Source organism: Sciurus vulgaris, assembly GCF_902686455.1.
Source record: "Sciurus vulgaris genome assembly, chromosome: 15".
Lineage (NCBI taxonomy): Eukaryota > Metazoa > Chordata > Mammalia > Rodentia > Sciuridae > Sciurus > Sciurus vulgaris.
Window position 1 is genome coordinate 40616176 of NC_136476.1, and position 72089 is coordinate 40688264.

The following is a 72089-nucleotide window of genomic DNA, read 5'->3' on the forward strand; positions in this document are numbered from 1 at the left end:
CACTGGGATAAGAATTCTTATGACACCATTTTCTTGTTTTTATTCTGTGACATTGGGGAAGTTACATAATAATCCTATGCCTAAATTTCCTTGTTATATGGGTTTATATGAGTATAGATATGCTATGTATGAGTATGATAACTGTGACTATTTCTTAAGATTATTGTGAGGCCCAGTTGTAATAATACATTATACACCATGCCTGCCATAAAGTATCTATTAAGATGATGATGAAGATAATGGAAATGCAATTAATTAACATGTAATAATGATTTTTATTATTCAGGGCCCAATATTCTAATTTAGCAGAGTTGTTCAAACATAATAAGAGCTTCTGGATTCCAAGACTGTAGCTTTATTTTTCCCCCATTTTTGTGCTATTTTCTTTGGAGAGGCAAGTGAGTTCTGGTTGACTGGCTAAGACTTTTTAACAGTGTCTATTATGCTGACTTTTCTCTCACATGCCCTCAGGGCTATAATCCATCAAATCAGGGAAGTACAGAGTATGTTGGTGGAAAATAAATGAGGAAGAACAAGGAGAAAAAAAGGGTCATATGCTTATTCACTGCCAAAATGTATTATCTGGAACAATGACCATGCTTCAGATGTGTTTGTTCTCTGTTGTACTATAGATATTGAAGAATTAGCACTGCTTAATAGCTGCTTCAGTCATTCACCAGGTAGACTTGGATTAAAGCTTTCACGTGTGCCAGCCTGAGTCAGTCATGATTAAAAGATACCGCCATCTATAGGCTAGTTGTTCGTAATAAATACATTCTTTTCCCACATGTTCTTGATAACCTCAGGTAAAGCTCTTCAGAGGGCTTGAAGTTTAGTAGTGAAGTTAAACCAATAACCAATATTCCAATCCCAGTGGATATTAAATCTCAATGAGGAAGACTGGAACTTGAGCTTCAGGGTTAGCCAGACTTTCATTCCTGGTTTGAACTTAGTAGCTGTGTGATCTTGGGCACTAATTTTTTTTTTTTTTTTATTAGAAAACCATCTCTGAAACATGGGCACTTAGTTTGCTGTGAGAAGTCAGTGAGATTTACATTATAACAATCTACATTGCAGAGGCTTCATAAATAGAAATGCCTTTGTTTTTTATTCCTTCTCCGTCTCTTCCTTCCCTTCTCTCAGGATGGTTTGGGAGGCCAGTTTTACAGGCAGGTCTAAACTGTTTCACAGAAAGCAAGTCAGACTTTCCAGGAGGTATAAGCTACTCATAAGCTACTGAGGACTTTGAAGTTTTCTTCAAATGGAGCTGGGACCAGAGTCAGTCTTTATACTTTGTAGTACTGTGGTCATCTGTACCAGCAATTCAAGGTCTGCTGAGAACACAGGAAATAAGGAATATATCTGATGAGTTACTGTATATGGAGCACTTAGAGCGTCAAGGGCTTAAGGATTAAGTGGTATTACCATCACTATTGTCAGGATGCATGCCTTCCTTTCTCATTTTAGAGGCTATAAAATTGAAACCCAGAAAGACAAAAAGTGATTTGCCCAAGCACATAGATCAATGTTCATGCAGAACCACACTGGAACATATCTATACCTCTCAATCTCTTGCTTTTCAAAGAAATGATCTTGTTATTATTTTTAAATTTCAAAAATATTACAGTCCCTCCAAGAAAGGTAGACATGTGGATAAGCCAAATGGAGAAAAATTAAAATTACCCTGCAATGATGTGTTGGTGTATATTCTGCTAGTATTTTGTCTTGTATTGTTGTGATTGTTGTTGCTATTATCATGGTCGTCATAGTCCTCATCATGATCATCATCATCACCACTGAAGCAAACACATGGCACTTACATAATGTCAGGTGCTGATGTAGGCATTTTACATGTATTTGTATTAACTCACATAATCCTTATCAGGTGGTCAGTGTTATCCTCATCTTACACATGAAGAAACAAAAGCAAGGAGAAGTCACACCATTATTAAGTGACTGAGATTTAATCTAAGTAGTCTGATCCCAGAGTAGTGACTTTAACAACTGTTCTGTATGCAGACACATTTTAAAAATGAAACTGGGCTCAGACAAATTAATGCAGTTCTTTTGTTTAAATGTTATAGTAACTTTTTTTTCACTTTGCAATACTTCTTGATTAATTTCTTAGCCTTTGAGAATGTTTTTAAAGATTGGAACAATGAACATTAAATGTATTGATTTCATAAGAGGAAATGATTCTAAAGTCAACAAAACCAATCTGGGGATAGTTTTGAGGTACTCTTCTAGGGGATCAATGACGGCAGGGGCAGAGATTGTTCAGAAAGCTTGATGAGATATTTCTTTCATAGTCAAGCTGATGAGAAAAATGACAACAGAGTAACAGTCCAGGAGCAGCTGGGGAAAGAGATGGATTTGTGCTGAGGAGGTGAGAGTGAGAAAGGCCTGAGTCAGCAGGTGCTACTGCCAGAGTGGCCACCGATCCAGAAATCATGATGAATAAGAAAGTGAATAAAGAAAAACAAAAGCAAATCAACGAACTAGACAATGGAGACTGTTCAGCTTGAAGAAGAAAAGAATCAGAGAGATATGAACGCTTACTTTTAATTTTTTTAGAGGCTATTATGTGGTGACAGATGTATCTTTGTTGTTCTTCAGGACATAAATAGTACAAATGGGGGCAAGTAGGGTGAGGAAGAGCTAAAACCCAAATGGAGAAGAACTTTCCCAAATCAACTATAATGACAGCCCATGACAGCCGTGGAAAAGACCACGTCTACAATATCTAGCTCTTAGTCACATGGACAGAGTATAAGCTGAGGCTGGATAATTATTTACTGGAAATGTTGTAAAGGGAAATTTTAAAAATGCAGAACAATAAATATTGTATTAATTCACAAAACATATATATCATCTGCATATACAAATATAACAAACAGATAAATACTTGTCTTATTAAACCTTTTTTTTCAGATTTTCATGAGCATATATTACTTAATTTAGAACTTAAACAGTGATTTTTATTTGGAAAAGCTTAGGAAGCTTGATTTTATTTTTGAGGTCATGACTAAAGGCCAAGATTTAAATCCATCTTTGTCTGACTTAAAGCCTTGTCTTTTGTTGGGAAACCACAATCCCACATTTTAAGGGATTAAGAGAAAAATGAGCAGACAACATGTGGAGGTAGTAGGTGTAGAATACAGGGTTATAAGAGATTAGGAACTTCTAGAAGAGTGAACAGCCTATTTGGGGAGTGTCACTGAAAAGTGACAAAGAGGACAGTTAAGTCAGTTGGACCCGAATTGTGACAGAAATATAGCTGTTGGAGAATAAGCAGCCAGGGTGTGGTCATTCCGGCAAGCAGCAGATGGAGGATCAAGATAGATTTTCTCCTTCTCTTTCTACTTTCAAAGCCCTTTACAACAAACAAAAATGTCCTCAAATATGCTTATTTTTGTCTTCTGAAATATTTTTATGTTTCAGCAATTTCTCATCACTTAACAATCTAAATTTTCTCTTTTATTTTTCTAGGTCAGACAGAAGTCATATTTATTATGTGTGACTAGAAGTGGTCTGTAATTGGGCACAGAGTGGAAGATAGCCATGTTAGGGTCAGAAGTCATCTTAGCTAAGTTAGAATCTGACACCATTATTTACACAGCAGAATGGTCTGCCTCCAAGAGAGAGTTAGGTGTTTTACGACCACAGGTTTTATGAGTTGTAGCTATAAAATAATCAATCTTTTAAAGCAAACATACCACAAAGTCTACATCCAAATGGGAATTGTCCTTCAGAGCTGTGACCTTGGGAAACTTTTCACAAATGCTAGTATGAAATTTTTCACTAGAAATATCCTCAGACCTAGTTTCTCTGTCTGTCTTTCTCTCATATACACAGATTATTTTAGAAAACAACTCATTATTAGCCGAACACATTTCATCTAGCTTGATAACTAATTTTATTTGCTAGATGATTTGGCAGTGAATGCCTTTGGCTATCAGAAAAACCAAATCCATTCTTAAAAGATAGTATTACCACTACAAAAGTAGAAAAAGAGTGGACAGGTGACTCCAAAGACTGCACTCAAAGAAGAGCCGCAGACACATTTGGAATATTAGTAGTAGTCTTAGAAGAGATAATGACCTTCCAAGATGCTATTTTATGGATGTGTTTAAATATTTTATTACTAAAATATTTATAAAATTAAAATTATCCAAATCTACTTCAAATCCCAACTTGTGTGTAACACTCCTTATGCTATCACTTCATTCTGAGTTTATGGTCACTACCTACTGTCACCCCCTTATACTGAACACATGACTAACAGTTCAAAAGCAGCCACACCCAGAAATAAGGAAGATAGATGGTAAATATTGTGTTGATGAATGTATGCAGAGGCAGCAACGTTTATACAGTATTGGAGGAAATGGAAATTGGTTAAACATTTTGCAAAATAAGTAGAGAGTATAAAAATTCAAAATGCATTTTTTATTTTGTTCAATAAATATGATTTGAGCTTTTGTTTTCTATATGCTTACAAATATGCAGAAACATAAATGCAAAATTATGTTATGGCAGTATTGTAATAAGAAAATAGTAAAAACAAACCAAATGTCCATCAGGAGGGAAATTGTTGAATAAATTATGGTTTATCTGAAGAAATAAATAATGAACTGCATTTGAAAGAATAAAATAGAATATATATGCAGATTTGCTAAGATCTGTAAGATATACTGTTAAATGAAAAGACCAGGTAAAAGACTATACAAATTTCTCTTTTGTTCCTTACCCCAAGAAAATTCAGGAAAAAAATATGTATCTATATGCATGTTCATGCTAAAGTATCTGGAAGATTAAAATAAGAAAAATATGATTGTAGTTGTCTTTAGAGAATGAAACAAGTTCTGTTATAGGTGAGAAAACCTTTTATTGCATACTGTCTTGTAGATTAAAAATTGTTTTTATCATGTGCATATATTCTTTCCAAAATAATAAAAAAATTTAGAAAGATAAGATATACAATGGGGGAATGTATTGACTAAAGCATGGTTGAGAAAAAGCTTTTGTCTTCTATCAAAAGAGATGCACTGTGTTGATTCTTGCTCTTTGATTTTGCCCAAGTGGGGATTGAAAGAGCGAGTGCTGGGGATTATTGAAAAAGTGATCAAATTAGAAGGCAGGGAAGGTGTTATAAACTTCTTATTTGTAGGTGAAGTTATTAAACCTAGAAGAATGACACTAAGATCAAATCTGTCTTTTATATTGCTTGATCTCTTTTACTTAAAAATGAAACAAGACTTTGACATTAACCAATGAGTAGCCTACTGAAGCTAAATAAATATTTTCTTTCAAAGTGAAATGAGTACTTTTAGATGCATTGTCACTTAGTAGTTCTTGAGGGAGAACTAGTTTCATTAAATTGCTTCCCTTTCTCATGGCTGGTGGACTGGCAAGACCCTGGGTTTATGAGAGTTTTAATGGGGGAAGGAAAGTAGTTCTTTTAAGAGGACATAGTATTCGGGGGAGCTCTTTTTTTTGTTTCTGGAGGGGAACTTTGAATCCATCCAGTATTCTACCTAAGTACCCTGAGGATCTTGAAACAGAGACAAAGGAGGCAGAAACAAGAGTAAGAAATGGAGACAGAAACAACCCAAAGACCAATGTTAACTTCAACATGGTCACGACAAAGGTGTCTTCAGAAAGGAAAAGATTGTGGATTCATTGTGTGATGTCAAATCATGAAAAGTCTGTGAAAACTCACTTCAGACTGACCCTTCCAACAGCAGAAGCCTTCTGTCTACTTCTCTAGTACCAAAGAGAAGGCATGTATCTCAGTGAGGGAAACAGTCTGCCGGAGCAAGAGCATGGGCTCTGGGGTCAGGCAGACTGTGCTCAAGAGGCTTAAGACACTACAACTACTCAGCCTTGGGTGAATTCTTTAATCCTATGCCTCCATTCCCTCATCTGGAAAATGCTGATCACCTTGTCATCTATTTGTAAAGATTACAAATAAGATTAAAAAAATTCTGGCTATTGTACAGTTCATTGGATCAAAATATATTTTGCAATAAAGAAAAAAAAAACTATTTGAGTTAGTGATTGTTTCATAAAGTGGCATTATTTACTCCTAATTTACAATTATGACCATTATTATTACTGTTATCACTATTGTTCATGAAATGCATAGTAAGTTTTAAGCTTTGCTGTAGTACATTACGTGAAATATTTCTAAATCTAACATCGGAAGTAGATAGGTCATGTTGTAGATGAGAAAACTGAAATCTGGAGAGGTGAGGTTAGGAGTAAAATAGCTGCATGATTTCACTTTCTCTTCCAAATATCCAAAACATAAGGAAATGGTCCAGGTTCCAAAGTGACATAGAGGGCATCAGGATGGCCAGTAGGCAGCAAAGTATGAAGCCACAAGAGCACCACATACTCCAGTGGTGAGCTACGGCAGACCCTGTGGCTAAGTAGCACTGGAGAGAGGCTGATGTGTGGCTACTAGACAGAGTTGAGCCATACCATGCTGGGCAAGAAGAAAATGTCAGAGATTTCTTAAAGTTCTTAGGGTTAGAGCAGCTTCACCTTCAGGGAGACTGGCTGGGGTGAGGGACAGGGAACCTCTCAAGTATGCCTGGTAATTTCATGGTTCTCATTCCTAATTCTTCAAAATTCTTTTCATTATTATCTTCAGACATCACATTTCTTATTGCTCTGTCAGACTGTCTTTTCTAATTATAAGACTAAACACTATGATTTCATTTATAGATGTACTTCATAGAGTACTTTAAGATTTCCAGTGTTCCTGGGGTTTGCCATCAAGATCCCTGCCTTACTTCCATCCAAAATTACTGCCCATCTTGGAGATCCCAGAGAGAGATTGTGCTCAGGGTACATGGGAAGAGTAATTTTCTGAGAGCAAAGAGCTTCCCTTGTCTGGTTTCTGACTCAGAGAAGCAAAGCATTGTACTTTCATGTGTATCATATTTAGAGCTGAACTGACTTTTAAGACAGATGACGTTTCTCTTTTATCTCTAATAAATAATGGTGTTAAGAGCAATGTGTGTTTACTGGTAACAGATTCCACCAATGGGTGTGGTATAAAGTTGAGTGCTTGTGGACTGTGCAGCTTCTACTATTGTCTACAGCATTTCCTCTCTTGTCTCAGAGGTTCATACTTTCTCAGGCAAGGGTCGTTTTAAGTCCAGATAAATGTCTGGGTTTTCTGACTCCAAGGATGAGGAGCGGGTGGTGTTGGGGTGGTGGTGGTGGTTGTGGAGTTGTTTTGTTGGCATGGATTCCATTGTGGGGAAAGTCTGTCTCTCTCTCTTTTTTTTTTTTTTTTTAAGAAACTGGAGTAACTAGTCTCATCAGTTCAATATTTTCCTTTTGATAAGAAATGAGGAAAATAGGAATAACATTTGAGGGAAAGAAACTATAAGGATATAAGGAAAGAAGGACCTGGACATTGAGGAAGACTTACGAGACAAATGAGGTGCAAAGGCAGACAATTTTCAAGTTGACATGGAGACCTTAAGATAATCTCTTCTGACTCAAGCAAAATAAATTCCGTGTGTCTGTTCTGCTCTGGGAGCACCGTTGGTTATATTGAGTCCCCAAATAAAGATAGCCAACATATAACATATATAAGTGTTCCCTGCCCCCAGGGCTAGGGATTTCATCTAGAGCCTTTCACATTCTAGGCAAACACTCCACCATCGAGCTACATCCCTAGCCCAGTCACATGAGTCTTTTAAATCCCATCTGGTGGTAAAAGGCTTGAAAATTATAATAACCAGGATCAAAACTCACAGTGTATGTATAAGAGGTGGTGTCCTCAAATAGGATTAGAGCTGTTCTGGTCACCTTCTGTTATGGGTGCTGTTTCTTTGTAAATATTTGGTATCACATGAGTCTACTGATTTTTGAGAACTGCCGGTCATATTTGAGAAAAACTCAATCTAAGCAATGAAAAAATATATATTCGTACATTTAATTTGCATACAGCAAAACCACTGACACCACAGAGAGTTTAGGTTCTAATTAATGGCAGTTTCTCCTCTATTCCAACACATTAGGATGATGGTCAATGTGGTCCCAAGGAATGATTGTGTGGGTTGTTCCATTTGTGTGTTTCTTCCTGTCATCTGGGTTTTAAGTTACCTGAGGATCTGTGTGTATGTCAGAGTGCTGGGTCACATTTGCATTGTGTGTGTTTTATTAGTCTTGCTTGAATTGAAGCTGATTTTCCACTTGAGAGAATTCTACATCCTGTGGTTGTTCAGAGTCTAATGTCTTAAATGTAGACTCTAAACCATACTTATAGGTATTGTGTCGGTTATTTCTTTTTCTACCTCTGAATTCTCCAGACATGTGACATACTGGAAGTTTGGTTCCTCGGCTCTTCAAGGGTGGCTTTCAAAGCATGGTGGCCGATGTGCCAGCACCGGTTGTCTGTGGCTAGGGCTGTTTTAGGGAGGGCTTCACAGACATCCACAATTGTCAATGGAAAAGTTAGTTTCCTATTAAGAGTCATTCGGTCCTCAATGCCTGTTTGTTCCCCAGTCCCTTGTTACCTCCGTGACTGCTTGGCTATGCTGAATACTATTCTTTTGTGGTGTAGTAAAGACTTAGCTGTTTTATTTGGAAATAGTGTATAAATGTGTGGTCATGTACAACACACACAATGTGTGACTTGTAAGCACAAAAGGTAAAAACTTGAATTTTAACTGGAGAAAAATCATCATTATTCATTAAAAGCTGGTATGATGCTTCTAAAAGTGGAAATTCATGAAGAAAATTTATTCTGGAGTATTTACTAAATGCCAGAACTTTTTTTGGTCAGTGTGTGTGTGTGTGTGTGTGTGTGTGTGTGTGTGTGTTTTATTAGAGCTTTAGGGTTACACATAGTAGTTGGGTTCATCCCGATAAATTCATAAATGCATTGAATTCGATTTCAATTCACGATCCCTGCTTTTCCCTCCCCCTTTTCCCACCTGTCCTTCTCCCCTCTCCTTCTCCTTCCTCTATTAGACTTCCTTTCACTCATCTACTAATTTGTATTTGGTTGGTTCTTTATGTAGTCTTATACTTCCCTTCCCCTTTCCTTTATTTTACTCTAGCTTCTGCATATGAGAGAAAACATTTGACCTTTGAGTTTCTAAGTTTGGCTAACTTCACTTGACATAATATCCTCTATTTCCATTCATTTAGAAGCAAATGTCATAATTTCATTCTTTTTAGTTGCTGACTAGAACTAGTTTACACACACACACACACACACACACACACACACACAAGCTGTTTCTTAATCATTCATCTATTGATGGGCATTTGGGTTGATTCCATAATTTAGCTATTGTAAATCATGCTACTATAAACATTAATGTGGTTGTGATACTGTAGTATGCTGGTTTTAGATCTTTTGGGAGAATATCCAGAAGTGGGGTAGAAAGGTCATATGGTGGTTCCATCCTAGTTTTTTGAGGAATCTCCAAACGGATTTCCAGAGTGGTTATATTAGTCTGCAGTCCCATCAGCAACGTAAAAGTGTTCATTTCTGCCCACAACCTCACCCGCATTTATTATTGTTTGAGTTCTTGTTCATTGCCATTCTGCCTGAGTGAGATGAAATCTTAGTGTAGTTTTTATTTGCATTTCCCTGATTGCTAGAGATGCTACAATTTTTTCAGGTATTCATTGGCCTTTTGTGTTTCTTCTATTGAGAAGTTTCTGTTTAGTTCTTTTGCCCATTTGTTGATTGGGTTATTCAAGTTTCTTTTTTTATTGAAACATTTTTGAGTTCTTTATATATTCTGGATATTTATCCTCTATCAGAGGGGCATCTGGCCAAGATTTTCTTCCCTTCTCTAGGCTCTCTCTTCATGTTCTTGTTTCCTTAGCTTTGAAGAGCTTTTAGGTTTAATGACATCCCACTTATTGAGTGTTGGTTTTATTTCTTATGCTTTGGGGTTTTAAGGAAGTTTGTGATAGCACCTATATGATGGAGTGTTGATCCAGTGTTTTCTTCTAGCAGTTGCAAATTTCTGGTTTAATTTCCAAGTCTTTGAGAGATAGGGGTCTAATTTCACTTTTATGCATGAATCTACTCAGTTTTCCTAGCACCACTTCTTAGAAAGCCTGTCTTTTCTCCAAGACACGGTTTTGGCAACTTCGTCAAATATCAGATGGCTGTAGGTTTGTGGATTTGTCTCTGTCTTCTATTCCTTTGGCCTTCATGTCTATTTGATCCTACACCATGCTGTTTTATTACTATAGCATTATAGTGTAATTTCAGATCATCAGGTATTGTAATACCTCCTGCTTTGCTTTTCTTGCTTAGTATTACTTTGGCTATTCTGGGTCTTTTATTCTTTTAAATTAATTAAATTTAATTCTTTTAAATTAATTAATTTGTTTTCACAAATTCTGTGAATGTCATTGGTAATTTGATGGGGATTGCATTGAATCTGTATTTTGCTTTTGATAGTATGACCATTTTGACAATATTAATTCTGCCTATCCAAGTACATGGGATGTATTTTCATTTTCTATTCTTCAATTTCTTTCATCAGTGTTCTGTAATTTTCATTATAGAGTTCTTTTACCTCTTTGATTAGATTAACTCCCAAATATTTCATTTTATTTGAGGTTGTTGTGAATGGGTTGGACTTCCTGATTTCTTCCTTGACTGAATTGCTATTGGAGTGTAGGAATGCTATTGATTTATAGGTGTTGATTTTGTATCCTGCTACTTTGCTAAATTCATTCGTAAGCTCTAGAAGTCTTCTGGTGGAGTTTTCTGGCTATTCTATATATAAGATCATATCATCAATGCCAGGAACTTTGTAGCAGCATTTCTCATTTAATTTTTAACAAGTTTTAAAGGTAGGGATGCCTTATATTGAGAAGAGGTAATTGGGGTTCTGGTATGTGAAGTAAATTGCCTAAGTCATGGTAAAAAGGAGGTGGTAAGGAGATGCCACGTGCCTGGTGTCTCTGGTACTTGAGATCACACACTCTGAAGGGGGTTGCCATTAATTTTCAACTACTAAGTACATTAAATCCATAATCTGGTTTTCTTCATAGTAAAGCAATAGTAATTTCACAATTATCCGCTGTGGCCTCTGATCATTTGATTCCTACCCGAAATCCATTTGCATAATATGTAAGTTGATCAAAATTGAATAAGGCTAGTTGTCATATCTGAGGAACACTGCACTGATCTATGCTTAATTAGTGATATATCAGTTTATTAATTTTATATATTTTAGTCAGTCTCTATGCCTATCACTGTCTAAGCTTTTCAAAGTGAAGAAATTAAATTGACTTTTGCCAAACTCCTTCACCAAGGATAAGAAATGATCAGGTATCTTTTTCAAAGGCAGAAGCTTCTAATATTCCCCAGTACCTTGTGTCTAAGCTGTCTAAAAGCAGCTGAGTTTCTTGTATATTAATAACCTTTCTATTAATAATGTGTGGTGGCATTGGATATGCTGAGATGTATCTGGTGTTTTAGAGAACTAAAAAAGTTTCCAAAGTTATATTTAAAAAGTGTTTGGAGTTTCTCAAACATGTTATATAATTAGCAACTGAAACTACCACAGGAAGGAAATGCACATCTGTTGAGCATCTATTATTTGCCAGGCAAATTTGTAGGCACTTTACATACAATAACTTTGTAAAGCTGACATTAGCATTATAGGGATTAAAAAGCCAGAGAAGGGCTGGGGATATGGCTTAGTTGGTAGAGTGCCTGTCTCGCATGCACAAGGCCCTGGGTTCAATCCCCAGCACCACAAAAAAAAAAAAAAAAAAAAAAAAAAAAGTTAGAGAAATTAGTAATTTCTCCCCAACTATGCAGACAGCAGGACTCAGTCTAATTTGTCCTCCACTAAAAGTCTTCATTCTTTTCTTCTCCCTACTTCCATCTAGTCTGACACATCAAATATGTAGTTTCTCTCTCACTGTAAGTAATCTCTTAGCAACTCTTCTTCTCATGAGCTTCCCAAGGTTGAAGAGAGGAAACTTGAGCATTTTTCCTTTTTCCTTTTCCTTTTCTGTCTCTTGATCACATATAAATTTAATGCCTTTTTATGATGGAAAATGTCAAGCATGCACTAAGTAGAGAAAATAGTATAATGAAAAATTGGATACCTGAATCTGGCTTGAATAATTTCTTTTCTAATTTTGTGCTCTGTACTTCTCTTTTTAAGCCCTAGTTCTTACCCAGGTACAGGATGGATGTTTTTCTTCCAATAGAAAATCTTTAATGGGTTATTAGCAGGCACATTTTTAAAAGCCCAATAGGAGAGACAACAATACATTATCAAAATAAGATAAAGTAGGGATATAAATATTTCACCTTGGAAATAAATCAAAATGAGAAGAGTGTAAAGATTATGAAGATTAGGAACACGAAATTAAAAGGCCATTGGGAGCCATTCTGTCTCCATAAGTGTGTGTGTGCTAGTTCCATTCAAGGTTGGCAGGGACAATAAAAGAACATAAGCCCCAGATTGAGACAAGTGGATTACCTGACAGACACAGGTAACCTTTGCCCCCATGGAGTATCTATTCTAGGTATCATAACTCAGGTGCTCTGGGAGAAATGGAGAGTCAAGAAAGTTATGCTGTCATTTTTCAATTATCCACATAAATGCTTCGAAGCAAGGGCATGGATTACAAAATATGGAAGATAATAAAAATGATTTGTATTTGACTTTGGAATGCATTGTCATACAGGCATTTGTCTAGGGGGTGTGCCTGCTCTGGCCATTTCTTTAAAGAAGTCATCTGTTGTGATCAGACCCTGTAGGATCTGCTTGTTTGTTCTACAAAGCTTAAAAGCTTCAGCCACATCTCTCTCTATGTCTCTCTCTTTCTGTCTCTCTCTCTCATAACCTTAATGGCAGAGTTTTAAAAGGTTATGGTCCTTATTTAATATAAACACACATTTCAAATATTGACAAATTTGCAGTTAAGCAGATGAGATTCTAAGAGTTAAATTGGGAAATTCTAAAACAATTTTGTTAATAGACTTGAAAGCCCTTGTCAAATTCATCTTCAGATACAATCACTGAAGATTTTAGGGCACCATAACCCTTCTGTCCCATTTTTTCTTTGTCAACAGGAGTCCTAGTTTTATCAGCTGCTCAGATCCAGTTTTCATATGACAAGTCTATATTTTCCCCTGATCTGTTTTCTGGCCCCTCCCTCCTGGGATTAGGAAGATTTTTTTGTTTTTTTGTGTGTGTTTTTTTGTGTGTGAGTGAAGCTGTAATACTGGGGTGAGATAGCATGAATAAGGCAGGAAGGGCTAGTCAGAATGGCTCTTGTGCCAAGATCAGGGAGGAGGTGGCAAAGGAGTTGGTAAATGGTGGTAGAGAGGAGAGGATGGGTGGCTAGTGAATTAGGCAGATAAACACAGTGGGGGAGATTCTTGTATTAAAAAGAGATTGGACAAGGGAAACAACAAAAATACCCACTCTCAATACGTTTCACTTTAGAAGATGGTTTATTGCCTTCTTTTTTTTTTTTTTTTAACTTGCAAAGATTATTATTATTTTTTTATTGTAAACAAATGGGATACATGTTGTTTCTCTGTTTGTACATGGTGTAAAGGCATACCATTTGTGTAATCATAAATTTACATAGAGTAATGTTGTTTGATTCATTCTGTTATTTTTTCCCTTCCCCCACCCCTCCCACCCCTCTTTACCCTCTATACAGTCCTTCCTTCCTCCATACTTGCCCCCCTCCCTGACCCTAACTCTAACACTAACACTAACCCTTCCCTCCCCCCCATTATGTGTCATCCTCCACTTATTAGCGATATCATTCGTCCTTTGGCTTTTTGAGATTGGAATAGTAACAATAGTCTCAAAAAAATGAATGGAGAACTATACAATTTATAAATTCTGAGATTCCTATGTCTCAGATAGATTAGAATTGGATTTGAACTTCCTTTCCTGATGCTGTTATTTGAGAAATTATTTTCCTGTTAAGTTTTTCTTTCTAAACACCCAAGACTGATTGAGGGGAGTGAACCCCACCTATGCTTTTGATTTTGGTGAATAATAGTTATTGCCATATCTTAATAATCAGAAGTTCTCCTTTCTTGAAATCTTATTTGAAAGCTCATTCGGTAGGCATATAAAGGTGGTAACCTTGAAAGTATGAAGGTGTCCTCTGTAGTTAATCCTGTGATATTTTATAATTTAACTTGAGTCAACACATTTGATAAAAGGTTTTATCCACTATGGTTTTATTGGAATAGATAACTTATCTTTTTTAAAAGTACACTTCATCTTGGTACCAGGTGAGACACCAAAGTAAAACATGATACTTAAAAATATTTTAGATAGGAAAGAATAAAGTTTTCATACAGTTACCATCACATATACTTGTATTTAGGGTATTTAGAGTTGACTCATATTTTGAAATATGCTCTAAAATGTCAAAACTATTGCATTTAAAAATAACTTTATCAAACTCTTTAATAATACCTGTTAATCTTTAAAATCTTGATCTAGTCCACTGGGATTCCACTGGGGACAAATTAATCTGTTTTTCATTATTAAGCCTTCTTTTTATATGAATTATTTTCATATTTAATTGTCATATAAAACATTTTACTTCAAAGAAAAAATTCTGTGAATTTATAGCACTTTTAGAATTTAAGGACCTGTTTCCTATTTTAAGACAGAAAAACATTGATTATGAATAAAAAAATGCTGTGTTGAAAAGAAAACTAAGGATCCTGATGTTTCTCTGCCAGATAGTACAAAAAACTAAAAATACCACAGGAATTTTTCAACATTATTAACCTCTTGACAATGTGTGGGTTGTATAAAGGACAAATGAATGTTTTGAGGGGCTGAGAATGCCAATTTTAACAGACTATCCAATCACTGTGGACAAATATTTGTTTTTCTGGGGATTATTTGATTTTTATCAAAGCAAATTGAATTGGAAACATAGCATATATTAAGTCATTGGTACTTATTGTCTAATTCTTTTTCCCATAGAAGTTTCTCTGTGCTAAAAGAGCACTAAGTCATCAGTTAGACATACCATGTAATGATCCTTATCATATCCAAACAAAATAAAAGCCTTTTAAGAAGCTACTTCACAAGACAACTGCATAGCTTTCCTCACAGGAGCTTGTTAAACAAATAGTGATTATTAAAGAGATTGGGTCAATCTCTTACACCAGTTTAACGAGAACAATTCCAAGATGTCTAGCCCATTCCACATTCCATGTGACTAGCTATGGTATCCAGAGCATGGAAAACATTCAGGCAACTCACAGTGGCTTCTCTTAAATGCTTTATAGATACTGGCATTTAAGGAAAGTAATAGAATTAGGTTAACAAGAGGAGGATATTCAAGGCATACCTACTATCATAGACCATTTCTCTGAATGGTCCAATTTGTATCTACAAGTGGTTTAAAAGTTCCCAAAGCTGAAACCTTGCAGGTTTAGTGCCTATCTGCATTGAAGTTGGCAAATGCCTAAATCCTAATTATTGACATGGAGATTGATGGTATTCTTGGGGCAGATGCCCCTGCAGTCTTGCACAAGCTGCCAAGAGGCTACCACAAATGGCAGTGATTAGCTTTAGACATGTGTTCATGTCTAAAGCACCCTTCTGTGCTTTAGTCATGCCAGGATAGGTGTGGAGAGAGAAGAAGGATTCAGAGTAGGAAGAGAGGATAAGAGACAGGAAGGACAGAATTTGAGACAAATAAGGATTTTCAGAGGTTTGTGGTCAATTCTGTAGTTGTTAACTAAGGGCAATAGGAGCAAAAGCTATTATAGTATTCAGTACACAAGAGGTCAAGTTCAGGAAGAGTCAAGGAGGAGGCCAGTTGATATTCTAGGTCCTTATTTTATATAAACAAAATCTGGAAATCAGAACTTTGGAGCTAAGTCAAGAACCCAAGATAAGAGACTTTAGAATAAAGTGTCAGTAATCCAGGCAAGGGGCCCATGCACCAGCACTACCAGTGACCCAGGTCAGAATTTCTATATTTCCTGCTTTGTGACCAAACTTGGGAAGATTTTTAGAAGGCCTGAATTAACAGATCTTTTTAAAACTCAATTTATATTTATTAGACATGTATTACGTGCTGGCATTGCATTAGTGAACTAGCTTTACTGGTATGTTTTTATAAATGAGATAGGCAATAAACCATAGAGAAGTGAACAAATAACTCCAAAGGGAAAGAAACAGGATGATGAGTCTCAGATATGGTGATGTTTTAGACAAGATGGTCAGTAAATCCACTCCGAAGACATCATGTATAAGAAATGAAAAATTAGATTTGAGAATGAGCAGGTATTTGAGGAGCTGAAGGAATCTCTGCTCCTTATTATTAGGGAGCATAATTGGAAATTACTGGAGATGAGAAAGGCCTAGGTCTTGCTTTAAGGCTCACAAAGAACTGGGGTTGGAGATATCGACACAGGAGAATGGAACGAGAGTGAGGATAGGTGGCAGGAGCCAGATCATACAGTTGGAGGGGAAAAGCCACTTGGCTGGTGTAAGGGGTGGGCCAATTAATCTGTTCTAAGAAGAGATATGAACTAATTCTTTGTTTTTATAGTTGCAAACTGGAAAACAGATTTCAGGGACTGAAAATTCTGGTAAGCAGTCCATACTTTGTAAAGAGTCTGCTAAGGAAACATCTAAAACAGTAGATGGAAACATAAGTCAGACCATTTGTGCTAAATTGTAGTGTATAAATTAGTTTCTGAAGGTCCCAGATTAAAAAGCAGCTTCAAGGCCAGACAAGGCAGTCCAAGAGAGTGGTGGTAGTAGCTAGAGGGTTTTTCCTTTGGGTGATGAAATGGTTCTGCAATGGGTAGGGGAACAGGGTAGTGAGTCACCCAGTGTGGGCTGGTTTAAGACAGAGCACTGCGTGGGTGAGCCTGGGAGGTACTTGAAGAGCAAGACAGAAGAAACAAAACGCCATCCTTCTTAAGATTTCCTTTTTTCCAGAGTGAGCAAAGTCATACATTCCCTGAGGTCTTTAATTGGTTAATACTATGTCATACTTTTCCTTTGAATATTTTTAAAGTAAACATGAAAATTTGTTACCAGTAATAACCAAACAATAATAGCAATATCTTGACCCCTATTATGGGTTGAATTGTGTCCTCCGAAAAGATCCACTGAAGTTCTAATTTCTAGTGTGTCAGAATGTGATTTTATTTGGCAAAGGGACCATTACTGATGCCATTAGTTAAATTATGATGAGATCATACTGGAGTTGCATGAGCATGAGCCCTTAATCCAAATGACTGGTATCCTGACGAGAAAAGGAAATTTGGAAACAGAATCACACGTAGTGGAAAGATGGTCAAGTGGAGACTCAGAGACACAGGAGAATGCCACGTGAAGAAGGAGGCTGAGATTCAAGTGACGCATGCATAACCCAAGGAATGCCAAGGACTGACAGGCATCATGTGAGGTTAAGAAGGACCCATGTAAGAGATTCCCCCTCAGAGGCAAACCCTGCTAGCAACTTTATTTACCCTAGACCTTTACTCTCCAGAACAGTGTGACAATAAATTTCTATTCTCTTAAGTCACCCAATTTGTGGTACAGCAGCCCTAGAAAACTAAACCATTCCTTCCTAGTCCTCTGGCCTTTTTATTTTCCACAATTTCTTTTCCTTCATACACCATGGTCCATGAAAACCAAATGATTTTCTTATCGCTTGTGCTCTTCCTGTCCAGAATTCCCTGCTTTTTCTCTTTTTGTCAGCTTTCTGTTTTAAAATGATTTTTTTGATCATGAAATTTTTAAAGCATATACAAATAATAACATATCAGACAGCAGTTCTTCCAACATTTGGATTCATTAGATGACTACTTTTTGCCATATCTACTTCAAATCTCTTCTTTTTACTCTAAAATGCAAATATTACTGATAAAGCTAAAGCCTCCTCTCTCCCTACCATCTTTCACTCCAATTTTCATCCCTAATTCTTACTTATTTTTAAAGGAGCACCCTGAACATCACTTTGGTTGTAAACCTTTCCTGATATCACCCAAGATGAATTAATTCTTACCTCTTCCCAAATATTTTATACTATATACTTACAGCAAATAAGCTTATAGCAATGATCATATTCTCCTTCAATTATAGTCTCCATAAGAAAATGAAATGGCTGGGTATGGTGGCACATGTCGATAATACCAGTAGCTCAGGAGGCTAAGGCAGGAGGAGCACAAGTTCAAAGCTAGCCTCAGGAACTGCGTGAGGCCCTAAGCAACTTAAAGTTAGACCTGTCTTAAAATTAAAAAAAAAAAAAGGACTGGGAATGTAGCTCAGTGCTTAAGTGCCCCTGGGAAGATAAAAAAAGGGAAGAAAATGACTTGGTCATTTTCAATTATTATCTGTTGCCTATGCAATGCCTAACTCTTGGTCAAACTGAATTTTAATTTAATAAAGTTGATATGAAAAATATTTGACCCCCCATAAGAGCCTTGACACAGACAGGACTAGAATTTTTATTTTTTATAAAATAAAAGCTAAAGCTTTATGGAATTCACTTGTTTAAAGTGGCAACTTATTTTCCCACAATTCTTTCTTCCCTGTTCCTTCTCACCATGGTATACTGTTAGCAGTCTATTTCCCTGCCTTCCTGATCTTGGCCGTGATGATCATGTGTTTTTTTTTTTTTTTTTAGGCCATGGAACATTAAGCAGGAGTGAAGTCATGCCAGTTCTAGACTGAAGCTTTAAGAAGCCTGTGTGTTTCTGTCCTCTTCTTTGAGCTCCTATCATTCATGAAAACACAACCTGAGCAGCTGCTGGTTCCAGAACGAATTTCACAATGTAGATTCAACTTGAATCCAAACTGAAGATTGAGTGTTGCCAAGACTAGTAGAGGCACAGCAAACCTACAGATTTTTAAACAGAATAAATGCTTGTCGATGACAGTTACTGAGATTTGAGGTGATAGTAAGGTAGCATTATCACTGTAGAAATCTCACCAAGACACCTAACTAGTTGATGAAAGAGCCAGAATTAGGACGTAATTGTCTGACTGGTAATCCAAAGTCTTTCAACTAAACTATTCTGCACATTCAACGAATATTTAATATATATGTACTATGGACAATAGAGTATAACACAAACCAAACCATGGACTCTGCCCCTAGAGAGAACATATTTCTAGTGAGGGAAACAGACCAAACAAATAAATTTAAGTCACAGAAAATGACAACTTCTTATAATAGCACAAATGTCCTTCTGAGTGATAGAAATGGGTGGGAAGAAGGAAAGAAGATGACCACTTTAAGGTGAGGGGATTGGGGTTTCTGGAGTGATAGAAAAACTAAGCAAATGCTTCAAGAAAGAGGTAAATCTTTCCCTCCCTGGGATACTCTTGGATAATAGCTTTGGTTTTCTTTATTTTTGTATTATCAGCCCAACTCTGTGCCTTGCTAGCTAGTTGTCCTTGGTTTGCATCCTACATATTCAGAAAGCTATTGGGTGGTTTTGTAAGTTCCTAGAGTAAGACTGAAAAAGGCTCATTTTCCTTTGTCCAAAGGGAGTAATTATATACACACCAGAACAACACACTTAAGCCCTAGGCTGTGAACAAAATCTGATTTCTTTCAGGTGAGAGGCATTTTGTATATGGAAAGTTCAGAGAAAAATGTGACTTTAGCAATACTGTAGGGAGCTGTGGTCAGCACTGAGCTGATAAAGGCTTTTGTTTCCCATGTTTTGATTGGCTGGGTGAGAGGCCTGAGCCGCTCACACACCCATCTGCATCCCTATTAGTGGGACTGAAAAGTGCTGACACAGGTTGCAGGCCAGTCCCTGTGGCTTGCCAGGGTAAACTTGTGTAATGCGCTGTACATCCCCCCTAACAACAGTGGTTCTTTTGTCACTTAAACAGAGGCTGTTAAGACCATGAGTCATTAAAAAGAGCTTTAGAAAAGCAGGCAAAATTTTCCATAACCATGTCTTTAGGTGATCTTCATAAAGTGTCAGAAGTTCTGAAAGAAGTGAAGCAGTTCACTAATAACTAATGATAGAGTAGAATCAAAATCTGAATTAATTAGAAAAAAGGAATATTCAAAGTATAATTTCTAATGTTAAAATAAGTCCATTTTTATGGAGAATTGGGTGAAAGCCAATTGAACTATTTTTAAGAATATTTTTCTCTATAGATAGACACAATACCTGTTTTGTGTATTTAGTTATTTATTGTGGTGCTTACTCATGCAAGGCAAACCACTCTACCATGGAGCCACAACCCCAGTCCCTGAACTATTTTTTTAAATCTACATGATTATCACAAGTAAGGATGCTTTCAAATCTTAAGTTGTGCTGGGAAGCTGTAGCTTACTGATAAAAGCACAAATCAAGGAAACTGGTTTTAGAATTCCTTCTTCTTCTCCTCCTCTCCCTCCTCCCCCTCCCCTTTCTCCCACCCTCCTCCTCTTTTTTTTTTTTTCTTCTCCTCCTTCTTCTGAGACAGGGTCTGGGCATGTTACTCCTTCTGGCCTCAAACTCCAGGGCTTAAGCAATCCTCCTGCTTTGGTCTCCCAAGTAGCTGGGATTATAGGCATGTGCCACTGCATCCAGCTTCTATTTTTTAATACATAAAAAAATTGCAAACAGAATGATTGGGAAAATTATTCCACTCTTTACAGAAAAAGCTAGTTATCATTTTAATGCTGTTTCTGCTAGCATTTTTTCCACAAACACTTCTTATGTAGTTGAGGGCCTACAGTGTATGTAACTGTTTCGAGCATTTTCTTTCACTTTTGTTATTCTTTCCTCGGTGGTTAGAAAAAAATGGTTCAGAAGCCAAATCTGGCCTACAGCTTGTTTGTTGAAACCAGTCCCACTTACTTATTTACGTACAACAGCACAAGTGGTTGCAACAAAGCCTGTGTGGCCCCACAAGCCTAAAATATTTACTTTTGGGCCCTTTACACAAATAGGTTGTCAAATTCTAGGATAAATTATTAGAGTCGCATGTGAACAACATTTTTAAGGATCTTGTAAAGATATATTAAAAGTTTATGTGTCTATTGATACTTTCATCAGCATCATTTGATAAAACTATCTACATATTTTATTGCCTATAATCAGATATATGTGCATGTATATAAAACAACTATATGTATATGATAACCATAAATACGTATATATATAGATCACATGTATAATTTTACAATTTAATAGACATAGAATAGTCCTATATTACTTTGTTTTGATTTTTATTTAGTTCTTTGAGTAGCAGTTAGACAAAACAATTCTACAATTCTGGGTTTGTTCTTTTCTCAATTGCCTTCATATGTTCTTGGCCATAATTAAATAGTGATTTTTTAAAAATTAAATTTGTAAGGGCTCTATATAGATTCAGAACATTAACTCTTATTCTTTGTTTTTACTTTGAATATGTTTTCTCGGGCCTTTTTGTTTCTTTTTTTGCCTTTTAATTTGGGAAGTTTTTTGAAACTTGAAAATTGTGGTTTTTTTTTTTTTTTTTTGCGGTGCTGGGGATAGAACCCAGGGCCTTGTGTTTGCAAGGCAAGCACTCTACCGACTGAGCTATCTCCCCAGCCTTTGAAAATTGTTTTTTAAAATTTTCTTCTTTTTTTATTAGAGTATTATAGTTAGACATAGTAGTGGGTTCATTTTGACAAAATTATACATGTGTGGAATTTGATATGCTTCCTTTCAGTTCCTGTTCTCCCCCTTGCCCTGTCACTCTCCCTCTCTCCTCCCTCTCTCTTTTCTCCTTCCTCTACTGTACTGATCTTTTCTTTATTGATGGATTGATTGATTGATTATACCAGGGATTGAACCCAGTGGCTCTCCATCAGTGACATCACTGAGCCACATCCCAGGCCTTTTTATTTATTTTTTATTTTTATTTGAGACAGGGTCTCACTATGTTGTGTAGGGACTAGCTAAATTGCTGAGACTGGCCTCGAGTCTGTGATCCTCCTGCCTCAGCCTCCAGAGTAGCTGGGATTACAGGTGTTTGCCACCCCACCCAACTTATTTGTTTTTGATGGTGTTTTCTACATATGCTTAAAAGTGAAATTCCCTGGAAACTGTTTAATCCATATAAAATCTCCTCTGATTTCTTTCAAAGCTAAGTTTGATAAGTGAATGATGATATATAATGAGGTGGGGGCGAGAGAAGAATGAAGGAACTTTAGATTACGTAGAGGAAAATGAGATGGGGAGGGGTATGAAAATGGTGGAATGAGACAGAAATCATTACCCTATGTACTTGTATGATTACATGAATGGTATGAATCTATATCGTGCACAACCATAGAAATGAAAAGATGTCCCTATTTGTGTACAATGAATCAAAATGCAGTCTGTAAAAATAAAAAAAAGTAATTAAAAAAGAAATTAATCTAAAATACTATGTTTAGGAACTATGTTATTTTTAATTTTCAAGTGTATAAGGATTGATATTTTATCAAATACCTATTCAATGTGTACTGATTTTTTAAAGTATGCTTTATTTTTTGTAACTATTTTGAATTTACAGGAAAAAATTGAGAATATACTAGTTTCCATATATATCGCACCCAGTTACTTGTATTATTAACATCTTTCATTAGGTTTGTATATTCATTACAATTAATTAACCAATACTGATAACTTACCATTAACTAAGGTCTATATTCTGCAGGAATTTCCTTAGCTTTTGTCTGCAATACTTTTTTCTGTCCCTCTTGGACACCACATTACATTTAGTTCTCATGTCTTCTTAAGTTCTTTGAGGCTTGTGACAATTTCCCAGACTTCCTTTTTTTTGATCATTTTTATAGTTTTAAGGAATATTGGTCAGGCATTGTGTGGAACATCTACCTATTAGCCTCGGTCTGGTACATTTCTCATGGCTGTACTAGGGTGATGAGTAATTGGGAGAATGACCATTGAGGTGAAGTACCATTTTCATCACATCATATCAAGGGAACATGCTGTCAATATTGATGTTGATGTTGACCTTGGGCACTGACTGAGGAAGTGTTAGTCAGAAGACTTGTGTTCACTCTTTTTATTTATTTATGCAATAATTTATTTATGTTAATATTATTTATTTTATAATTTGGGTTATAATACGATACTTTATTTTAAAGTCAGATGTTATGGTTTTGGCCTTTGGGAGCTCTTTCAGTTGACTCCTGTGTCCTTCTGCTATCCCTCTGGGACTATAGGGTTTGGGTTGTGTTTCTTTTCTTTTCTTTTCTTTTTTCTCTTTCTTTCTTCTCTTTTTCTTTTCTTTCTTTCTTTTTTTTTTTTTTTTTTTGGTACTGGGGATTGAACTGAGGGGTGCTTAACCACTGAGCAACATCCCCAGCCCTTTTTACATTTTTTAAAAATTTTGAGACAGAGTCTCAAGTTGTTTAGGGTCTTGCTAAGTGGCTGAGGTTGGTTTCAAACTTTCAATCCTCTTTCCACAGCTGGGATTATAGGCACGGCCACCATGCCTGGCTGGTGTGTGTGAGTATGTGTGTGCATGCATTGTGTTTCTTTAAAACCTTTTTCCCCCCCATTTAAGACACTATAAGTGACTTCTGGCTCATCTTGCATTTTTCCTGGCCTAGTCCTAGAATCGGCATTTCTCTTTTTTTGGTAAAAAACAAGATCTGAACACTAAGCGTGTTTATTGTTACTAGAATACAGTTGTTTGTAGGCCTTCTCATCTGACCAAACAAGGAAACATGCGTATGCTAAGCTGTTGCTGTGTGTGTGTATTCACACACACACCTCTATATGCAACCATCTGTGTCAATATTGAGCTAAACCTGAGTTCATCCTGATGTCCCTTGACCCTCGTCTCATTTTAGCCTTGTTCTCTGGCTTATTTGTAAACTTTCACTCTCATCGTGGGAACCTTGCTCCTGCCACTTGTCAGTTCGCGATACATGTAAAACAGGATCAGCCCTGTGGTAACAACTTTATCATCGGGAGTACAGTGCTTACATGTAGCTCCTTTTACTTTTAGTCTCAGAGACTCAACTTGATTCAGAGTTATTTAGTGCTGTTTACTGATTTTAGGTTCTATTTTATTGCATTTTACATCAGGTTTACATCCTGTCCCCAGTTGTCAGTCCTGATGCTGACACAGTGACAAAGGGAACAGGTGGTATATATGAGAGATTTCAAATTCCTTGAGATCATAAGATGTATGTTATGTGCATATATTTAAAACAAAACCTTTATCAATCAGAAAAACTAATAATTACATTGCCATTAGCAAATAATGTAAAAAAGGTTTATGTAGAATTATTACACCTTCCAAGGTACATGAAGAAGAAAGTTGGATGGCAACTGTGGGCATAATAATAAAGCATTTCTCTCTCTTTAAATTTGCTGCTTGCCTGTTCTCAGCAAAATAAATAACTTCTGTACCATTAGCTTTCAGCTGTGCTTGCTCTTGGGAACAAATATTGCATTGCAAATGTAAAGGTATATGTGGGATTTTGTTTCAAAATTCAGGTAATGCACATATAAAAGAAGAGATAATATCACAAATATCTCGCGATAACTTACCTCCTGAAATGCTCCACAGGACTCAGGCCAAAAGTGGAGCATCCTGTCTTCCTTGGGGAGTCCTCACACTAAGAAGGCTGATGGGAAGGAGTTTGAGCACAGGTGATTCTGAGATAGCACAGTTCAAATGAGACTCCCTGATCCCCTGCTCCACTTCTTGCCCTCTTTACTCCTTATCTTTCTTCTTGCCTCAGTTTACTGGCTACTTTTCTTGGATGAGTGTCTATTTGATTATTTAGAAGTGACATGCCATCTTCTTTATCAAGTTCATAAATTATTAGTTATGTATCTCCATTAAAATAGTTGCTATCTTAACTAAAAACATTTTGGTGCTTAAATTTATGCTATACAATGGCTGAAAACACTTTTTAAACAAAATGAAGAAACCAATAAGCAAAAAATATCTTCAGTTCTTTGCATACACACAACAATGACTCACACTGCTGCCATATTATTTTTGAGTCACAAAGCACACACAGAGCTTGGCATATATTAGAATAAGAAGGAACTCATTGTGGATTGGCTTAATAAACACAGGTATGAGTGAATGATATCTTCCTCAGCACTATTAGGCAGCACATGCAGTATCTTTCTATTTTAGTCATATTTTTTGTTGCTGCAATCAAAAGATCTGAAAAGAACAATTTGAGAAGGAAAAGTTTATTTGGAAGCTCACGGTTTCAGAGGTCTCAGTCCATCCATGGCTAATTTCATTTTTGTGTGTCGAATATGAGGGAGAACATCAAGGCAGAAGGGCATGCTAGAGGAAAGCAACTCAGTACATGACAAATCAGAAAGGAGGGAGAGACATTTCTCATCAAGGACAAAATATATACTCCAATGACCCATCTACCCTAGCCACACCCTACCTGCCTACAGTTACCGCTCAGTTAATCCCTATCAGAGAATTAATGCACTGATTAAGTTAAAACTCTCATAATCCATCGTTTCACCTCTAAACTTTCTTTTATTGCTTCACACATGAGCTTTTGGGGGACACCTCATATTGAAACCAAAACACCTTCCCTCTTTAACAATAAAAAGGTTGAAGCTCAGAAAGATTAAGTGAATTATTTGAAGTTAAAATATTAATTGTTTAAGTCTGAACACAGATCTAGGCCTAATCACGAGAAGGGTATGAACCATGTCCATGTTACTAATGATGGTATCAACACACATGCACTGTGGTACATAACAGTTTCTCATTAAATCCTACTGAAAAAAAGAAAAACCAAAAGGGAAATACAGGGAATTTGGAGGAATAAAAATTCTACAAAAGAGAAGAAAGGTATATGTATATTTATTCAATAAGTGTTCAAATAAAAGCTAAAGAGATGTGGAGACTAGCATGAAGACATATCAGAAGTGAGAAACTGAAATTATAGGATTTTATAGATTTGCTTCCAACTTACAACACTATTGTGTGCAGGGATAGACTGGCGCTTTCAGCACTTTAGTGTCATTTGGTTTGCTCTTTCAGAGTCCTTTCCAGATATTACTTTTTATTTCCCTTTATGTCATTAAAAAACATCTTTTTCAAGTGTACACTACATTTTTCTAGACCTAAGAGACAGGTTGGGGTTTTTTTGCATACATGTGTCCCTACGGAGGAAGTTCTACTTCTTTTTAAATTTGAAGGTCTTCATTTCCTTCCCTAATTTTTGAAGCTAATATTGACTAACATCTTCTTCTGAAACATAAAGTCACAAAAATAATCATCCAAAAAAGTGAAACTGAAAATTACATAATTTATCCACCCACAGTTAACACATGAATTAATTGATCGATCAATTGATTTCTATGCATGTACTGTGACTGACCTTATGAATCATGCATTGGCCTAAGTTTGAAACCACACTGATTCAATCAACAAATTCCATACCACCTACAAATTGTCAGGATTGGCTAACTTTTTGACACTTTGTTTTTGCAATATTTTTGGGCAAATTTTCAAAGTGAAGCTTTTCTCAATTTTCGTCTATTGATTCAATATCAGAAATATTTATTACATCATTCCTTCGCTCATCTCAACCTGATTTACCTTAGTGCTCCATCAGCTCTAGGTGAAATCTCCAAAATGATCTTCTGTACTTTACTACCCCAGTTTCTGTCTTTGCAAAATACAAACATAATTAGGTTGCTACTTTGTTTAAAAGTCTTTAATACTTGCTTATGTTTTACCAACTTAAGTCCAAACTCCTGGAGGAGTTCAAACAGGTTGAATCAGAGTCTGTGTTGCCCTGACTTACACCTTTAGGGCCTGACTTCAGATTCCAGCCTGCATGCAAATGGTCATTCGGGGTTCGTCTCATACTGCAACAGAATCTTCTCAGGTGAACACCATGTCCTGTTCACTTTTTACCTCAGGGCTTCTCCAATACTACAACTAGGAGTGAGATTCTACTTACTAAGCTTATACATGGAGTCCTAAAATTTATGGAAGTAAACTGCAGCAGTCCTCAATAAATGAGGGATGGAATCTTAGGGATTAATGCTTTCCCAAGTTGTTCTAGCACACAGCTCTGAGATACATTCTGTATGTTCCTTATATACCAGAGTTAAGCTGCAGCGTCCCAAGGATGTAATTTAAAAATGCACCTCTGTGTAGGCTTTTCCCCTCTTCCATTCCTGTTGTGATCTCTAGGGTCATCTCCTTGACCAAGGCCTTGTTTTCTGGTAGAATCCAAGCTAAGACTTACAGTGCTATACTCTCACTGGAAGTGATTTAGGTTGAGGAGATGAGATGTTAGAAATTAAAACTCTGGGCAACTGCAGATAGCTAAAGCACTGGCAAAATATGGCTTAAGCATGTACTTCTCAAAAGAAGTACAAATGGCCAATACATCTGTGAAAAAATGCTCAATATCATTAGCCATCAGGGAAATGCAGATCAAAACTACAGTGAGACACCGTCTTACTCCATTTAGAAAGGCTATTATAAAAAAACCAATAACAATGAAACCATAACCAAAACCAAGTACTGGCGAGTATGTGGAGAAAAAGGAACTCTTATAACACTGTTGCTGAGAATGCAAATTAGTACAACCACTAGAGAAAATGGTTTGGAGGTCCTTCGACAAACTAAAAATACAACTACCATATGATGTGGTTCTACCACTCCTGGGTATACATCCCAAAGGAATAATGTCAGCATACAAAAGAGATGTCTGCATGCCCACGGTTATTGTGGCACTATTCACAATAGCTAGGATATGAAATCAGTCTGGGTGCCCATTCACAGATGAATGGATAAAGAAAATATGGTATGTATTCAGAATAGAGCATTACTCAGCTATGAAAAGAGTGAAATTCTATAATTGGCAACAAAAATGAATGGCACTGGAAGATAATATGATAAGCAAATAAGCCAGACACAGAAAAACAGCTATAATATGTTCTCTCTTATATGTGAAAACTGAAAGAAAAAAAAAAAAGACTTGAAAACAGAAGGGTGACTACTGGGCCTGGGAAGGGTGTCAGGAGCAGAGTGAGGGTAGGATAAGGGGGGGTGAATCTGATCACCGCATGCTATATAGAAACATTGCAATGAATTCCATTAACTTATATAATTAATATGTATTAATAATAAATCATCATGAGAATTACAGAAATTAGAGCCTTACAAGAGCAAGGTAACCATGGGCTCAGGTGGAAGGTCTGAGTTGGCCCATTAGGTAAGAAATTCAGACAAGTAGACACTGGCTGAGTGTAAGGCAAATCTAATATGGGCGGTGGAAAAAGGAATTGATAAATATGAAATATAACTTCAGGACCAGTTGTAGAATTGAAGATATATCTTTCTCTATTAATATTTGTCTATAGTCACCTGTAGAGATTGTGGCTGACCACCATCTTGAAGACTTAGAGGTATATGGGGTTTACTGTAGGGCACAGGGACAGCTGAGTGGTACAGAGCATGGATAGTTTGTTTTTGGCTTCCTGACTCATATCCTCTTGGCCTCATCTCTGATTACAGAATAGAAGCAGTGGGTAGTTTGGTTTGCGTCATGCTGATATTTTTCCTTGAGCACTAGATGTTTTGTAATTTTGCCTTCTAGTTTTTCCAGTGCAATAATTGCTATGGGGATGCCCTCGGCTCAAATGGGCATGGCCATTCTGGAAGTATACCAGAGCTTCCATCTGAAGGCAATCCTAAACTAATAAGGGATGTATTGTTGATGGACAAAAATGGTCAACTCTCAGGTAAGCAATTTTAAAAGGCAGTCCACCTACACTGTAGAAGATTCCAGACTTTACTGCAGGTCGTCTACAATGGTGATGTTGATAATGCATTTATGTATTTGCTTTTCCACTTCCCTCACTCCTCTCAGTCTCTCACTCTTCCTCCCCCTTTATAAAGTTTTTTCCCTCGGGTTCTGCTTTTGGGAAAGCTCAAGCTAAAACAAAAGACCTTAACTCCCAACAGCCTTCTATTTTCTGTTCTCTATTTGTGCTGCTTCTCCTTGCTGCTTCCTCAATATGTGCTGAGTAAATAAATCGAGAAATAGAAAGATGGGACTTTCAACAAATAATTCAGTAGAATTTCCAGAAAGTTTTATGCTACCAAATTGAAAAGGTCCATTTAGGGCAGGCCTAAAATGGCTGTAGATAGACTCCCTTGTTGAGGCCCAAAATGGCTGTAGATAGACTCCCTTGTTGAGGCCCAAAATGGCTGTAGATAGACTCCCTTGTTGAGGCCCAAAATGGCTGTAGATAGACTCCCTTGTTGAGGCCCAAAATGGCTGTAGATAGATTCCCTTGTTGAGGCCCAAAATGGCTGTAGATAGACTCCCTTGTTGAAGTTTCTAGTGGGCTATGTTTTTAATGGGTCCTCGAGGTCATAAATAGTTGCTTGTGAGCATGTCCCTTCTTATGTAACCTGTTGGCAATATACTTTCTCTGTCTAGCCTACATATAAAAAGGACTATGGAAAAGACTCAGGGGGCTAAATGGAACTGACTGGGGGCTGAAGCTGGAGCTGGGGGCTGGCTATGGGTTACTGCTCCCTCTGAATAACACATGTCTACTATCCCAACTGTGTCTTGAATCTTCTTCCATCTCCTGGGATCCCAAATTGATTTCCTGGGTCTGAGCCCCCACACCACATAGACCATTAAGTAGCTTGGAAAGTGGTTAAAAATGTTATTTTGTAGTTTTTTTTTTCTTTATAAATAGGCTGTTTTACTCTACATCTGGTGTACAGCTGTCCTCCTGAAATGTCCCTTTACTATTTTCTTGGGCCAAAATTTTTATTTTGTATATTCCATGCTTTCTTTATTGGAGCACCTCCCATGGAAAATAATTTTTAAGTGTTTTTTATTAGTGCATTATAATTATACATAGTAGTCGAGTTCATTTTGACATAATCACAAATGAATGGAAAATAATTTGCTCAATTTCAGTTCCCAGAACCTTTCCTTTCTTTCTCCTTCTCCATCCCCCTGTTTCCCTTCCTCTACTCTGCTGATCTTCCTTCTATTTATTTATTTTCAATTGATGCTTTATAGATATACATAAAGGTGGAATTCACTGTGGTCTAGTCATATATGTACTTAGCATAATTGGGTTTCATGCCACTGTTCCTCCCTTTTCCTGTCGCTCCTCCCTCCCCTTCAATCCTTTCCCCCTACTTCACTAATCTCCCTTCTATTTTCATGAGATTCCTCCATTTTTCTTCCCTTTTCTCATTCAAGCTTTCCCATATGAGAAAATATTTGACATTTGACTTTCTGAGTCTGGCTATTTCTCAGCATGATATTCTCTAGTTCCACTCATTAACCACAAGTGCCATAATTTCATTTTTCTTTTTGGCTAATACTCCAATTTCTCATCTGTTGAAGGCAGCTGGGCTGGTTCCATAACTTCACTATGGTAAATTATGCTTTACAAACATCAATGTGTCTGTATAGCTCTAGGATGCTGATTTTAGTTCTTTTGAATAAATAACAAGGAGTGGGATTGTTGGATCATATGGTGGTTCCATTCCTAGTCTTTTGAGGAATCTCCATACTGATTTCCAAACAGATTGTACTAATTTGCAGTCTCACCAACCATGTATGAGTGTACCTTTTCCTCATATCCCACTTAGACAAAACCAATTTTTCTCTAAAATACCCAACATAAAGGGTAATATACTTTTTAAAAATTATGATATGAAATAAATGTCAAAGATGAGATAATTTTTGAGATCTTGAAAACCTGAAAAAGTCTTCATTTTTTCTTTTTATATGATTGACTAATACAGAATTACAGGTTAGAAATAATTTCCTTCAAGTATTTGAAGGCAAAATTTTCTTATCTGCAGTGTAGCCATTAGGTCCCTGAGGAATTCTTTTTATAATCCTGTATACATGTTTCTTTTTCCCTCTCTGGAGGCATGTGGTTTTCTTCATTCCCCAGTGTTCTGAAATTTCAAATGAATTATGTCGATAATGCTCTGTTATTTGATTTTTGACCTCTATGTTAAAAACTTTCACAGATTTTGGTAATCCTCGAAAGTCTTTAAAATTTCAATTGTATTATAAATAAATTAAAAGAAAAAAATTTTGAAGCCATCTTTGTATTTACTTCTGTGTATTTGCCATTTCTGTTGTTCTTCATTCAGCAAGTGTCCATCTGATGTCATTTTCTTTGACTGAAACAATTTCTGTTATAACAGGTGATAAATTTTTCTCAGTTTCCATTTAGTTGAAAAAGTCTAATTTACCTTCATTTTCAAAAGGTATTTTGAACTATCTGGGATATAGATTCTAATTTTTGATGGTTCTTAAAAATTTGATTTTTTTTTTCACTTCAGTACTTACATATGTTTTATTGTCTTTTGTCTCTGTTGCTTCTGATGAGAAGTCAGACTCTGGATCAGGGTTCTTTGTGTGTCATATGTTCTCCCTGCCTCCCAGATAATTTCAAGATTCTCCTTTTATCCTTGTCTTTTTTTTTTTTTCCCCTCTGTAGTTTGAGTATTGTTTTAACCAATTTTTTTTTTTTTTTTTTTTTTTTTTTCTGCTGTGACCAAAAGACCTGATGAGAGCAATTAGAGGAGGAAAAATTTATTTGGGAACTCATAGATTCAGAGATCTCAGGCTACAGGCAGCCAACTCCATTCCTCAGGACATCATGGTGGAAATGCATGGCAGAGAAAAGTCATCAGGGACCTGGAACTAGGAAGCACAGAAAGAAACCTCTTTTCCTCACAGACAAAATATAAATCCCAAAGTTATGCCCCCAATGACCCACTTCCTCTAGCCACACCCTACCTGCCTACAGTTATTACCCAGTTAATCCTTATCAGGGGATTAATGCATTTATGAGGTTAAGACTCTCATAACCCAATCATTTCACCCCTAAACTTCCTTGCATTGTTTCACAGATGAGCTTGTTGAGAACATCTCACATCTAAACCATAACTTTCTGTCCCTGACTCCCAAAAGCTGATCCCTATTCACAATGCAAATACAATTGGTCCATTTCCAAGAATCCCCATAGTCTTAACAGTTCCAGGTTTGCCAAAAGTTCACGTCCAAAATCTCCTCCAAGACTCAAGGCAAACTCAGTGTGAACTCCTGCAAAAATCAAAAACAAGTTACATGTAACCAATATACAAAGATACGGAGTAAACATTTCCATTCCAAAAGAAAGAAATAGGGAGCACAGAAAGAAGGGATTGGGACCACAAAGACTGAAATCCAGCTGGGTAAAACAAGTTCTGTAGCTCCACATCCAACATCTTGGTCACATGACATTGTGATATTCTCTTCCAAAGGGCTTCTGTAGTGCTGCCCCTGTGGCCTTGCTGGTTCCAGCCCACATGGCCTCTCTGTTGGTTTGTCTCTGCTTAATTCCTGCCGCTTTCCTCAGCAGACTTACCACAGTACCAGCACTTCTTCATCTCTGGGGTCTCCACAGCAGCTTGGGCCTCCTTCTCACATCTCCACACATGTTGCCCTTTCAAGGGCTGCCCACAGGGACTCTGACCCTCCCAGGCCTTCCTTTGAAATCTTGGAAGCCTCCATGACTCATTCCAGCATCCTGTATTCCTGCAGAATCAGTACCATTTGGTTGACACCAAGGTCTGCTGCCATCTCAAGCAGTAGCCAAGTTTCCAGAAACCCTGGTTGAAGCAGCTTCCACATGCCTGGGTGATTAAGCATGATGAAACCACTAACTAGGGCACTCTGTGCAGGCAGGGTGACCCATGGCCTCTTCCCAAAGGAATTTTTACTTTTACACCCTTGATCCAGAGATGGGAGTGGTCTTGCTAATTGCTGAAATGTCCTCAAGCTGTCTTTACTATGATTTCTGGGTAAAGTATTTAACAGCATCTCTTTTGTAGCTGTATTGTCTTTAACAACTGCAGCTTCCTTAGCTCCGATTTTACTCCCACTTTTCAAGTTCAAGTTTTTCTAATCTTTCTGTTCTGCTTTCTACTCCTCATTATCACATAAACTTGATTAAAAGCTACCAGCAATATCCATAGCATCTCCTGAAGGCTGTGCTGTTTTGAAATTTCTTCTGATAGTTTATTTTGCCCATTGCCTTTAAATTCAGCCTCACAGAAAATGTTAGGACTTGGGCAAAATTCAGACAACTTCTTAGCCAGAACATAACACAAATGGCCTCTAGTCCAGTTTCCAATAAAGTCCTCATTCTCCTCTGAAACCTCATGAGCTCAGTCACACAGTCTTATTGGCACTCTGGTCTTCTGAACTCCCACCAAAATTGCCCATTCAGGTTCACTTACAACATTCTTTTTCCAGCTTGTATTGCTAAACTTTTCAAAATTCCTCCCACAAATTCCAAAAAGCTTCAAAAGCTTCTGAACCACATGGTCAGGTTAGTCACAGCAATGACCCACTTCTCAGTACCAATTTCTGTTTTAGTCAACTTTTTCTTTGCTGTGACCAGAAGTCCTGACAAGAACAATTAGAGGAGGAAGAGTTTATTTGGGGGCTCATGGTTTCATAGGTCTCAGTCTATAGATGGCTAACTCCATTCCTCAGGGCCAAAGATGAGGCTGGACATCATGGTAGAAAGTATGGCAGAAGAAAGCATCTGGGAACATGGTCAGCAGAGAGACCTCTCCTCTCTACTGACAAAATGTAAACTCCAAAGGCAAAACCCCAGGGGCCACCTTCTCCAGCCATACCCTACCTGCATACTCTTACCACCTAGTCAATCCATTCAAGGGGATTCATTCAATGGTTAGGTTAAGGCTTTTATAACCCAATAATTTCACCTCTAAACCTTCTTGCATTGTCTCACACATCACATCTATCAATAACAAGTGTGATGTACTTAGTTTTCTTTACATCTATCTTGTTTATATAGCTCCCTAGAATATCAAATATGCAGATTGATGCTTCCAACAAGTTTGTTAATATCAGGTCATTATTTCTTCTTATGTTTTCTCCCTCTTTCTCCCTTCCTCATTCAGGACTCTAATTCTATGCACATAGACCTCTTGATATTTTCCACGGTCAAAAAGGCTTTGATCTTCTTCTTCTTTTTAATAGTTTTTTTCTTTTTGCAAGTAGGTCTTACATTCATTGTCCCCCTCTTGAAAACTCTAATCTGTCGTATGCTAATTCAGAAATTTTCACTTCAAATAATATATGGTGTATATCCATTTTGTTCTTTTTGGAAAGTTTTTTCATTTTTTTTGTTTTCATTCCATATTTCTTCCTTCATTACAGCTATAATTTCTCTTTTGTCTTTGAGCACATTTGTGATAGTTGCTTTAAAGTTCTCTCTCTTTTTTTTTTTTTTTTTTTTTTTTACTAGTTATGATATCTGTATCATTTTAAAGTTCTTTTAACTATGTTGTGTCTTGGTTATAGGTCACATTTTCCCTTTCCTTCCAATTTCTAGTGATTTTAAAATTATATACAATGCATTGAAGATAATTTATAGAGATCTTAGAGTCTGTTGACTACCCTGAGGGTTGTTGATGTTTGTTGTAGCAAGGGGACATCAATCAAGGTCTGTCCAGTGTTTCAGCCTTTTGTTGCCAGGCTGTTTGGAGTCTCCCCTGCAAATTCACAGTTCAAGGATTTGAAGGAAATTTATTTGCAAATTTGGCAGCCTTCCTTGTCTGTGAGTTCCTCCTTTCATGGATTTGTCTGTTAAGTATCCAGTTACTGGATTCCCTGAACAAATTCTCTCCTCAAGTCGGAAAGACAATGTCTTTTTACATGGATTTTAGCTACCCTGAACCATGTGGCATGGAAAGTGCTCTCGGGAGAAAAAACTACATAAAAACAAATCTTACCCAACACAGTTCCCATTTACTAAAAATCAAATCACCTCTTTTTGGGAGACGTGTTTTTCTTGAGTAACTTCGAACAATTATTTTGATTACTAGGTCAGAGTTTATCATTGTTATCTGAGGTAGGGGGTAGTCTAACACAAAGTAAGTATGCTGTCATTTCTTGAAACTTACTCAATGTCACGTGCCTTACCTTGTCACGTATCTCTCTAACAAACTTTCCTGGTTCTTCATTGTCGACAAAATAAAAAATATCTTCCTTAGATTGCATCCACTCTATTTTTCATTGTTCTCTTTTATGAATGCAGCAGACCTACATTCCAGCTGAACCGAACTGTTCTCCAAATATTTCATTTCGCTATGCTCCTAAGCTCAGGCAATTTCCCGCCCCATCCCCAATACCATTTCTTCTGTATTGGAATGTTCAAGTCCTTCAAGTTCTGACTGCAAAGTCAACTCCTCTGTGAAAATGATACTTATCTTCCCAGTTTGAAATGACCTAAATTTCCATTTAACCACTTTACACTTCACTGTTTTGCAAATTTAGTAAGTTGTTCAGCATGTCAGAAGCCATGGGAAGCACAAGGGATTAAGACATGGATAAGATATAGTTAGATAAGTTATAGTGCCCACCTGTGAGAAATCTCTGCTCTTACAGTGGTAGGGAAATTCAGTTCTAAGGTGATAAGTACTGGGAGTGAAAGCAGCCAAGTGGGGGAAGAGGTCTTGAAGAGGGAAGGCCAGTCTAGAAAGAGCAATCTAGAGAGATCAGGGGCCGCTTGAGTCAAGCATTCCTAGACCCCATTCTTGTCCCTCTCTCTTCTTCCTTCCTTCCTTCCTTCCTTCCTTCCTTCCTTCCTTCCTTCCTTCCTTCCTTCCTTCCTTCCTTCCTTCCTTCCTTCCTCTCTCTCTCTCTCTCTCTCTTTCTTTCTCCCTCCCTCCCTTCTTTTCTCTCTCTCTCTCTTTCTTTCTTTTTCTTTTCTTTTTGTACTGGGGATTAAACCTAGGGCCAGTGGTAGGCATTGTACCAAAGAAGTACATTCCAGCACCTTTTTCACTAGAGATTGAACTTAGACATGCACTACTATTGAGCTACATCCCCAACCCTTTTTACCTTTTTTTTTTGTTTGTTTGTTTGTTTTAATTTTTGAGATGAGATTTTGCTAAGTTGCCCAGACTGGACTTGAACTTGCAATCTTCTACCTTAGCATCCTGAGTAGCTGGGTGTGTATACAAACATGCTCTAACAAGTTCAACCACCTCAGCCTTGAGCAATAAATTATTTGAATTAGCTTTGTGGACCAGGAGAAGAGGAACATTCCTGAAAGATAAAAATGTAAATTTTAATGCAGAAAGGTATGAGTGAACACTGTCATTTTAAGGGAAGTGCAAATGTTCCTACATAATTTATAAGAAGTGCTGTAAGAGTGAATGAAAAAAAATCTGGGAGTTGTCATTTTTATTCTTTCTCTTTTTGTTGCCTTCTGTGTCAAATTTATCTTACATAGACTTAATGTTTATGTCCCCTGAGAATTCATATGCTAACTCACTCCTCAGAGTAATGTGTTTGTGAGTTGGGACTTTTTGGGAGGTGATGCAGTCATGGAGGTAGCATTTATGAATGAGATTAGTGCCCTTATTTAAAAGACCCCAGAAAACACCCTCACTCCTTCCACCATGTGAGGTCACAACCTGAAGATATCCATCCGTGAACAAGGAAGTAGGCCTTCACCAGAATCCAAACAAGCTGCTACCCTGACCTTGGACTTTCCAGCCTCCACAATTATGAGCAATAAATTTCTGTTGTTGATAAGCCACCCTGTTTATGGTACTTTGTCATAGCAGCCAGAACAGACTAAGACATAGTCTGTTCTCTTAATTCCCTGGTGTTGTCTTATTCCAAATCATTGCTGATTCTCTGGACTTCTGAAACACCCTTAAAATTGGTCTACCTGCTTTCATTCTTATGTCCTCAAACTTTACCCTTTAACGGCAGTCTAAGGTGATCTTCGGAATATGTAAACAAAACAACATTATTTCCCTGCATCCAGTAGTTTCCCATTACCCTAAAGTAGGGCCATTTCTTTAAATTATGATCCTCTCCATGATTAATAAATCTCCTGTAAGGTGGAGGCCCTGTGTGTTACTTTTCCCAAAAGCACCTCTCCCTTAAGACATTCACATTGCTGTTCTTCCTTCCCAGAACACTCCACTTCTTTAAGCAAGATCTTCTTTAAGTTCTTAGCAAGAATATCATCTCCTCAGAGGGGCCTTCATCTACTCGGTCACATCTTTATTTCAAATTCCTCAAAAATGCTTATAATTATATTATTTATTTGTTTGTGTGATGTATTTCTCATCAAGGAACCATGTTTTTAAAAGCAAAAGATGTGCTATAATTCCTCATCCTACTTACCTCTAGAAGTTGCTTCACCTGGGCTTCCTTGCTCTCCAGCTTCTAACGGCATTCAACTCTGGAGATGAGAGGACTGGAGAAAAGGTTTGGGGGTGACTGCATGCTCCCAGAGAAGACGTAACTCCTTTCAGATGGGCCTCTCCTACAGCTCAGGCTGTGTAATGATTTGCTCTGCCTGATCATTTGGGTCTACAGGGGGTAAAGCTCAGCTACTTGGCTTCTCTCCCTGATCCTTTCACTGTGGTGGCATTAGGGTGCTTCTGTTTTTCCTGGTGGTGTTCACACCTTTCACGAATTCAGCTTTCATGAGACTCTCAATTATCTGTTTCAAGTATGCTACATCTTCCTTTCTGGGACTCTAAATAATGTTCTTCAAAGTATTGCCAGTACCTACCACAGAACCTTTACATGGTAATGTTTAGCATGTGTTGGTTGAACAAAAGGGTGACTGGTTCTTTGCTCTTCGATCTCAGTTCATTAAGCTGTAAACTCCCTTAATATTTTAAAACCATGGCTCAATCTTAGAAGTTAAGCTTCTTAAGAAGTTGTGTCTATGCCATTTAAAATTCTCAGCATAAAATTTAATGAAGATAGGTATTTTCTTAAAGAAAAGGTTGTATGTTCAGGTTTTAGAATGATGATGTTATTTTTAATATTTTCTATTTCCTGAAATCTGCTTATACCATAAACATATGACTTTACAAATAAAGAAACTGAAGCCCAGGCCTGAAAAGCAAGTTGTCCAAGGACACTATGGTACTGCAGACATTGGTGTATTGGTGTCTTTCAGGTTTCTGCTCCCTTGATGTGACTAGACTGTTTCATCAGTCACCAAGTGAGTTCTTTTTTTTTTTTTAACCTTTTATTTATTTTTATTGTAAACAAATGGGAAACATGTTGTTTCTCTGTTTGTACATGAAGTAGAGGCATACCATTTGTGTAATCATACATTTACATAGGGTCATGGCATTTGATTCACTCTGTTATGTTTTATCCCCCTACCCCTCCCACCCCTCTTTTCCCTCTATACAGTCCCTCCTTCCTCCATTCTTGTCCCCCTCTCCCCCCCCCCCCATTATGTGTCATCATCCACTTATCAGCAAGATCATTTGTCCTTTGGTTTTTTGAGATTGGCTTATCTCACTTAGCATGATATTTTCCAACTTCATCCATTTGCCTGCAAATGCCATAATTTTATTATTGTTTATGGCTGAGTAATATTCCATTGTATACCAAGTGAGTTCTTAGGTAAGACTTACTGTGCCCTATTACCTATCTGCTATAGTTTGGATCTGGAATATTTGCCAAAGGACTATGTGTTAAAGGCTTGTGACTCTATTGGGAGGTGATAGAACCTTTAAGATGTGGGCTTAGTGAAAGAAAGTATGATCATTTGGAGGTGTGCTCTTGGATGTGATATTGGGACCCCAGCCACTTCATCTCTCTCTTTTGTTACCTGGATGCCATGATGGGACCAGCTCATCCTACCACACATTCCTACACTGATGTACTGTGCTACCATAGGCCCAAAGCAACAGACTCAGGAAACCATGAATGGGAAGCTCTTAAACTATGAGGTAAAATAAACCTTTTATCTTATTAAGTTGATTGTCTCAAGAATTTCATCATAGTGACAGAAAGCTGATTAACACCCTTTTCTCTACTTGTACTATTTTGCCATTTCATTCTCACAACGACAGTTCTTTTATAAAAAAAATAGTTCAATAAAGATTTGGTAGCTATACTGACCTCAGATTTTTACCACATATCCTACCACTTAGGACTTAGTTAAACTTGATTGCACCAAGTATTCTGTCTTCTGGTATTTTGGCCTCTTAGTAGATGCTAGATACTATGGTAATTTATCCCAGCTTCATTCCCCACCTCATTATCTGCCAGACTTCTGCAGGATCTGCTCTTCCTGGAGTCCAGCTCTTTCAAAGTATCTACATGTTTGCACAGAATAAGTAGATACCAGGATCATTTATAGAGTATCCTTTTCATTCTAATTAATTGGCTGTCTGTTATGTTACAAGCTGATTGTGGGCTCTTTATTAAATGCTTTGAATCCTTAGACCTTAGCAGAATGCTTCAGTACTAAATAATCAATCATTTAATTCTATTGAATAAAAAAGGAAATTATTATCAAATCATGAACTACCAGCATTGTCAAAATGGCAATGATTAGATAGCTCATTCTAAGCATGTTCTTGGTTGTGAAACGTAAGAATGAATCTAAACACTTGGAATAAATTCCATAAAATTTCACATCATGGTCGCAGGGATGTAGGTATGTGTACAAAGGAGAGGGAAGAACAAAGAGAATTGTAAATAGATTGTTTCAATGTCATAAAATTACTGAATAATTTTCATTATGCTTCTATTTTTAAGAGCTATTTTAAATAAATACAAGATGGGAGAAAGAAAATGTGCGAGAAAACCACAGGTGAGTAACAATGATGACTGGAGAGTTGTGAACAAAGAGATTTATGAACCAAGTTGTTTCTGACTTGCAGAATTTAAAAAGACCCCAGTGTGAGGAGGCTGATCTATGAAGAATGATGATGATCTTCATTAGGGACCAGACAGGAGGCAAGAGGCTTAAGTTGCAGCATGAGGGATTTAGATAAGAGAAAAGGAAAAATTTTCAGACAGTGAGGTTTGATAGACACTGGAATGTGTATCTGGGGGAAGCCTGTGGAATTTCCTTCTCTTGAGGTCTTTTAAAAATAGGACAGTGTCTCATCTGCCTGAAGAATGGACTCTATTTGACCTCGGAAGTGCCTCCTGAGTCCAAAAGGTATTCCACACCTTGAGGAAGAAAGAGCTCGGATGATCTTGGGTAGCTTGAGTAATTTCATATTTAATTTGATTCACACATGTCATATATGTAAATTATAACTATCACAGTTCTTTTTCTTTTGCTCTACTGTTTTCATTTTTAAGGCCTGGAGATTAGGGTTTAAGTAAAAAAACGTTATAGGGAGTGGAAGGAGGAGCTCTTTAAACTTACTTTGGAGCATGTTTTTATAGGAACATAGGGAAGGAAAAGAGGATATTTTGGACATCTCTGATTTTGATTTCATATCCTATTCTAAATTTAAAGTAAATATTACCCTTTTCATTGGCTTCAGTATTTTAGAGATAAACTTTAAAAAATTAATTTAGTCTCAATGTTTCTCACAGTGTTGTTGGCAGGACAAGTAACCCAAACTGGAAGAGGGTCCCTGCGTTCAATTTCCTCTCAGGAAGTTTTACCTTCAGAAGTCCAAGTAGAGGTCAAGCTGTGGGTTGCCGGAAATAGTAATGTCCTTTACTATCTGAGCCCCAGACGACACTTAATGAAACCTCCTACTTTGTGGACATTGGTAAGGATTAACATGCTTTAGCTGCTTCCTTTTCTTTATGATTGATGATTTTTCTATTCAGTCTCGTAAAACTCAGAAAGAAAATTTTGTATAAGTAAGAGGATCTCTATTCTTTGGATTCAGTTTTCAATTGCAGATTTCTAGTTATAGGTGATGACTACCTTTTATTTTTTTTCTTCCTAAAAACCATAATACTCCAGGCCAAAAGGGATGTAAATGTTAGAACTCCTTATCTACTTCAGGCAAAATAATTCCAGGGTTATTCTAGACTTAATTTCTTCCAAACTCTGTTTTAGTTGTCCTGGGGACACTCACAGGTTAAGATACATCATCATATAACTCTGCATATTTGTCAGACTGCTTACTAAACTAATATCTAATTTGATCTTTAAAATAAAAACACCCTGTGAATGTCAGGGTGATGTTGTACATGAGAAATGGAATCTCAGGAGAAGATATAATTTGTTCAAGATCACAAAATTAGAAAATATAGAGATGGAACTCTGCTGGCTTCAAAGCCTGCATCTTTTCTCTGCACACGACTAGGGAGAAAATCAGATTTCCTAGGAGTTTATTAATTTTCTTTCACTATTAAGGAGTGTTTGCTTCCTTCATCCTGAATAAAAATGTTAGGTAATATGAAACTAAAGTCATTATTGCCAAGTAGAAAGTTGTGCTAGCATTCTTATGGAACAAAACATAAAAGGTTTTCAAAATATTTTCCCATTCTATGTAATGTCATGTAAATTTCTGGTGAGATTCCAATGAGATTACAATCTATACTAATTCATGACAGATATTGATTACTAAAAGGCATATTTTATTTCAAAGCCTATTTCAATTATTGCATCAGTTTCTGACAGAACATTGCTTGCAACTCCCACACTCCCTGGCACTCTGTCCTGGGTGTCTTTGGGGTACAAGTGGCTTTATTTCCTTCCCTAGCAGTTCGGAAGTTTGTTTAATACTGACTCAGAGGAAGCATTCTAGCTGAGTCCTCACATGGTCTTGTTTACAGCTCCGGAGTGTACATAATAGATAAGCAACTGACTTCCACAAGACCCCTGTACTTCCTGGGTGTGTGGGCGTGTGTGCTGCTTGCGCCTGTGAATTGTGGTTGTGCAATCTCCCTGCTGGCTGCATCAGGTTGCAAAGTCATTTCACATCTCTTAAGTATTCCTCTAGTGAGCCTCGTATTTCACAAGCTAAAGACCACTGTACTCCATGAGGGGTGGGCTGGTAACTAATGATTAACATTGAAAAGCCTACAAATTCATAGCAAGATCAAACCTGATATGAGGCAGAGTATAGAGAAATTTACTTAAGGAGATAGTGTAAAATACAGCTGTTAATGGCCTTCTCTAGGATTTCTGTTTTGAAATCTAAATTGAAACTACTACTTATATAGAACATCATCCGTGGTAAGAATTTTTATTTTTAGGTTTGCATCATTGTATTTGATTCTAGTGGGGGTCTTCAAAGGTAAATATAGTACGTTGACAGAGGGAAAACACCATAGAATTCAAATAACATGTCCTGCATTGCACTAATATCTCTCTTTGGTTTCTTTTTAAAATATGACTTTAATTGTAGGTTACATAAGGTATAGTAGAGCTCATTAGAAGAACTACTTCTGAATCTTAGGAAGGAGAACTGAGGATATGTCCATCAAACTCGAATGTTTCAGAGAAACTGGATCAAAATCACAAATGTCACAGAGACACTCATTATTATCACCAAGAGAAGGAAAATTAATATACACGAGTTGTGTGTCATGCTGGAATGATTAAATCCACTGAGAGAAAATATGGACTATTAAACATTGAAAAGCAAATTTTATTCTACCAACTTTTTTCATTAAAATAAGGCAGCTTTTATCATCTCCTGATAGTACTTAATGCATTTAGGAATTCTTTGTAAATCTTAGTTTTAAAAGGCATCATAATTCTTTCTTTTGTTTCTCTTTCCAGCTGCTCCTGCTGAATTATGAAGCCTGCCATGCACAACTTCTGCAGAGGATAGTTTTGTTTTTGCAAAATGCATGGAATGGAGTTTGTGGGTATATAGATTGCAGGCAATGAGAGACCTGAATGAATATGTGAGAATGACCACAAGCCACCAGACGTGGGTGTTTATCCGTTTGCCTCATTACTAAGAGGTTTTAGTTCTAAAAAATATCCGGGAGGATTTAGCTTTGGGGAAGTAAGTGGGGAGAGGGAATAGAATAAGATTTTTAAAATTTAAAACATATTATTTGAGCTTCCAATTGATATATTCCAACTTCTTTACACTTGAATCAGGATTTCATAAGGGGCAGTAGAGGAAAGATTTTATCAGTGCCCATAGGCTTTAGAAATTGATTTTGACAGGAATCAATAATTGGGATAGATTCAAACTAAAAAGCTTTTTCTCAGCAAAGGAAACGATCAATAATGTGAAGAGAGAGCCTACAGAGTGGGAGAAAATCTTTGCCACTCACACTTCAGAGAGAGCACTAATTTCCAGAATCTATAAAAATCTCAAAAAAACTTTATACCAAGAATACAAATAAACCAATCAATAAATGGACTAAGGAAATCAGCAGACAGTTCACAGAAGATCTACAAGCAATCCACAGATATATGAAAAAATGTTTCAACATCTCTAGTAATAAGAGAAAAGCAAATCAAAACTACCCTAAGATTTCATCTCACCTAAGATCTCATCTTAATAATAGAATGTCTATTATTAAGAACACAAGCAACAATAGGTGTTGGTGAGGATGTGGGGAAAAAGGTACACTCATACGTTGCTGGTGGGGTTGCAAATTGGTGCAGCCACTCTGGAAAGCAGTATGGAGATTCCTCAGAAAACTTGGAATGGACCCACCATTTGACCCAGCTAACCCACTCCTTGGCCTATACCCAAAGGACTTAAAATCAACCTACTACAGTGACACAGCTACATCAATGTTTATAGCAGCTCAATTCACAATGACAGGATTGTAGAACCAACCTAGATGCCCTGAATCAATGAATTGATAAAGAAACTGAGGTATATATACACAATGGAATATGACTCAGCCATAAAGAAGAATAAAATTATGACATTTGCAGGTAAAAAGATGGAGTTGGAGAATATCATCCTAAGTGAAAGAAAAAAACCAAAGGTCAAATGATTTCTCTGATAAGTGGATGATGATACATAATGGGGGGGGTGTGGGGAGGAGGCAAGAATGGAGGAACAATGGATTGTATAGAGGAAAATGAGGGGTGGGAGAGGGTGGGGGGGAGATAATAGAATAAGACAAACATCATATTACCCTGTGTACATGTGTGATTGCACAAATGGTGTGACTCTTTTGTGTATAACCATAGAAACAAAAGTTGTATCCCATTTGTGTACAATGAATCAAAATAAAAAAAAGAAGAAATTGATTTTGAAATTTATTTAGTATGTCAGTAGGATGAAATCTGTTTGTAATGAAGCTGAGGGTTGGAAAGTTTAGATATAGACTTTTAAAGCAACAACTAAGACTTTTTGTGGGCCTGGACATGTTTTTGTTTTGTTGACATTTGTTCCATTTGCACACTAAGCTGTTGATCTGGTCTGTTCTATCTGGTGTTCTGTTCCTTACTCATGAAAAATGAAGTCCTTTTCACTTTTTTCAGAGACAGCATAGGACAGTGGCAAAAATATTTAGTTCTGGTGTCCAACTAGTAGGGTTAAAATACAGGTTCTGCCTCTATTAAGATTTGTGATCTCAGGCCAGTTAGTGAAACTCTCTGTGCTCTAGTTTCTTCATCTGCAAAGTATGGATGATAGTGATATTGCTCCCTAGGAGTAAATCAAAATCAAAGAATGATTAAAAATCTAAAAAATCAAAGACTAAAAAAATCAAAGAATGATTTTAATGAGCATTTGGCAATAGTGAGACAGCAATAAATATGATTTTTAAAAAATTTACATAAGTAGTATTTACTTTTTTTTTTTTTAGTAAACAGTTCCATGAGTTTTAATATAGGCATAGATTACTGTAACAAGCAATGTAACAACATAATAGGTTACAGAATAATTTCAATACTCCAAAGAATTCCTTTTGCTGTCTGTTCACAGAGAGACATACCACTTATTAGACCCAGATCCTTGTCCCTTGTTATCACAGATGGGTTTTCTGTTCCTGGAGTGTTGCCTATTTTGGAATGTTGAATAAATGGTATCCTCTTGTTTGCAATCCTTTGAGATTGGCTTCTTTCACTTAGTACAGTGCCTTTCACTAGTGTGGTACAACCTGGTGTCCCAGAAACTTACTGAAGTTCTAATTACATGAAAAAGGAATTTGAAAGAGTTTTTCTTTTTGTTGTTGTTGTTGTTTTGTTTTTGTATTATTAAGGGAAAGAAAAAATTCAGATAAATTATTATCCAAAAGAAGAGTTTGACTTAGTATGATAAAGGAATTTTTTTCAGTGTTATCGAACTATTAAATGGGATGCAGCTTTAAGAGGAAAGCACCTCCCTGTCCATAAGGGTGTTAAGATATGAGCTAACAAGTCATCAGGAAAAAAAAAATCAAATATTAACTGAGAAAAAAGTGTTGTTGATGGTGGTGGTATATGGTGGGGAGGTGGAATGGGGCAAGGTATGAGATGATAACAAATAATTTCAAAAATCTGTGAATTTAACCACAGAAATTGAGTTTCATCTGAGGACAACCTACTTGTTGTTGGTTATGGTAAGGACTTGAATCCTTGTCTCCTCCTTTTGAATTATATGAGCAGAGAGTTAGATAGCAGATTATAAAGGAGAGAGAAATAACCAAGTCTTAACCAGGACTAGGTGAGGTATGGTGGAATGCCTCGGACAGAGCAGAGGGGGAGGTTGAGTAGCCAGTGGGGAGAAAGATGTAGTTGAAAACACTGCATATTTGATTCAATTAACAATAATAATCATGATTTTTCACTGCATGGTCTCCTAACCTATATTTGTGTCTAATAAACTATATTCACAGTATATGTGTGAATGGGTTTTTAATTGGATCCATCTTTAATCTTCCAATCAGATAACTGGCTCACGAAAAGGCACAAATTTACCACACCAGCTACCATATTCTGGGCATGTACTAGAGTGGCTTATCCTTGCTCCAATGCTCTGTAGGAGTAATTATTCTTCCCACTGCATAGAGCAGGCAACTGAGGACCTGAAAGGTGATAGTAAGTGCAGGCAGAGGTAGGAGTAGTCCTATGGACTTCTGTTCATTTTCAGAGCCCAGGTTTCTGATTTTATGGGACTTTTGCATTTACTTTCAGCTTGCACATGGTGGTGAGCATGGCTGGATTTTGATTCTTCTTTTTTCTACTTAAAACCAATTATCTAATTTTAAATATGAGAGGAAACTGTATTTTATATTATTTTATTTCATTTTATTTATTTTATTTAGGTCCTGGGGATTGAACCCAGGGGCAATTTACCACTGAGCCACATCCCTAGCCCATTTTGACACAGGGTCTTGCTAAGTTGTTGACTTTGAACTTCTGATCCTCCTGCCCCAGAAACTATATTTTACATGTTCAAGTACAAAATGATATTTCTCCTTATGTTTTGGTGCTATTTGCTGAACTTAGCGAGGAATTTAGGTAAAGAAGGCCAAGTGATGGAGCAGTTTTAGAGGACTAGGCTAAAATTTGAATTCCTCTCTTTAAAGCTGCTTGACCTCTTTCAACCTTGTGTTCTTTGGTGAATTTGATATGTTGTTATGAACTTCCCAGAGTTATGTGGTTTAAGTGAGAAAATTTATGGACAAATGCCTAGTTATGCTTATCACATGCTAGGCACTTAGAAATTTGAGATCAGAAGAAAATATAACTAAGTTGCATATAGTGAAATATAGTTAATATCTAATTTCAAGACTTAAGTATATGAGAAGAAAAATCTGAATTTATTTATTTGGACTGAAGTTGGTTTAGGATTCTGGTTTGTTCTTGGTGTCTTTTGAAGAGGGTATACATGCCAGTGTTTTGTTTAATTAATTCTTGCTTACAGATATGAATCCAGTTAGATCAATGGGGAATACACTGAATGAATTCAATTTACATATGGGGTGGTATACAGATTCAATTTTTTAATGATAGCTTACACCTACATAATATGTATGTTATACAATTTCTCCTTTCAATTGCTTTCATTTTAAGAGTAATAAACTCCTTTGGAGATATCATGGCTGAAAGCTAAAGAAGTCAACCTAGGTTAGAAGTTATCTGTACCTGCTTTATTGTTGCACACGTTCTTTCCTCTGAAACCTCCTCTCTCAGATCTGAGAAAAATGGCAAGTGAGAGGTTAGGGAATGGTGCTCCGCTAGAACTCAGCCTCAGCACCACTTACTGCCTACGGTTGCAAGGTCTCAATGTGAGATTGGCATTTTTCACTTTAGTTTTTTAGTAGCATTTTTTCCCACTATTCATTTGCAATTCAGTTCTGTTCATCAAATATGTTTATTGAAAGGGTGTTCCTAGTCATGTGCCATGTGCTGTGTGCCTCTTGTTGACTCAAGGATGAAGCCTGGCACAAGAAGGGAGGTCACAGATGTTGGGGAGGCCTGTGAGGAGTCAGTGCCTGTTCAGGTTGGAGAGGGGAGAAGCCAGTGTGGCAGAATTGAGGATTGATAGTCACAGGGGAGCAGGTGCTGAGTTACAGGCAGTGGGGACATTGTTAGAGCAGAGAAGGGAGGGCTAGCACTTCAGATTACCATGGGAAGCACCACTGTGGTCCCTACTGTGTTGCAGCCCTCCTTGTTGCCCTACTGTGTACTCCTTCTATCTTTGTAAGGCACAGAGCACAATTTCTGATAACATCTGCCCAGAAGCACAGATCTGTTGGAATCAACATCATTTATTCAATGTTTTCTTGTTGAAATTACTTTTAAGTACTTATTCTTGGCACAACATCTGCCTTATTTGTTTATTACTCTGGTGAGGGTTTTGTCCTTTCTACTCACAATTTCTCATTATTCAGGTGAATCCAAGTTGGCTGTTGACAAAGTTACAACATAGTGAAGTTAGATTTTAGTCTATCCCAAGCTTCAGTCAAATTGACCACATAGATCGAAGATTAATTGCAAGAAGTCTTAATTCCATTAATGACGCACAGCTCCCACAAGCTCAAAGATCTTTGGCATGTTTTAAATTCCTTTCATCATAGCTGCCTTAAAAGCAAACATCTTTATTGCAGAAATCACTGAAAAAGACAAAGGAAACATCTCCAGGGTCTTGCTAGTGAACTTATTGTTTAATGCTCCCTTAGCCCCCATATCATGGACATTATCAAAATTTCTGTTTAAAAAATGAAAATGTACTGTTTTATACCTTACAAGGATTTATCAGCTACCTGTCATTTGTATTTGCACCTTATAAGAACCTCATAAAATAGGTATTATTTTCATTCTGCAATGGAGGTGACAGGATCAGAGAAGTTACGTGCTTTGTCCAAGAATGAACGGTCATTAAATAAATACAACTAGATTTTGAATCATTCTACACTGACTCCAGAATCTTTGCTCTTTCTCTTAGAGCACACAGTTTTTGTATAGCTACTGATAAATTATTGGGTGATATAGAAAATGTATGCTGAAATGAATCTAATGTTCATTCAGTCATAGACTCTTGTCCTCTCCTTGATTTTACATTTCCTATTCTAGTTTAATAAGTCTATTTTTTTTTTCTTTTTTATGATCTCTAGTTTAGAGAGGAGAAACTGAGGCACAGAAAGTTAAGAAATTTGTCCCTGGTGCCATGGCAAGTGAACAGAAGAGGTGGAGTTATACCAGGCTGTCTGCTCTGTGCCTGTGTGTTTTACCACTAAGTTATGCACATTTCATGGTTCCTTGAGCAAATGGCTTCCCTAGCTCCACACCATCCTGTTCCTCACAGAAGAAGCCCCTCCTGGTCCAGGCCCCTTTACCTATGCAACTATAAATAAAGGAGAGGTGGGCTACTCCATCTTGTTAGAGGCCAAATCTGGTGTGGCCCGATCTGTTACAACCCCTCCCATTTGAAAAGAATATTGACTCTTATGTTTATTGGCTAGATAAGTTTATGGGTAATTAATTGCTTTATTGCCAGCATGCCATCCTCTGGCAGCTTACCCATCCCTCATCCATGTGGGTCGTGACTGAAACCCCCACACTAACATGCTGGAGGGTAGAAGACAAGAAGGAAAATTTTAAGATATTTGTCACCTCTCTTGATCTGGCAGAGGCAGCTGATCGAAACCCTAAGTAGCAAGCTACAGCAGAAAGACCAAACACTTTATTTAGTACCAGCCTATTATACACATAAATCTTGTCACAACCACGTAGCAGTTATGGAACCTGAACAAGTTACCCATCTTCTCTGAGCTCTGTCACCTACTCTGCAAAATTAGGTTAAGAACACTTCCTTCGAAGATCAGCATGAGGACTTGAGTAAGATTCATGTGCAAAACAACTTGTACATAAATGGTACATCCTAAGTACTTTATAAATATTGGTTCCTCTGCAAAATACCCACCTCTCCTTAACTTCAGCTAGCACCAAAAAGGGACCTTGAAATTTGTTCAACAGGTCTATAGTAGAACAAAATAAGTGGGTAGATCTAGAGGATTGTCCAGTTCTGAGGAATAGAAACTTTCCACAGTGTTCCACACTGAGGAGCAGAAACTTCCAGACTTCTATGGCAAGTTGAGCAACAGTTATCTCAGATGTGCACCGTGGTCTCACTAATGTTTCTGGAAGGAAAGAGGCAGATTCTGTGACTCCTGCATGAGTCACAGAAAACCTTGCATCTCCCAGGAGAGAGGAGGCTGAGGCCTGCAGCTGGGGGACCAGTGGAGGCGCCGGACCTGGCAACCTCAATTGTGTTTATTTAAGTAAGGCTGGCTTCATGCCCAGACTGGTGTGTTTCAAGGGTGGATGAGTGGAGGTGCCCTGGGAAGTGGGGACAGGGACAAAGAGCAAAGACTTGGATAAAGAGAGACATCTCTTTCTTATTTCTTTCAGCCTGCATTTTAATTTACTAGATCCCATTTTTAAAGCTATTTGGGCTTACTGGGATACTGTGTTCCACATCACAGTTTCTTCAACTAAAAGGTGGGTACTCAAAACATCAGGGAGTCCTCAGAGGACTCTCCATAGACCCATCTTCTCCAACTCCTGGAGCACAGCACAGACTATACTTACCCCTACAGAACAGAACAAACAGAAAACCACCACTGAGACCCCAAGACTCCCAGAGACTAATGAGACGTTGTCTCTCTAGGTCTAACAGGTCTATTTCTATGAACAAGTACAAAATCATCATAATATGGTACAACACAAAATTTACCCATTTTTTTTTTATCAAGAAGGTTGGAAGTATACCATAATATATAGAGATACTTATTATGTGTCAGGTGGTATTTTAGATCAGGAATAAAAAGAAAAATAATTGTTCTGGTATTGTAAAGTAATAGAGTCATATCCCATTTGATACCACCAGCCACACACCAGAATGAATTTCAGATGGATTAAAATGTAAAAGTAAAAATTAAATTATCAAAAAACTCTAAGAACATGAATAAATACTTCCTGAGAGTGAGAGTAGACTTTTTAAGAAGAGAAGAAACGAAGGAAACAGACACATCTATAGATGCGCAGTATGTAAAAAATTTACTTCTGAACATTCATACCATGCTAAAAAAGTTAAAATTGAACAACATTAGAGAAAATATTTGGCCTCAGATAAAGGAGGGTTGGTATTTTTAGTATATAAAATCCCTTACAAACTGAAGCCAAAAAGAAAAACGAAAAGTCAGAAATGGATTATGATTAAAAGATTTCAATCAATTTTGTAAAGAAAATATTAATTAAAATAAGATACTTTATCAAATAGGATGAATGTTTCAAAATATATATTCAATATTGTTGATGCTGTGGTGAAATTGACACAGACATATTCTTGGGGCTATAAACTGGTGCACTTTCTGAAAAATATTTTTAAAATAGTTTTGAATAACTTCAAAGAATTTCATGCCTTAGACTACATAATTGTCTAGAAACATATTCTGTGGTTTTAGTAAAAATTTCAAACAGACATATATTTAAAAAATTCTGCATCATATTTTAAAAAGGTTTTTATTGTGGAACATTTTACCTCAACATGAAAGCAGAGATGGTATTATAATAAATCTGTGTACCTATTACCCAATTTCAAAAATTACTGACATTTTTCCAGGCTTGTTTCATCTGTTTCTGCCTCTCTCCTCACTCTCTTTCTCTCTCTCTTTCCCTCTCTCAGTGAGAATTTAAAGCCAATCCAAGGCATCATATTATTTTATTTGTAAAGTATTCTGTGTGGAAAAGGTATAAAACATAGCCAAAGGCCCTTCTTTGAGTCTAAGAGATTGACCCAGCTTTGTTCAAATTTCTTAATTTTCTCAAGGATGTCCTTTTATAATCATTTGCATTAAAAGCAAACAACATCTATACACTACACACAGTCCTCCCTTCTTTCTTGCTATTTATATATTATAAATGAACAGGATCATTTGTCCTATAGGATGTCTTACATTCCAGATCTAGCTGATGCCTGCTTCATGGTATCATTTGGCTTTTTTTCTTTCTTATTTCATGTATATTAATACTTACGGTGAGATGCTTGAATTGAAATCAATTTTGTTTTTATTTTGATCTTTTGGCAATATGCTATAAGTGTGATCTTGTATACTTGTATCACATCAGAATGCATGCAAGTTTTGGTTGTCCCAATTTTAGTGATGCCAAGATTGGTTAGTAAGTTATGGTGACTTCTCTAAGAGTAAGTTTCTCTTTGACGTTTTACATAGCGTGATCATAATATTCATCAGTGTTGATCGCCTTGATCTATTATTTCATCAGAATTTATGAAATGTTATTTTTCTATTTTTATCAATTCTTTATTTGTTCACTTGTTTGTTTCTTGGTACTGGGGATTGAAGCCAGGGGTACTTTTCCCCTGAGCTACATTCCCAAGCTTTTTAAATTTTATTTTGAGAACTACATTGTTAAAGCTGGCATCAAATCTGTAATCCTCTGCTTCAGCCTCCTAAGTGGCTGGGATTACAGGTGTGCACTGCCACTTCAGGACTATTCTACCAATTCTTTTGCACTAACTAATTGGTTACTTTTTGTAAAGAAAAACCTGTTCTCTCCAACGAGTTGATTCCCTTTAAAAATCTCATGCTGGAAAGGCATGAACAAACTTGATTCTTCCTCTTATTTACGAATTTTCAGAGTAATGGATTGGTGCCCTTGCAATCGCCATCTCATTGGTTTATAATGGTGAAAGCTGGTAACAGCACTACTACCCAAAAATATACTGTGGTGTGTCCATGAGATAGACCCATATTATAAACAGTGTGCCATTTTTAAATTCAAAAAATGTTTAATAGTAAAAAGTATTCAGGGAGAAATATTAAATGAAAGAACAAATCCAGATGTTTATATAATGTGATCCAAATATTATCTAAAACACAGACTTTTAAAAATACTGTCTCAGCCTTAAATACTGACATGATTACCATAGGATGGTGAGTTTTAGGGCTTTCCAATTTTTATCTTTATTTTCAGTAGATCCTTCTATAAGACATATCACTTTTATAATTAAAAGAAAATGTAAATTCGTTTAAAGGAAAGGTCTCTTGTCAGATATAGTGGTATATGCCTGTAATCCCAGTGATTTGGGAGGCTGAGGCAGGAGGATTTCAAGTTTGAGCTTTGATAATTTAGCAAGACCCTGTCTCAAAAACAAAAATAAAATAAAAACCTTGGTGAGGAGCTCAGTGCTAAAGCACCATTGGGTTCAATCCCTAGGACTGAAAATAAAAACAAGACAGGTCTCTTGACAAGTCACACATAGAGAGATTCAGGCATGCTGATCTTGGCTCAGGGATTGGCTTCCTTTATTATTTTGGTCCCTCTCTCCTGTGTTAACATTAGTCTTTATGATTCTAAATAATCAAAGGAATTGAAAACATCCTCAATTCTTTAGATACTGAGACATCTTTTTCACTAGGCAGAACCCTCTCTGTTGACTCACAAGATCAACAAATCAGGGTCTTTTCTAAGTTTGACCAGTTCAAAAGACAGCTGAATTCAATCGTCTTTGTTTTGTGAGTATGCGTGTATGTGTGCACACGCATGTATCTTACCAAATGGCCCACTTGTCCTTATCAGATGAATAGAGGGACCACAATATAAAGATTGGTTTTCTTGTCAGGGCCAATTTAATACAACCAAGCCCTCTCTTTGCTTAGTTTCAGGATGGAATAAAAGGGAACAAACACACTGACTTTGATTTTCACCAATTATTGGTGATCCCCAAGACAACTATTTGATTCTCCAAAAACTTCCTAGAGGCCTACTTTTCTACCTCTGTAAAATGGAAATCAGATGATTTGACTCAAAGGTTTGTTTCTGGCAAAATGTCTGTGAAATTCCTGGTACAATCTTTAGGAAATGATGGGTTCTCGACAAATTATAGTTTTCTCTTTTCCCAAAAACAAGGGAAGCAGTTTCCCTCCATTTTTCATATATTCTGATATTAGAGAGCTGATTCTAACATCAGGCCATCTAGATTCAAGTCCAGTTCCATTCTTGGCTTTGACCAAATGATACAAATAAGCTCTTTGTGCCTTGGTTTCCTTATCTGAAAATGAAGAATACTAATGGTGCTTATTTATAGACTGTCACACACATTAAATGATCTAGTAAATGTACAGTGTTTAGAACTTTTCCTGGCATAGAATGCATGAGTATAAGCTACTATCTTTATTATCTGCCTAATGGAATGAAATTTCCAAGCTCAAAGTTCAAGGCATTTCCCCTTTGGATGATGCATGCGATACACTGACCACTTCTTGCTCTTTACTTCTCTTTTTCTAGGTCCTATACAGACCCTCTTCCTTCTGTTTATACATTTCCTTCTCATAGCTATGCAATCCAGATTTTGCTTAATTAAGTCAAGATTTCTTCCTGTTATTATAGGTGTCCTGCATTATATGAAGATTTTCCCCTTTCCTAGTGGCTGTGTGTGTGTGTGTGTGTGTGCGTGTGTGTGTGTGTGTGTGTGTTGTGGTCCTGAGACAAAAGAATACTGTCAACCTGATATATTTAGGTGCAACTGAAACTTCAGACATCATTTTATAACTAACTCTTTCTATAGATTATGGCTTCTGTAATGTGACATTTTACTAACATGTCTCTTAAAAGGTAAATATTGTGCTCTACTTGGTGAAGGGTGGGAACAGGGTGACCTAAGCTCTTGAAACTATCTTGAGAGCAGAGGGATTATTAGACAGATTAAGGAGATACTGCTGAATGACTGAGTTAGGGACAGTTCACATGATCACATTACTCAAGGAATCTGGTGCCTAATCTGTGTACAGGAAGCACTGGATCCCAACTGAGGACATTACTTTCAGATCGTAGGAGGTGGGTTAGAAAACATTTTCCACGCGAACTGAAATACAGATAGATCTAAAGTGGGTGTAAGGCACCTCTCTGGGACGTAACCTAAGAGACTGCAAAATATGCTGCTGCCGAGTCCAAGTTGTCTCTCCCATTGAGTCACAGGCACCAGGTATTTCTCAAGTCCTGTCAAAGTGATCAGGCACACACTTTAGGAAACAGGACAACCGATGGTAATGTATTGTCACCTTCCATCTGGAAATGGAGTTTAGAGAACTAAGCACCAATGGCTAAAACCTTCTTTGAAGGCTGTAGATCTGAGCAGAAGGTGATCTGATCTGAGGCCCCAGTTGACAGGACAGAGCCCATAGCAAGGAAAAAGACAATCCACTTGGATCCTCCACATATGGACACTGTTGATTAGAAGCACTGATACCCAGCTGTTCTAACTCTGTGCTCACAAAGGCACAGGCTGAGGTGCACTTTGTTCTACTGGTTGTTCATACCCAACAGGAGGAAGCGATTTGTAGAAATATGTCTGATGACTGCAATCCTGTCAGATGAATCTTCTATCTAGCGAAGATTGCAAAGAACCTTGTAAGTCAGGCTAAGGATTTTGGGGATTGGGAAGCCATTTATGGGTTTAAAACAAAGAAGTGAGAGAAAATGTGCTATTTATAGATTTAGAAAACATGAAATTGGGAAAAATCATCTACTTGAACTATTTTGAGTTATATACAGGGTCACTTGCTTTCCACTCCAGAGCTTTGGACAGCATATTAGCATTCTCCACAGAAATAGAAACAACTGGACACACACCCCCACACACTGCTTCACTGAGATTGTGAGGGGTGAGTCTGCAGGCTGGAAACTGAAATGAGTTGGTGCTATAGTCTTGAGTCTGAATTTTACAGGCAGTAGGCTGGAGACTCAGGGAGGATTTCTGTATTGTAGTCTTGAAGCAAATTCCTTTCTGCTCAGGAAACCTCAGTCCTTGCTGTTAGAGCCTTCAAATAATCGACTGAGGCCTACCCACCTTATGGAGGTTCATGTGCTTTAATCGAAGTCTTCTGATGAAATGTTAATCACATCGAAAGCATAGCTTTACAGCAACATTTTAACAGTTGTTCGAACAAACACTTGGTACCATAGTCTAGCCAAGTTGACATATAAAATTAACCAGTGTGATAATAAAGAATTTATGATCTTGTCTTTAGTTCAGAGTTTACTTTATTAGTCCAGGAGTCAAGGGAACATTTTTGCTTTAGGTCCACAGTCAGTCAGGGAGAGATCTCTCCTTCTCTGCTTCACATTTGGAAAAGCAGGCTAAGGGAACTAGAGCATTTTACAGCCTCTGGGAACTCCAAGGTGATAAGCACCTCTTTCTGCACAATTCCCTTTTTGTTTTTTGTCCCTCAATCTTTTGTATTGACAACCTGGTGATAAAAGCTAAGGCCCCTTAGCTTCATGTTCGACATTACAGAAAACTACTAATTGATGTTTTATTAATTAACTGGACTTTGCCTTTTTTCAAAAAAGGGAATGCCTCCATTTCTAATGACCACTCTTTTCTTCTTAGGAGACAATATTTACAAAACTCCAATGATCGTGTTTAAATAAGATGAAAACTACTTTCTAGCTTTAAAAATCTTTCCCTTATATGTATGATATATTGAAATATATTTTACTGTCATGTATAACTGTCATGTATAAAAAATTCAAAAATTTAGGGCTGGGGATATAGCTCAGTTGGTAGAATGCTTGCCTCACAAGCACAAGGACCTGGGTTCAATCCCCAGCACCGCAAAAAAAAAAAAAAAAAAAAAAAATTCAAAAACTTAAAAGAAAAGAAACTTAAAAGAAAAAGGAACATGTCGAAATACATTCTACTGTCATGTATAAAAAAATTTTAAATTTTAAAAATTAAAAGAAAAAATAAAGAAAATTCTAAATAAAGACAAAATGGAATGAAATTAAAAAAAAAATCTTTCCCTATGCATTTTGGAGCTTTGGTGATAAATAGATCAATGATCAGAAGAATATGTGTACTGTCCCAAGCTCATTAAATATCATCTAAAAATGACAAGACAAAAATCTAGTTTCTTAGGGGAAAAATGTCTCACTACTTTACGTAATTACAGGAAATTTAAAGGACACTTTGTGATTTTTTTCAAAGTAAAAACAATCAAAAAAATTTGTTTAAAAACTCTGACTCTAAAACCTTTCAAATCAAGTTTCAACAAAATGAATATTATCAAAGGTAAGTCATTTATTATAAATTGTTAGTGTCCAATGCTAATGACAACATAGTTGTAATTGTTAAATGTAGTCTGTAGGTGCTCAAAAATGTGGGTGCTTTTTTATTCATGTATTACCAGATGGGTTTTACTGGACTGAAACATTACATTGAATTCAAAGTCTTGATTAAACTAATCATTTCCAATTGTACTTTAGCAAACTTTTCACCACAGCATCCATTATTCTCTCCTCCACTCCTCCACCTTCCCAAGTGCTGGAAGACACGTTAACAAACAATGAATCATTTATAGTAGGACATCAATGGCAGGGATTGATTGTTCTAACTCTCAGTTAGAACAGGTTCTCAGCATATTTACTGTTTGGATTATATAATTGCCTATTCGTGTTTCACATGTTATTTATCAGTTTTTAAAATATAGGCTCATTTTCTATAAGATTTCATAAGTTTATAGGGATTTTTCAGTTCTGCAGTGAAAATATTAGCAGTTGTCCCTGATAGTGCGCTGTGAGAATTAAAAAAATAAGACAATTGTGCTTAGCATAATGGAACTGTTAGCATTCAGTAACTTAACTTTGATCACTGACAGTTACATTTCCAGGAGTCTGAACATAATATGTCTATCAAATATTTTCTGAATGGAATAGACTACTGAGGTCACAAGGACAACAGGTTTCATGAAATAGTCGAGTAGTTGAAAATGATATTTCAAATTACACAGTGCTCGAATGCAAAATAGGGGAAAAGAAGTGAGGTTCAAATCAGGTGAAAGAAATCAGTTTTTAAAAGAAGTTAGTCAACTTTTCTGGTCTGAAATTTGATTATGTAAAGTTAGAGGTTATTGACTCAAATCGATCTTTTGGTTTTAGCTTCAGGTTTACGTTTTACTCATTTTCCTTCTTGTCAAGGAGTGCCAGCACTGAGAGAGTGAGGGGGAAGTCACACTTTCGAAATACACCCAGTTCTTAAGGTACTGCTTTGCTGTCTCCACAACTGTAAATAATGCCCACATCCTTTCCTTCTGGCCAAGGTGATAGTAAGAACACACCAGAAAATACGTTTTACAAGCATTTGTACTATAAACCTTTGTCAACAGGACGTTGTTGTGTTAGCTCTATGTTCAGAGCTGGTAGATGAGATAACTGGAACTCTGTAGTCTGAGCACCATCAGATACCCAGGTCCAATTCTATCTGTTTTGGGGTGTTAGGAGAGGGGAAGAAAGTGAAAAGTTTAGAAAGACTAGGGGTGGGGAATTATGTGGAATTCACTAGAATCAAGGTTAAGGCAGTAGAGAATAACTGAAAGCATGATGAATCAAGCTCTGTTGGGGAATTGAGGGCACAATCACTAAGGAAAGAACTTATAAAGCAGGCCAGGCAAGGATGAAGACCAGTTTAAAGAGCTGAGAGGGCTGGGGTTGTGGCTCAGTGGTGGAGCACTTGCCTAGCACGTGTGAGGTGCTGGGTTTGATCCTCAGTACCACATAAAAATAAATAAATTAGAGGTATTGTGTCCATCTACAACAAAAAGAAGTTAAGAAAAGAAAAAAAGCTGAGCATCTGGAGCAGGGTAAGGACTACAAGAATGTAACAATCAAACAAGTTCAGTGGCCTCAAATCCCTTTGTGTTTTTAGGTCACACAAGCAAATCTGCCACTAAAACAGACCAATTGGCTTTAAATTCTAGGCAGGGCAGCTTATCTACTGAGGTCTTGCCCTATGTAAGCTGAAGACTCAGATCAGCTTGAAAGTGATGGGGCATTTCATGAACAGGAGTTTCATCTTCTATGATATTTCTGCACTGCCTACCCATCTCAAATCTATTGCAGAATGAACGTCCAAAATTAAAAGCACCCAAGCGAAGTATCCCATCCCATCTTAATGACCTCTCAATCCTGTCCTTAGCTGTTGGCAACAAGGATCTTATGACAGGGCACACAATGGTAGGAGCAATTTGGAGATGGTACATTTTGTAGACCTTTGTTTACACCAATTATACAAATAATTGTTTATTCTCAGCTATCACTGATGGGAGGACTGACTTGTTTAATTAGAAAAAAAATAACAAAAATATAAAGTGTAACCATGACTCTGTATTTCTTTTAAAAACGTGAGGTTTTTAAAATCTTGATTTTTCATCATGACTCCTGACCTACTCCTGGAATTGATGTTAGTAGAAAGGAGGAAAATATGAGGGGTCTAGAGGAAGAGAGGTGACTCAAAAAGCAGTATTGGAAAGCAGGTGATATTTTATTCTTTAATAGGAGAAAGGATATTGAGAAAAATTCTACTACCTTTCAAGGCATCATCCTGTCTTATATCTCTAAGACAAAATCTATTGTAAAATACAGCATATTTATTAGTAGCTGCCAAAACTATTACTTTGGCATTTTAAAATACTTCATTGTGAAAAATATACAAAACATACACAAAAATAGAAGTTAAAAGTGTAATAAACTTCCTTAAGCCTTTATCAATTTTAAGAATTAGCAATATTTTGATGAGCTTGTTTTGTTTTATCCACCTTTTGGGAGGGTGTTAAAATATTTAGGCAAATTCTAGACATTTTGTACATAAATACTTCATTAGCATTTCTAATTGAAAAAATATGTGTTAGGTACAAGCCATATCTATATTATAACTTACAAAATTACTAATATTTTAGTATGATCTAATATTAAATCCATATTCAAATTAACTTGATTGTCTCATATTTTCAGCAGTATATAGCATTGATTATAATTAAGTAAAGATGATATGGGAAGTTAGTAACTGGAAATTACAAAATATGTTTATTTGAAGAAAAGTGTGTGTTACATTATGATATGATATGATGATAATGATAGTAATGCTAGACCTGTGATCTATTGTAGCAAAAAATAATTATTGTCTCTTAGATTAGCCTTCAAAAATCCCCAGTTTTTTAAATTTGTTCTATTTAGTTATATATGACAGCAGAATATATTTCAATTCATTGTACACAAACAGGATACAACTTTTCGTTTCTCTGGTTGTACACAATGTAGTCACACCGTTTGTGCAGTCATACACATACATAGGGTAATGATGTCTTCCTCATTCCACTGTCTTTCCCACCTTTCTGTCCCTTCCTCAATCCAAAGTTCCTCCAATCTTCCCTTACTCACCCACTCCATTATGTATCAGCATCCCCTTATCAGAGAAAACATTTGATCTTCGGTTTTTTGGGATTGGTTTATCTTGCTTAGCATCCAACTCCATCCTGCAAATGCCATGATTTTACTCTTCTTTAAGGCTGAATAATATTCCATTGTGTATATATAGTACAGTTTCTTGATCCATTCATCTATTGAAGGGCATCTAGGTTGGTTCTACAATCTAGCTATTGTGAATTGAGCTGCTATAAACATTGATATGACTGTTATCACTGTAGTATGCTGATTTTAAGTCCTTTGGGGATAGGTTGAGAAGTGGGATAGTTAAGTCAAATTGTGGTTCCATTCCAATTGTTCTAAGGAATCTCCATACTTCTTTCCAGAGTAGTTGCATCAATTTGCATTCCCACCAACAATGTATGAGTGTACCCTTTTCCCCACATCCTCGCCAACACTTATTGTTGCTTATATTCTTGATCATTGCCATTCTGACTGGAATGAGATGAAATCTTAGAGTAGTTTTGATTTGCATTTCTCTAATTACTAGAGATGTTGAACATTTTTCATATATTTGTTGATCGATTGTGTATCTTCTTCTGTGAAGTGTTTGCTCAGTTCCTTAGCCCATTCATTGATTGGGTTATTTGTATTTTGTTCTTAAGTTTTTTGAGTTCTTTATAAATCTTGGAGATTAGTGTTCTATCTGAAGTGCATGTGGTAAAGATTTTCTCCCACTCTGTAGGCTCTCTCTTCATGTTATTGATCGTTTCCTTTACTTAGAAAAAACTTTTTAGTTTGAATCCATTCCATTCATTGATTCTTGATTTTATTTCTTGTGCTTTAGGAGTCTCATTAAAGAAGTCTGGTCCTAAGCCAACAGGATGAAGATTTGGGCCCACTTTTTCTTCTTTTTGGTGCAGGGTCTTTGGTCTAATTCCTACATCCTTGATCCATTTTGAGTTGAGTTTTGTGCAGGGTGAGAGATAAGAGTTTAATTTCATTTTGCTGCATATGGATGTCAGTTTTCCCAGCACCACTTGTTAAAGAGGCTATCTTTTCTCCATTGTATGTTTTTGACACCTTTGTTTAGTATGAGGTAACTGTATTTATGTGTGTTTGTCTCTGTGTCCTCTATTCTGTACCATTGGTCTACCTGTCTAAGAACCCCAGTTTTAAGTCACACAATATTTTTTAAAAAATTTTAAAGTTATTGCTTTTTAAAATTTTTATAAAATTTTATTTGTTTTCCTGAGAATGTTGAATAACTTATTTTTGTTCTTTTGGTTTCTATTTTATATTTATTTTTCTGGTTGTGAAAATAATATGTGTTCTTCATTAAAATCTTGGAAAAACAATCCTGATTTCATGACCTAGTGATGACCACAAATCCTGGAATACTTCCGTCAGGCATTTGTGTGCACAGGTGAATATGACATATAGAAGTGTGCACTATGTGTACATGCTCAGGGTTTCTTTATAACTCACTTATTTCAATTTACATTTTATTTTATACTTTCCTCAAGTCATTGGACAAAGCTTAAGATTTGCATAATCCCTTGTGTTAATACCAATCTATTCCATAGCATAATTCCCTAAATTATTATGATAAAAAATATAAACACTTTTACCATTTTTAGTATATATTTTCTGATTATCTCCCAGAAATTGTCTTCAAGTTCAGAAAATGAGTACTTATTTTAATTCAACTATATCGGTATGAAATATTAACTTGTTACTATTTGATTATGTACAAACATTGAATCTAATGGTTGGGTGCCTGTAATCCCAGATCTTCGGTGGCTGAGGCAAGAGGATCGAGAGCCCAACGCCAGCCTCAGCAATTTAGTGAGGCCCTGAATAACTCAGCAAGACCACATCTCTAAATTTAAAAAATATACAAAAGAGCTGGAGATGTGGCTCAGTGGTTAAGTGCCCCTGGGTTCAATCCCCAGTACCAAAAAAAAAAAAAAAAATTGAATCTCTGTTTTCCTTTCCTGTCTTTTAACTTTCTATGAGAATTAATATTCTTTTCCAAGTGCTTATCATCATAACTCTTTGCCTATTTATGTTTGCCCAAGTTATTATTTCTGGGCTCATCTTTCTGTAAAGACTTATCTACAAAAGATACAAATTCTATATATCTTAGGTTGTTGAATATTTTCCTACCTTTTTCTTTTAATAACAATTTTTTAAAAGAATTTTGTAGGGGCGCTGAGGACATAGCTCAGTTGGTAGAATGCTTGCCTCACATGCAGAAGGTCCTGGGTTCAATCCCCAACACTCCCTCCAGAAAAAGAATTTTGTAGGGGTTTTAATTGCTATTTCTTTCAAGGATTTAATTTAGAAAGTCCTTCCTATTCTAAGATAACAAATGTATGCTTATATTTGCTTCATGTTGATTTGTGATTTAAAAAAAAATTTACCTCTGTGTTCCTTCTGAATTAATTTTGTGAATATGGTGTTAAGAGACACACTGATAATTTTTCCAATTAGTTCATTTCCAAATCATATGGTGAATAATCATTCCTTTCCCTACTCATTTTTAATAGCGACTTTATCATACACAAACTTTTGTTCACTTTGGCATATAACAGTGCATTGATTTGCATGCAAATAGGCTCTCTGTTTAGTCTTTCCCCAGTAGAGTGTTAGTCTTCTATATCCTACAGTACTTAGAACACTGCAGCCATAAAAATTTATTGTTCAAAATGAACAATTAATGAGTAATTGATACCCCTGGAAAACTATTAACTTAAGATAAATAAATGCTCTGTTTTGACTGGTTTAAATATTTGACTGTTGGAAAACAAGGGTGCAGGGCCTGATGGGTTCTTTAATGACCTTTCCAGTTTATAATCCCTTCACTTAACTCTTCAGACACTGTCATTTCCTAAGTCAGAGCATCAAGTTAGCTTTTTATGGGCCTTAGAATCAGGTCCAAAATTCAGATCCAAGGCATTTTAGTTCAATATGCTTTCAAAACAGATGGAATGCAGCAGGAGCCAGGATTTCTCAAACCCTAGTAATGCAGACACCTTTTGCAAAAAAACCTTTGAAGATTGGAGTGTCTTGTCAATCTACCAAGATTTCTACATGCCCCACCCAGGTCTGGAACCTCTCAATAGCAATTCTCCTAAAGTATTTGCTTCTGGAAGTTCTCTTCTAGCATTGACCCATACAGTTATATTTATATATTTGATATATATTTAAATATACTTATATATTTAATTCTTATGTAAATTCCACTTCCTGCAGTACTGCATACGCTGTGCAGCTGCTTGTGGAAAGAATGAGCCCGCCGCGCCCCCTGTAGTCTTCTCTCTCTCACCTGGCTGCAGAACCCATCTCAGGCCTTGAGGCCACCTTCCTGCTTCTAGAGGTGGCAGAGTCCCAGAAGGTCGGCAGTCTCTGGGGCTCTGGGGCTATGTCCAGCCAGACATGTCTAGGTTCTTTGGGGAATTGGTGGGGACTCACTGAACTCAACTGAGGGCTGAATGTGAAGAGGTATCTGAACAGACCCTTTTCCTGATTCCCTTCCTCTCCCCCGCCCAACCTTTGCAATTTGACAGGATGAATTGAAAAAGAAGTTTTGGTTTATTACTTAATTAAGTAACTCCATCGCCTCATAGTGGAAGTCCATGGTATAAGTCCCTTAATTGCCTTTAAATCCCACAAGGAGACTGAATAAATGGTGGTTTTCAAACTGGAGTAGAATCCCTAGAAATGAAAAGTAGCCTCGGGTAGGGACTGCTTAAAACAATCTAAACAAACAAAAATCCAAACACCCCAAAACCTGCTAAAACCACTGAGGCAGGAGATCTTTCAGCCTTTTTTAAAACTAACATGCCCTGCTTTGAATTTTTCTTTGTTTCACTGTCATTTCAAGGCCTAGAAACAACAAGCTACGTGTGTGTGTGTGTGTGTGTGTGTGTGAGCGTGTGTGTGTTTCTTTTTCCAGATGTCATGATTTTCACAAACTAAGAAATTTGCTTCGACAATTTTGTAAAAATATACTTTTGGTAATACCAAGTTCATCATCAGCTGATTAAGCATCACAAAGATTCTGTTCTGGAGAAAAGTCTAATCAAGACCAAAGACTAGAGTTTTAACTCCAGGTGTGCCAACATTTTATGCTGAGCAATTCATTTAACCTCAGTTTTCATTTCTGAAGAACGTGCTAGCAGAGACAAATGAAATCCAGGCCTTTTTCCTGAGTTGTTCTCCCCACAACCACTGACATCCGCCATGTTTACTGGTTGGTACACAGGCTTCAGGGGTTAGGTATAGGTTTGGCCAATTAGAGGATTCCCCCTGGACTTTGGTCACTCCTTTTTTCTTTGAACTTATCAATAGGAAACAGTTAAGTCACTTGCTGCTAGGTTGGTAGAGTTTGCAGCGCTCCTGCCTGATGCCATCAAATCTAGGTTCCAGAAGGGAACCGTGGTCTCACCCATGGGAGACCATGGGCATCCCCCTTCATGATTAAGCCATTCTTCAAAATCCACTAATCTACTAAGGCTGCTAACTACTGTTGACAAAGAACTGTTAAGTTTAGAGCCAAAAATTTTAAGCAAGTGATAAAATGCAAAAACAGAAGGTTGCCTGGGGTGAACAAAAATCAACAACTGAAACCTCCTTATATGGTCAACTTCCTTGGGTTTAAAAAAACAAAAAACACTCAACTATTCTCAAAGAGGTCAGAAAAAGCATTAATGACAAACCTGCAATTTACACATAGCCTAGAGATTTTCCTGAGTACTGTCTACCTAATCCATAAAAAGACTGTTGAAGCAAAAGACAGATGTGTTTTCCAGTTCTGCTTACAGTTATTTATTTCCTAAATAGTTTCTTCAATGACATCAGTATAAACAGAATAGTACATATCTAAGCTTATAGTGACCTTTTTGTTATCCTAAAACCCAGTAAAATAACAACTCATTCTTGTTTTGAATTATAAAATAGAATTCTTCAAAGATTTTTAACAAATTATTTGCCAAAATACTCTATGAATTTGATTTGATTTAAAAATATTAAAGTTGCGAAGTCTTACATACCATGAAAAAGAACTTGGAAAGCATTTGATGGTCTTTAATGATTAATAATAACAATACTTATTTTTAACAACTAATTGAAAAGTTTTAGTTTGACCAGTTGAGTGAAGACTGGTGTTAAACAAACTGGGTTTCCTGGTCCCCAATAGCATGGTATTAGAGACTAAAGTCTGGGCAGTACATGTGTTCATTGCTGCTATGATGTCTTGTTTAGGTCTTTCGGCGGACAGAATTAAGAGATATATGCCGGTGTAAAGACATCTATGCATCCATGTATATGTACTTGCTGCGTATATATTTATACATACATTTATATGTTCACATATACGCGTGTGTGTGTGTGTGTGTGCGCGCGCGCGCGCGCGCGCGAGTGTATGTAAATGTTTATACCACCAGTTTGGGTCCATACTGACTGGCTTCTTACCTTCCCATTTCATATTAATTTGTCCTCTTTTCCACAGTGAGAAAACTCTGGCTGCCAGGAATTTTGATACCCATATTTATTTGTTCAATCTTTTTTTTTTAACACCCATTCTCTTTTATTTACGTACAATAATATATTGAATAACCAGAGTGTTTGCATTAGAAAAAAAGGGTACCGAAAGAGTGTAGCATCCATGATATCACATAATCCAGATTAAATCACTATTAATAAAAATTTCTACCAATAACACAGGAATTAAATCTAGTATTATTATTTTTAATTAATTTTATTGCTACATTAAAATTATACATAGTACTGGGATTCATTGCTCAGTACTGGAATAGATCTAAAACAATTTCAGAGTTGCCTTGCTCACCTATTAAAAAGGTGTCAGGATGTTCTGCTGTTTTCTGCCCCCTACCCTACACTTTGTCTCATCAAGGCTGAAGTCATGTAGTCCAATGCTATGACCCTCCAATGCCACCCTATCCTGGCAGATTTGTCACATTAAAAAAATAATAACTTTGGGTTCATTGTTATAGTTTGTTTTCAATTTGAATTCTTTCCTTTTCTTATCCTTTAAAATTTTTTCTTTACTCTTTGAATATGTAGAATACTGTGATAATTTCAGGTCAAATTATCAGAAGAAATTATCAAAGAAGTGTCATGCCTTCTGTATCCTTTTCCCTTTTCCCCTCAACCCTTCAGATTTCTTCTTCCTTGTTGATTTTTTTTAAAGATATGCAGGTATATGAGGTCTTATGTCTTCATCTTGCTTACACAAAAGGTGGCATACAACATATATCCTTCTGCCCTGTGCTTTAGCCACTTAATGTTCTGAGAAATTATTTCACATCTGTTCACAGAGATCTTATTCTTTTTTTTTTACAACTGAATGGAACTTAGAGAAGAGTAAGGAAGCAAGAGATTCAAAGAGAGAGGGAAGCTACTGCTGCAGAATGTGGGAACTTGGGGGACAAAGATGAATAAAAAAAATTTGGAAGTTTTTCTCTGGTTTGTGAGGTATAATTCTACAATTCACTGTACTTCCCCATTCCCTTAGAAATGTTCCCAAAAGGTCACTTTTTTGTTCTGTTGGTTATATCACTTAGGTGAAGTACATTTGAAAGTAGAACAAGAAGTTTGGATTTGAGTTATAGGAGACCATCAGCAATATCATATTGTGAGTCATGTGAAAGTCCTATTTCAAGTGTGGTTAAAAGGTAGAGCATCCTTCCAGCTCTGACTGGATTGCATACAGAGGGATTGCATATAGAGGGATTGCAGATGTCCAAATCCCTGTCCTCTGGGGATTTCCAGACTGGCCCTAGGCAGGGAGATTTTTTATCCAGAGCAGTGGAGACTACAAAATTGGCCAAGTAAGCAGGGCCATGGAATCAGCAAAGCATAAAAATTTCAGTGACAGCCTGGGACCCAGAGGGTTAGGTACAGACGTCAGAGCTGGGTTATTATGCCAGAATCTGAGAACTAAAGATGAAAGGAGGCCCAAACATTGTAAGAGTCAACAGGGAGGGACTCAGGATGATCTCACAGCTAGAACAAGCACTACTGTTCACGGCTTCTTTTGAAGTTCTGCCTAGGGTGTGGTGGGTCAGCTCAGTGTAACAAACCTGGACACAAACACGTAGAAACTTCACTTCTGTATTTTAGAAAGAGATCTAAAATGGGATGCAATGAAGCAGCCTTGTTAAACAAACAATAGAACACCCAAACTCAAACTCTTCTGTAGAAACACCTGAAAACTAATTATATTTTAAATGTCAGAAGGAATTTACTTCCTCGCAAACTTGGAAAAAAGGCCGAATTTCCAATATAAATTCTCAGATGAGTGAGTTGAAATTAACAAAGAGAAAGTATAGAACATTCAAATATATTTTTTTCTTTTTGGATAAGTCAGGTGGTAAGAGTATATAGCTCCATAAATTGCAAAACACCTCCCACTTCTTCTTTCTCTCTTCATTCTTTTCCTCTTTCACTATTAAAGTTTTAATAAACATCTAAAATAAAGTCTGAAAGTCAAAATAAAAATATTCTTAGTATAACTTGCTGAAGGACTATATTTCAGGGCTAATTTTTACCATTAAAAAATAAAAGGGAAAACTAATTTTGATTTAAAAATTTTAAGTAGCCATTACATTATATTTTGAGCTTAAAATTATAATTAAAATGATAATTGTATTTATTTATGGAGTACAATGTGATGTTTTGATATACGCGTACATTTCTGAGTTTGTTTTTGGAGTATTGTTTTTAAACTTCTTTGTGTCATGGATGACTTTGTTAGGTGACCCCTAGGGATGCTTCAAAGAATAATTTTTAAATGGATAAAATAAAAAAAAAACATAAGATTACAAAAGCAATCAATTACATTGAATAGTTACCAAAAAATAGAAGTAAAACCATTGTGATGTAGTAATATATTCACTTTTTAAGATGAGCACATTAAATAACATGGAATCCAACCTCTAGTTCTTTTATAATTAGTAACATGATTTTGATGAGCATAAATAATATTTGGTCACATCTGAAATAATTGTTTTATGATATGAAAATATCTGAGATTTATATAAAAGAAAAATCAAAGTTAATCATGACTGTGTTGTACACTATATTTGAAAGAAATGCTAGATTTCAGTTAATTAAAAAAAAAAGTAAATTTTTCCTGTTCAAGTACACAAACCATCTGAATTCTAGGTTTTATGGGACCTACTTAACAAACTTTAAAGAATTGTTATATATCTTAATATAAAAAATAATGGTCCAAGAATACAAGCTGTAGGTTTGTAGAAAATAAACAAGCCTTCCAGTGTTAGCCAGTCAGCACTGCGATGCATTTCTAATTTCAATAATAACATTTTTAATTTCTAGGAATTTTATTTTATTTTTAGAAATATAGATGGTAGATTTGTGTCTTGTTTCCAATTATATATTTATACCTATTTATTTCTGTAAAAAATTATCACTTTATATAATACTTTGTTGATTAAAATTTATTATTTCCACTGACTTTCATTAATCAGGGCTGGTTTCATTATGTGTTCTATCAGTTTTGATTGTCATTATAATATCCACATTTTAAGTGAGAAAATTCTCAGGAGTAGATCAATTCTTTTCTTTTACTGACTCTGCCCCATGCTGGTCAATTCCTTTTCAGTGTTTTATTTCATTTTAATCAAGTCACCTCATGAAGTCCCTGCATTTCAACTTGCCACAGTGGGTCCTGTGAGCTTTGCAGGTGTCTCCCTTTCATCTCCTGCAGTATTCTTTGTAGAGATTAGCCACAACAGAAATGTGATCTTAGGCATTTCTTCTGCTGTGCAGCTGACCATGAAGCAAAGTAAAAGGGCAAACTATTTATAAGTCAGGCGGTTACAGGTGCAGAAAATAGATAAGAGTTCAGCTTTCTCCAGGTTGGGAGACCTTTCTTACTGAATTTCCTTGTTTGGGTTGTTGTAGTGTAGTGTCAAAGTTACTGACAGGTCTGGGGTTTTTTAAAAAATATGTACCTGAGCTGATTTTGCTCCTAAAGAAGCTGCTTGAGAAATTTCATTATCAGAGTTCATACCATTGGTTGATTTTTTTTTCCCCATTCAACAACTGTTTTAAAAGTACCTGCTATTAACCATGCCAGGAAATGACAAAATTGTCATGGAAAATAAGAATATCAATAATACAAAAGAATATTTGCTAGGATTGACACATGGAAACGGTCTTGGGAATATCCAGCAGAGAATAGTTGCCTCTGGTGTGAGCAGAGATAGCTCCATGCACTTGATTTTGAGTTGGGGCTGCTCTTACCTTCCCCAGGTACCCCTGAACAACCTTGCCAGACAGTCTTTCTCAACACTTTTTTCTCTAGTCATACTTTTCCTCCAAGTCTTGATTTATGTTTACTATTAATCCATATTACTAATTATTATTTATGCTTAAGAGCCTTTTATTTCTCCAGGGAGAGAGAGGTCTATTTCTACCTCCTCCTTTATCCTGACAATCAGTTGTATTACTTTAAGGTGTTTCCACATTCATGTACCCAGGAGTCCAAGTTTTGTTCCTGAAATGTTCTATTTAATATATTCAAGTTCCAACAGATCTTAGCTGCCCACCTACTTTTGTTTGTTTGCTTGTTTATTTATGCCCTTATTTGCATGTACTTTTATTTCCCAGGGACTTTTCTGCTTCTCACATTAAAAAGATAACAAATAGACCAGTCCTTCGTAAATTACTTGTTTGATCCTCCTACAAATCCACTATTTTTTCTTGAAAAGTTTTGTTTTCTTTTTAATATGTGAAACTTTTCCTAAGTCTTTCGAGTGCAAGTGTTAGATTTTTACATAGAATATATATGTCATTTTACAAGAGTTAAGCTTCATCTATTCTTAGATTTAAGATATTAATTCACACAAAATAATATTAATATGCTCAGGTTTATAGAATAAATATTGATTTGCCAGAGGTCTGGTTTTTTCTTTTTCTCCCTTTCCTTTGCCTTTCTGCAATTATATATTCATTTAGTTTTAATTTCTAAAGCAAAAAATATTCCAAATTATCTTTGTTCTTGCACTTTACAAGCGTGGGGTTATACACATACTCATAAGATGTGGACTTTGCCATGGAGAATGAGAAAACATGCAGCTTGAATACATCAAAAACAAGGTCAGGGTGCCAATTTATAATTGAGAACTTTATTTAAGGTCTGTGAATCATCTAGTACTTTGAGAGAACTTTGTTATTGATTCAAATTTCTGCCTTGGAGCCTTGAGCTGCGACAGACATGTTACATTTTCAAAAAGCTTGAGTAAGAGATAGTACCTGAACCAAGGCTTAAGGCAGTGCATTTGAGAAAGTTGTTTTTTCTGTAGTGGAACAAGCCACTATCTCCTGACCCCAGGCAAGAGTTTTCAGCTACAGTGAGGAAAGCTGGTGATCTTGGCAGCCTGTGATCTCTGAGTGTGACTGAACTGAGTTGCGTTAATATTTATTGAGAGCCCTCTAAGCAGAGCCTCCAGTTTCTGCAACAGGTTGATCCAGAGGTGGGCTGTAATAATGGGAAGAGGAGGCATCAGAGGAGGTAGGAGTAAACTCACAGGGACAAGAGAACACCAGAGGCTCAGGGGCTGTGTGCTTAGGAATATTTCAGAGTCCTAGGGAAAGGATGTTGGTAGACAATTTCTGAAAGAGCTGGAAATAGTAAGTTACACACGATCAACATGTCATGTGTACATCTTGGCTTTTCATCCATAGTTGAGTCAGGCTCGGCTGAGGCTCTGATACACTGGGAGTGCTCTACCAGCAGACACAGGAATCCTGGAGGGTAGTCTCCATCTGATCCTGGGTTATGATATGATCAGGAGGGAGCAGTCTGCACTGTGGCGCTCCTTGAAGCCTTCAAGCTGACATCTGCGGGGACAGTTCTCTCCTGGAAGATTTGAGGGATTGTGAGAGGTCAGGACCTGTCCAGGTCCCCATTTATCCTCCAAATCACAAAACATTCCCATGTGTTTCTTATGGTGCTTCAAGTTACCTAGGAATACAAACACCACGTGGGGACTTTCTCTTTTATTTTGCAAATGATACCCATTGAAGGCAGGAAATAGGGTTTTTAAGGTCTTTTGGCTAGTTGGCTTCAATCTGGAATTTCAATCACTTGCAGAATTTCAAGATAAAGCAAAGATAAAGTGTCATCAATTAATAGAAAAAAATCGTGGGTTGGGGAGATCTTCTTTAGGCCTGTCACAATTTTAGTATTTTTATGAACGTATTGGCAATTATAACTCTAGGAGGCCTTCAGTGGCTGGGTCTGAATTAGTGATTTTCAATTTAGGCCCTTACAGGTGGAAGTAGGGATATAGAGGTGTCAGCTGGAGGTTGGGTACCGTGAATCCTAAAGCATTTAATTTATGTTTCTCTCTCTCTCTCTCTCTCTCTCTCTCTGTCTCTCTCTCTCTCTCTTTTTTGTCTCTCTCTGTCTCTCTCTAACAAATATGCCTTAAGCACCTACTATGTGAGGTACTCTGTGCTCATTCCTGTCAAGAGCTGTAAAAATACATGATCTTTCTTTCTCTGCAATTTGAAGATTTTTTCCTGTTTTTGTTCTTCACACATTTTCTTCTTCACACATTTTTTAAAAATGAGAGTCTCTATGCCGTTTGAGTACATAACAGACAAAAAAAAAAAGTATTTTCTGACTCAACTGCTTCAGACTAGATTTGGATAAATTAGTCCATCACAGTCTAACATGGGAAGAGTGAGAAGAGTATCTTATATTGGATGAAGCATGTCATATCCTGTTTCCAGGTAGTAGCTATCATTCTGCAGGCATGGTTTGTTGTCCCTGTTTTGTGTATGGTGATTCAAAGGCAGGGTAACTTCACTGTAGCTGGTCAAGACGCAGAGCCTGATCTGGGAAGGGGAGTCTGCTGTTCTTCCTCTTGCATTGCATTTCCTGCATGAACGTCAGGTACAGCTGCCTGGGGCATTCTTTTAAAACTCCAAAGTGACTGCATCAAGGGATTGTTGTTTGAAATATTTTTAAGTTGTTTGTTTATATCCTTCCTCTATAATAAAACGGAAATATGACACATAAGTATAATTGAAAATGACATGTACCTTGATCTGAAAAGACATGCGAAACGTTTTGATCACCTTGCAGCTACATTGAATATATTGTTAAGTTGTTTATTTATTATGTTAGGGCTGCTTTTAGGGATATAGATTTGAAAAGTCTGATATTGTTGACATTTATTTTGCTTTAAAATTTGCTTTTGGAAAAACCCAAGCTCCCCAGTTTTCTTGTACTGCAGTAGTACTTATGGATTTGTTATTATGTGCCAGGCACTGTTACACGTATTACCCTTTTAAACTGTCACAATAATCCTGTGAGAAAATTAATATTATTGCCAGGTGCAGTGGCACATGCCTGTAATCCTGGTGATTCAGGAGTCTGAGGCAGGAGGATTGCAAGTTTGAGACCAATTTCAGCAATTTAATAAGACCCTGTCTCAAAAAAATGAAAAGGACTGGGAAAGCAGTTCAGTAGTAGAGTACCCCTGGTTTCAATCCCCAGTACCATGATAAAATAATAAAATAAGTTAGATTTTTATCTGATGTTTATAGATTTAAAAGAAAATTGAGGCACAGAAAAGTTAAATGACTATTCCAAGGGTATACAGCTAGCAAGTTGGAAAATTGGAATTTGAAC

General features: G+C 36.7%; 1 long non-coding RNA gene across 4 annotated transcripts; it reads left to right on the top strand.

The window, feature by feature from the left end:
• The first annotated feature begins 13839 nt into the window (after positions 1-13839).
• On the top strand, positions 13840-43784 carry LOC306645128. 4 transcript variants are annotated; one of them, XR_013759542.1, is made up of 6 exons: positions 13840-19278; positions 37914-38038; positions 38682-38780; positions 39597-39649; positions 40390-40571; positions 42542-43784. It is a non-coding gene; the product is annotated as an uncharacterized lncRNA (long non-coding RNA). The 4 variants fall into 4 exon arrangements; XR_013759543.1 differs by having other exon boundaries at positions 13840-19025; XR_013759545.1 differs by lacking the exon at positions 13840-19278 and adding an exon at positions 35744-37287 and having other exon boundaries at positions 42542-43783.
• Positions 43785-72089: the final 28305 nt, after the last annotated feature.